This window comes from Ruditapes philippinarum, unplaced genomic scaffold, assembly GCF_026571515.1.
Source record: "Ruditapes philippinarum isolate M1 unplaced genomic scaffold, ASM2657151v2 ctg6816_1_1_1_1, whole genome shotgun sequence".
Lineage (NCBI taxonomy): Eukaryota > Metazoa > Mollusca > Bivalvia > Venerida > Veneridae > Ruditapes > Ruditapes philippinarum.
In genome coordinates, this window is record NW_026856801.1 from 1,019 (window position 1) to 73,107 (window position 72,089).

Genomic DNA, 72,089 nt, shown 5'->3' on the forward strand with positions numbered 1-72,089 from the left:
AGGAATGAGATATTGTAATCAAACTTGGTGTATAGCAAGCTTATTTCAAGACCCCAGTTGCGATTACAATTAATTGAAATATTTCTTTGTACACAGTTAATAGTTTTTGTTCAAATTTTTCTTCAGACTACTTTTTTTCATAAAGTCAAAGTTGCAGGTGGGGGTATTAATCACCTTCAGTGATAGGTCTTTTATTACAAATAGGGTTATGTAATAAAAACTGTGCTGTCCTGTTATAACACCGATATTCATACTTTTTGGTGTCCTAACATAAATAGCAGAGGCATCTGTGCCTTTCAGACACATTTCTAAACCTCAACTGTTTTCTATTTAAATTGATGAAAAAGAGAACTACATAATATTGTATGTCGTAGAATTTGGGTGAGAATATCTTTACCCCTATGGCCGATCTAGCTTATCACATGTCATAATAAGTATTCATTAAGTAATTAATTCATAATGTCATTATAGTAATCTATTAAACATTGAACTCATTAAAATGTAATATGTGTTTATTAATTATTTAATTATCTATAATAGTTTATTTTGGTAACAAAGCTGCTCCTAGGTTACTATTAGTCTGGTATGTAATAGTTTACCATCATTGTGTAATTGTGTTTTTTTATGGTTGAATATCTGTGAGTCACTAATAAGTGTGTTAACAGCTTAATGTTATACTATATTATAATTTTAGAATGGCAGAAAGAGATGATAGCATCATACTGTAAGACTTTGCTAAAAGTACCAGCAATGCCTTTACTACCACGAGGTCAGAAATGTAACTTCAGTGAGATTTATGTTAGGCCCACTATAACAAGAGAAATAAAAGGAGAGAAAGGGGAGACAAAGGAGATTGAGGTCAAGTCAATGTCAGAAATCTTCATAAAGAATGGTGTGCCTTTGAAACATATTTATGTTCTTGGAGATGCAGGGTCTGGTAAGAGTAGTTTCTGTAAATATTTGGTCAACTGTTGGTGTATTGCACACAGTGATGCACAAAATGTAAATGATAAGTTTGAAGGAGTCAAGGAAATGAAGAAATTCGATATCATGTTTTATATCTCCCTAAGACATAATCAAGACATAGACAGTGTCCTGGATATGATTAAAAATCAGTATGATATTGATATTTCAAGCCCAGTTCTCAAAAAGGAATCTGCAAAGATTATAATATTGCTTGATGGCTTAGATGAATGGTCTTCTGAAAGAAAGTCCTACAATCAGTTCCAGACAATGGGTCTCCCAAAACAAGATGTTAATAAAGACTACACAATCGTAACTACATCACGGCCATGGAAAGTTCACACCTTAGGAATAAGTGAGACAGAAATTGAACAAATACTGAATCTGAAAGGGTTTGATTTGAGATGTGAGAGTGAAATGGTAAATAGAACAGTCTCACAATTAAATTCAAGCAGGCATGCTAGTAAAGATGCCTGGGTTTGTTTACAAAAGCTAGAAGAAAAGTCCCTGAAAAGTTTAAAACAGCTACCAATTATGCTGCAGCAACTGATTTGTCTATGGTTTGATGGTAAACTTGATAAAACCTCAAGATGTGCCATCTACACCGGCATGTTAGAACTTTTCTTTACATGGAATGACATGAAAACTACAGGAACATGTACTCGACTTATGGAGGGTGCTCAGAAAGTAGATCTTCCTAAAACCTTAGCTGATAAAAAGATATTAAAATTAAACAGCCATCTCATTTATCATGTGTCAAAGTTGGCTTATGAGACACTATTTAATTGTCCGAAGGATAAATCCTTGACATTTGACATTTGTATGTTTGATGAACTAGATATATCAGATGAAGTAAGAGAAAATTGCTTGAAAATTGGAATAATTACAGAAGATGAATGTCCAAGTTTATCTGTATCAGAACCACCAAGCTCATTGTTCTCTTTTATTCACAAATCAATGCAAGAATTTCTGGCTGCATTGTATATTGGCATCAATTTCAATGCAAAAATTGGTTTGTCAGATAGTACAGGAAATGTTGAATTAGTCAAAAAGTTTATTGATGAGGTTTTTCAGAAATGTTCAACAGTAAATGACATATTAGAGCAGTCAAATGTTATCATTATGCTATGTGGTCTAGAACTAAGATTAGCAACACATGTTTCAAAATACATATATGATACTGTGTCAGAAGACTCTCGTGTTCAGGAATACAGGAGAACAGTAAATAGTGACCTTTTTAATGTAATTAGTAGGGATCAGCGTTGTATTACTGATATTCAAAAGCTTATGTTTGAGTCAATGGAAGAATTAAATGCAGCATGTAGTATAGGAAGTAATCCTGTATTTTATATAGGAGATTTGGTCATTACTGAATGGAATCAGTATTGTGATATTGTTTGTTCAAGTATTGACCAGCATCAAATTGTTCCTGACTCTGTTCTGTCTATTAAGGTAGATGACATCACCACAAAAAATGTTAAATTTACAAAATATTTACCAATGTTTCATCATCTTGAAAAAATTGCAATATCAATTATCAATGAGAGTCAGAGTGATGAACAGATGATTGATGAGATTAAAAATTGTGTTTCTGGGACACTTAAAGTAAATACTTCAACATTAAAATCTCTGACTCTTAGTTGTAACTTTAACATTAACACTGACAAGTATTATCCAGTGTATAATACAGTTTTTAGTTACCTACCTAGTATGATCAATCTTGTAGCAATAAGAATGAGTATTATAAGAATGAGTCATGATGATACTACTACATTTTGTATTTTTTTTGAGAGAACCAGTCATCTTGAACAAATACATCTTTTTGATGTTACATGTAAGTGTATGAAGCAGCATGATGTAAATTTATCAAAACATCAACAACTTCGGTACCTTAATTTGTATAATACTGTTAGAGTGATAGATGCTGATACTACAAACCTTGAAATATTTACATTTTGTAATTTGAAGGCTAGTAATTATGAAAAAATATTTGCTATTATTAGAAAATCTGACAAATTGAAAAAACTTGAATTGTATGGAGAATATGGCAATAAATCTCAATTATATTATACCAACATAACAAAGAGACTAGTCACAGTATTACCATTGTTACACAATCTCAGTAAGCTTGAGTTATGGTATTGTAGGTTAACTGACAATATAATACAGTTACCTTTTGAGATGAAGAGTTTAAAGAACTTTAAGCTTAATGAAGTCACAATGAGTTTGACAACATGGCAGAAGTTTGTTGATAGTCTTCCTCACATTCCTCATACTGTAGATGTGAGTGTAAGGATCTGTTATATAACAGGAGATGGTGAGGAGTTTATAGGTTATAGGTTTACAGTGATATATGGAGGAGGACTTAGAGGAGAGAAGGGAAACGATGCTAAACAGTATGTAAAAGATAAGGATCAGTTATATCATGTTAAACGTGATGCTCACTGGTTTGAATTTTCAACAAAAAAGTGATAAAGTATACAGGTAGTATTTAAACTACATTATTGCATGTTAAAAGAGATGATGTTTTTTTTTTCATTTTTGACAAAAAAGAAATGATCTGATTTTTTAACATAGTGAGATAGAATACATGCAGTAAACATAGTGCTTAATCTAAATTATTTTATGATAAAAGACATAATTATTAAAATAAACATTATCAGCAAAAAAAATGATACTAAAGTTACATATTGATCTGTTAAATAATGAATGTAATACAGTATGATAAATAACAATCATCAAAAACAGTTCATTAAATATCAATTTCTGATCATTGTAGTAATATTGAAATTGATGAAAGTAATATTCAAATGTGTATTTAAATAAATAATTGAAAGATATGCAGTGAAATATAAAGAAAATATAGATAACTGTTTTTTTTAAAAGATCAAAGATAGTTTGTGAAAAGAAATATGATTTGAAAAAAGTAATGTTCTAATTATCAATGCATAAATAGATTTGAAAATAAACAAGTAAATAAATTAATGAATAAGTAAATTTAATGGAAATATCATTAAACAGATGTTTAATGTAATTTACATGGTCAGAAAAGTTAGAAGAAGTAAAAGATAAGATGCAAAGACCAGTCATATAAATATGTATGGCAATAAATAAATATCTGTCATATGATATATTGGACAATGTAATGATATAAACAAATACTAGTTGCACGATATATAGGACAAGTGGTGAATGATATATATTGATAACAGTTATATGGTGTATAGGATAATGGAATGGTATAAATAAATACCAGTTATATAATAAATCGGACAATGAAATGGTTTAAATAAATACCAAATATATAGGACAAGGGAATGGGAAAAAATTATATGGTATGTACAAATGTAGGATAAGGGAATGGTATATGTAAATATTGGTTATATGATAAATTTGTCAAGAGAATGGTATATATCCATAAAAGTAATATGATATATAGGAAAAGTGAATGGTATGTATTAATACCAGTTATATGATATGTAGGACAAATGATTGGTTTATGTAAATACTGGTTATATGATATATAGGACAAGGGAATGGTATTTATAAATACAGAATATGATATAAAGGACAAATGGAATGGTATATGTATATACAAGTTATATGAAATATAGGACAATGGAATGGTATATACAAATACCAGTTATATAATATATAGGACAGGGGATCAGTATATATTATTACCAGTTATATGATATATTGTGTAATGTGATAAAGAAGAATAGTAAATATTATATGTGTCAGTGAATACCTGTTAGATGATACATCGGAAAAGTAAATGGTATACATAATTGTTTTCATTGAGGTGAGGACAATTTACATGCTATATTTTAGAGATTCCTTCTTGGATTGTTATCCCCCGCCGAAAATTTTCGGCGGAGGATATAGAAATAGTCTCCGTCTGTCCGTCTGTCCGTCCGTCCGACCCTCCGTCCTTCCGTCCGTTCGTCCTTCCGTCCGACATATTTGTCCGGAGCATATCTCTAAAAGTATTTGAGTTATCAACTTGAAACTTCATAGGTGGATAGACCTCATTGAGGAGGAGTGCAGTGCACAAGAATGATAACTCTACCTTGCATGATTTTTGAGTTATTGCCCTTTGTTATTTTTCAAAATTGATTTTTGTCCAGAGCATAACTCCAAAAGCCTATGAGATATTAACATGAAACTTCATAGGTGCATAGATCTCACTCAGGAGGTGTGCAGTGCACATGAATGATAACTCTACCTTTCATAATTTTTGAGTTATTGCCCTTTGTTATTTTTCATACCTTATTTTTCACCTGAGTGGAGCATAACTCAAAAAGTGTTTGTGATATCAACATGAAATGTCATAGGTGGATTGATCTTATCGAGGAGGAATGTTGTGCGCAAGAATGATAACTCTTCCCTATACAATCTTTGAGTTATTGCCCTTTGTTTTTTTTTCATGCTATTTTGTCCAGAGCTTATCTCAAAAAGTATTTGAGGTATCAACTTGAAACTTCAAAGGTGGATGGATCTCATTGAGGAGGAGTGCAGTGTTTAAGAATGATAACTCAACCTTTTTATATTTTTTGAGTTATTGCCCTTTGTTATTTTTCATACTTAATTTTTCAATTCAATTTTTTTCTCAAAAAGTATTAGAGGTATCAACTTGAAACTTCATAGGTGGATAGATTTTACTGAGGAGGGATGCAGCACACAAAGAATGATAACCTAACCTGTGCATTATTTTTCAGTTATTGCCCTTTGTTATTTTCAGCCATCAGTATTCACATAGGTTTCAAATCTGTAATCACTATAGCCATCAGTTTTCATTACCAAAGACCTCTAAAAATAGAATTATTTTGTTCTACTACATATACATTCTTCCAATAAGAAACACATTCGGCGGGGGATGGCCATGTTGACATGGCTCTTGTTTTATATTGTAGAGATTGTAAAAAAGTGAGAAATGATATAATTATGCAAAACGATTTATGTGTACAGACTAATACAGTTAGTAACTTTTTCAAATTGTATAGTTAAAGGGTCTGCACTGAGGATTTTATTATTATTAATTGTTTGACATGATAGGACGTCTAATGGAGTTATGTTGTTCATGTGTCATACTATTTGAAGAAGATCTATTACTTTTCATGTAAAAAATGTGTATGCAATTTCATATTATTATGCTCACTTTGTTTTTACCAAAATACTAGTAATCATTTTAGCTCGACTATTCAATGAATAGCTAATGCTATAATAGTACTTACCACATTGGCGTCAAACTTAGGTTACTTTTATTTCCATTTTTGAAGTTAGATCATTCTGCATTATCCATCACTGTGGATAGTCAAGCACTCTGTCCTGTCAACAGTGTTTTAAATGTTTATAGCTAAAGTCCGTCTGAAATTATACTTCATTAATATTGATTTTCAGTTTTATTCAGAGTATATTTCTTTAGTATCATTTTTTTAGCTCGACTTTTTTTTTGAAAAAAAAAAAAGTAGAGGTATTGTTATAGTCGCGGCGGCGTTGCCGTCGGCAAACTTGTACCTGGATCATAACTTTTTATTTCTTGGGGTATTGTCTTCATACTTGGCCACAACAACCCTTGGGACAAGACCTTTCAGTAGAATACACTAACCTTGACCTTCATTCATCAATGACCTTTGACCTTCAAGGTTAAAAGTCCAAATTTCGCTTGTTCATGCTGTTATTGGCTGTAACTTTGTTATTTATGAAAGGATTGTCTTTAAACTTGAACATAATAATCTTTCAAGGATATCCCTTAAAAATAACCTGACAGACCTTGACCTTCGCTCATAAATGACCTTGAATTTGAAGGTCAAATTATTGAAATTTTCATGTTTTTGGCTATTATTGGCTGTGATTTTGTTATTTTTGAATGGATTGTCTTCAAACTTGAACATAATAATCTTCAAGGATAACCCTAAAAAATAACACGACAGACATTGACCTTCACTCGTTAATGACCTTGACTTTGTTTTGGCTGTAACTGGCTGTTATTTTGCTATTATTGAAGGATCAACTTAATATTATAACAGAACATACTTAAAGACAATACCTTGTTGTTTATCGTGACTTCACCAAGTGACTCCACCACGTGACTTCACCACGTGATTCCACTACGTGACTCCACCACGTGTCTCCACCACGTGACTCCACCATGTGTCTCCAACATGTGTCTCCACCACGTGACTCCACCACGTGACTCCACAACTTGACTCCACCATGTGACTCCACCACGTGTTTCTACCACGTGTCTCCACCACGTTACTACCACCACGTGACTACCACCACGTGACTTCCACGTGACACCACCAGGTGACACCACCATGTGACTCCACCACATGACTCCACCACGTGACTCCACCACGTAACTTCACCACGTGACTTGACTTCACCACGTGTCTCCACCACGTATCTCCACCACGTGACTCCACCACGTGTATCTTTTATAGAATTTTCTATTTATAGAATTGTGTGTGTTTCTATTGATAGAATTTTCTATTTACAGAATTGCGTGTCTCTATTTATATATATATAAATTAGTAAATTTAAAGATAAAAAATATATAGACAAAACTAATGTGACAAGACAGAATGATTAATTTTATAAAAAGGAAACGTTAATAGTTTTGTTCAAACATTTTTTTTGTTTGCTTTTAGAGAAAGTAAAAAGTGGAGCGTTGCCACCGCCCGGCGGTGGCTCTTGTTTTCTGTATTGAATACCTCGATTAATCTGTTTTGGATTTTCTATTTTTATTCTTTATTGTTTGGCTTTTGGACCTCAGTGGAGCTCCTTTAAGTGAACTCTTTTGTTGTTTATGTTAGAATGATAAATTTAAACACAAGGCAAGTATATGTATGCCTTGCTGTAAATTTAGATGTACTTGTAATATACTCTAAATACATAGACAGTTAATAACATTTAATTGTAAATTAAGACAAGTTTATACCACCATTAGATGAAAATAATGATTTCATGATGCCTTTCCATACATATCCTCATTTAGAAATGTACGATTGAAAGGTTTAAAAATTAATACATGGCTGTCAGATGTTAGTGCTTATTGACTCTTCAACTGGCTTTTTTGCCTCTCGGTTACACCTCGGGGTGGATATATACCAGTTTCCACCTCCTCTTTGGTAATATTATACCAGTTTCCACCTCCCCTTTGGTAATATTCACCAGTTCTTAGCTGCCCCCCGGATATATATATATATATATACCAGTTATCTGCCCCTTGGTTGATATGTACCAGTTATTGGCTTCCCTCTTAGGGATATATACCAGTTGTCGGCTACACCTCAGAGATATAATATTACCAGTTCACAGGTCGCCCTTAGAATATATACCTGTTCTCAGCTACACCACAGGGACATATACCTGCTTTTGGCTGTCCCTTTGGGATATATACCAGTTGTCGGCTACACCTCGGGGATATATAGCAATTCACAACTCCCCCTTAGAATAAATACCTGTTCTCAGCTACACCACAGGAAAATATACCTGCTTTTGGCTGCCCCTTTGGGATATATGTTCGTTCTTGAATACACCCAATGGGGGATGTATTCCATTTCTCGGCATAAGTCCGTTCTCAGTTACCATCAGGGATATATACAAGTCTCAGCTATACCTGAGGGATATATACAAGTCTCAGCTATACCTGAGGGATATATACAAGTCTCAGCTATACCTGAGGGATTATATACAAGTCTCAGCTATACCTGAGGGATATATACAAGTCTCAGCTATACCTGAGAGATATATACAAGTCTCAGCTTTACCTGAGGGATATATACAAGTCTCAGCTATACCTGAGGGATATATACAAGTCTCAGCTATACCTGAGGGATATATACAAGTCTCAGCTATACCTGAGGGATATATACAAGTCTCAGCTATACCTGAGGGATATATACAAGTCTCAGCTATACCTGAGAGATATATACAAGTCTCAGCTTTACCTGAGGGATATATACAAGTCTCAGCTATACCTGAGGGATATATACAAGTCTCAGCTATACCTGAGGGATATATACAAGTCTCAGCTATATCATGAGGGATATATACAAGTCTCAGCTATACCTGAGGGATATAATACAAGTCTCAGCTATACCTGAGAGATATATACAAGTCTCAGCTATACCTGAGGGATTATACAAGTCTCAGCTATACCCAATGAGGGATATATAACAAGTCTCAGCTATACCTGAGGGATATATACCCGCTCTCGATGCCCAATATGCTCCTTTCACACAGACAGCCATATTTTAATAAGTTTATATACTATCGGATGTTTATGTTCATAGATAATTTATATGACAGTTGAATAAGAATTTGTTTAATTAAACAAATTTTGCATATTTTAGTATCAAGACATTATAACATTATAGGTATACATAAGTTATATTTCTGCTGATAGTTAACATAATAATGATATGTTAGTGTTTACATGTATTGACATAAAACATATGTTACGTTGAAAAAAATAAAAAAAAAGATTAAGTGCTTATCAATATACTACTATCCTTTTTAAGATCCAATCCTGGGTAAATATAATAAATAACTACATGGTAAAGTATTAGATAATACACGTCTCCAATTCGTGATGAATATTAGTTCAGGCCAAAATCTGTACGTAGGTTCCGACAATGAGCTGTCTAAAAAGTAAATAGTATTTCTGAAAAATGTATTCTCAGTACAGTAATCTGTTGCGAAGTATGAACATCTAGAGATTTATTAAAGTATGTAAGTCTTAAGTCTCGACCTTGTGGCTTTGAGAGATAGTTAGTATATTACCCAAAATTAAGATATGTATTGCATATTAAAAATTATTTTAACAGGACTTGGAATAAAACCAGTCTGTATATGTATACTGAATAAAATTGTATAATATTTGATATGAATGTATTATAGATCATGGTTATGAGATAACCTCCTAAATAAATTTATTAAACATGTATAAATATTGTTCATAATGAACGGAATAACAATTACAGAGGATAAAGAGCTACTGCAATGCCAATATTTAAAAATATAAGGATTACATTCTTATATTATTTAAAAAAAGGTCAAGTGTTGAGTGGTGGAATACAGGTCAGTTATTAAAAAACAATTATATGTCCCCATGGTTTTGGTTTAATAGTTAAAGGTGGCCCATTTATAGGGTAAACTGAGAGAAATAGAGCATATCGACTTTTATATTTTGTAATATAACTTTTAATGTAATTTGTGGATTCTCTAATATGAAAGTTGTCTGACATTACATTTATGTATTGTTCTTCAATATTCGTTAGAGTTTTAAAAAGTTCCTAATTCTAATTCCATGATTATCTAAGCCATCAGCAAATATACTCATTTTTTTATTTTTAAATTGCCTATTTGAGCAAACTATTACAAGTTATTGATAGCAATATTAATATTTTTATAGATGTGAATACATTTACTTTGGTTTATTTGGCCGACACTATGAAAATAAAACAAAATGAATATATTTCATTTCATCAATCTCATGTTTCTCATTGGGATAAAGAAAATATTCAAACTATTGTGTGATACAAATCCTATTATTACAACAAGAGAAAGAATATAACAACATGTAATTCATCGCCTAAACTTTTTATACAATAAAATATTAAACTATCTAACACAATTTTATCTTTAAACTTGTAATTTGGCCTTTAAACACTTTAAATATATATGAAGAGAAGTAAATTGATAACTAGTTAATTATAAATAAACATATTAATTATCAGTAATTTTTAAATTATAGGTCATAATTTGGTGGGTGGAACGTTGTTTAGAGTTATTATCACATGTTAAGGTATGTTAATTGTACTGTGATTCACATATATGCATCAAACTATGGAAGTTTAGTTTGTGATCTCATTGGTATTAAATTATAGTATTAATATGATTGGTATATTATCAAAGTGCATCTGTATACGCCTCTCTCTTAGCACATGTATTATGGATGACAAATTGGTCCATATTTAGTACTTAAAGTTGAAGTTAGACTACTAAGTTAATTGTTTGAATGTATACCATACTATGTATACATTCAATCTTATATATTATACATGATCAATTACTATGAAATGTATCACATTGAAAAGTATACTACTATATTAAGTAGACATCAATTCTGTTTATTGAATAAATAACTATTAATACTTATGATGCCTGAAGAACAACTTATAACATTGTGAAATAATGTTAACGCAATTCATTAATATTTTCTTTATTTTATCATAAAATTTTATCGTATTAGTGTATTATTAGTATATTAAGTTGGTTTTAATAGCACAGAATATGGAACGTAGAACATAAACTTGAGAGAGAATAATGTTTAATTTGTCACACGAGTCAAGATGATGAAAAATAGCAAATTAAAAACAGTTCCTATTCGGATTATTCTTGGATATTTAACCCAAACTAACCATTTGTTAAAAAGTGTGTGTCTATGTAAAGTTTGTTAATTTATTAATTATGAATGATATTGATAAAAGGTTTATTAGGAGAATATACAGTGTAGGGATTGTAATTATATGAGCTAATAACAACAGCTTTAATCGGAAACGCCGTGCTTTAATTCATAAGTGGGCTTCCTTTTCAGCCATTGAAGCTTGACTGAATAAGATGTGTATTTCTTATTGAGGTGATCATGTACATACAATAAATACTCTAGGTATTTAACCATTTGTTGAGACTTTTTATATAAATATTTATTCCTCCACTGTAATTTAGGAATGAATAACAATAACACAAAGATATAATTTAATGTATACATACGAATACTGACTTTTAGTGCAGCAATATAGTATGAATTTATGTAATTGAGTTTTTTTAATTTTTGTGATTTAATTAAAAAAAAGCCTTAATATGTTTTTTTTTAAATGGTGGCAATGCATATCAGGTTTAGAGAAATGTTAACAATAATATAAAACACTATATTAGATTATTTGTCACCATAAAACTTTATAGAGCACTGGGATAATGTTTTTAATGTAGATACAAATGTACTTTTAAATTAGTAAAAGTATTTGTTTGCTTGTTTTTGATAGCATGAGTGTGTGACTGTTCGTATAAAAAATATACAGAACTCATTTGTGCAATTATTTGTTTTTCCCTCTCCTACAAACTTAAATAAGGGCAATATAACTTTTAAAATTTTACTTTCTGATTTTTGATCTTAAAACATGGTGTATTGATTTTCATGACAGTAGATGACGCCCTATTAATTTTGGGTCAAAAGGTAAAGGTTACCATTGACCTTGAAGGTAAAACTATTTCTAATCAGATAAACTTAAGAACTTTTAGGCTTAGAAACTTCAAACGTGGAATCGAATGATTGTTTCATCGACCAGAAGATGAGCCTATTAATTTTTTGAAGTCAAGGCACTTTGACCTTGTTAGGTAAAATTGTTTTCTGATCAATAGACTAAAGAACTTTTAGGCCATAGGAATTCAAATTTAGTATGATGATCTGTTCATGACCAGTAAATGACCCCTATCTTTTTTGGGACCAAAAGGTCAAGGGTCACATTGACTTGTAAGGTAAAAACGGTTTCCGATCATAACATTAAGACTTTTAGGCCAAGGAAACTTCAAACTGATATGTTGATTGTTCATGGAGCAGTATATGATCTCGATTGATTTTGCAGTCAGTGGTCAAGGTCACATTGATATTAATAGGTAAAAAATCGTTTTCTGATCAATAACTAAAGAACCAATATAGACAATAGGGATCTTTCAAACCAGATTGATGATTGTTCATGACCAGTGGTGACGCCTGTTGATTTTGGCGTCAAGGGTCAAAGGTCAAGGTCATATTTACTAGTAGGTAAAAACGGTTTTCTGAATTAAATACTTAAAAAAAACGCTTATGCCTAGAAACTGATGATTGTCATGACTAGTTGAATGAGCCTTATTGATTTTTGTGGTCAATTGTAGGTCAACTTTCACAGATCAATAACCTGACAACTCATTGGGCTGTTAGCCCTCAAACTTCATAAGGTGCATTGTACTTTGCTAGTAGATGACCCTATTGATTTTTGGGTCAAGGGGTCAAGGCATATTGAACCTTGGTAGGTAAAAAATTGTGTCCGATCAATAACTTGACAAGCATACGGCCTGGTTGACCCTTCAAACTTTGTAGGTGCATTGGTCTTGGCAAGTAGATGACCGCTACCGGATTTTGTGTAATTGCTATAATGTCATAATTGACCTTGTAGCTAAAAAACGATTTCTGATCATAACTTGAACAACATTGGGCCTTTGGTCTCAATACTTCGTACATGGATTGTTCTTGCGAATATATGACCCCTTTTTACTATTGGAGTCCAAGGTCAACGGTTACCTTATCCTGGTATGTCAAGACGGTTTTCCTATTAATAAGGACAACCGATGACGTTTACATCAAAACTTCAGATGCCATTGCTTATAGTCAGAAGATGACAGGCAATGTATATTTGGGGTCAAGGGGACCAGAGGTCAAGATCAAACATTGACAAGATCACATTTAATAGGTAAAAACGTTTTTTACTGGATCATTTATTTCAACAACTCATTGGGGTGAAGTTTGTAACTCCGGAAGAACAGGCGAAACAATCATTCCCTTTTTTATGTGACCTAAATTGTGTTCGGTGCGGCCAAAGTAAAGCAAAATTTTTATTCTAAAAGTCCGCTTATAATTGGCAAACCTGGTATCTAGAGTTGCCATGGGCAACACAGCAGAACATCCATGAAACTCTCATAGAGACTCGTCTATGAAGCTTCTGTCGGAAATAGGTAGGCTCTATTGATGCAGTTCATTGACCGAGAATTACGCAACAACATTATATTAAACACAGTGCAATTTCTTTCTTGTTCAAAAGTTTTTGTATGGCAGGCTGATCATTGCAGTTGCCACTAAACGTGAAACAAATAACATAAGTATATAAACTATACGTCTTAATTCATGTCTTTGCAACGATGTGCTTGTGTGGCTTTGTAAGTTATACATATTAGCTACATATCCTCTATATGTTAAATCACTAAAATTAATGACATGGTTAATTGCTAATTAGAAAACTTATAAGTATAGGTGAAACGTTTGAATGAAGGCTCAAGACAACAGTTGCCAACTACAATGTGAAAAAAAAAAACATAATATATATTAATTATATTAATGCATTTCTTTGCAACGATATGCGTGTTTAAACAATAATTAGCTACATACCCTCTATATGTTAAATCACTTAAATCAATCATATAAAACATTGCTAATTTTTTGAGTCTTATAGGAGTCGATTGCCTTTGACAGTTGAGGCAATCAAAATTGCAGCTGCCTTTCATCCGTGCATGATCGTAAGAGGCGATTCAATTGGGTTCGCATGACCAGAGTATCTGCATCTCTAGCTCCAAACAGGTGAGGTTGTTTTTGATCCCGGTTTTTCTTTAAGTTTGTAACTCCCGAGGTAAGCACAAATCATCTTTTTCAGTTTGGCGCCATATGACCTAAGTTGTGTCAAACAAAAACAACAACAAAATATGTTAGCACAAAGTTCAGCTCAATTTCTGATTCTATAAGTCGCTTATAATAGGCAAGACTGTATCGAGAGTTACCATGAAACACAGCAGAACATCCATGCATTCTCATAGATACTCGTCTGTGAACCTTCAGTCGGAAATAGATAGGCTTATTGATGAGTCATTGACCGAAAATACCAGCAACATTATATAACACAGCAATTTCTTTCTTCTCAAAGTTTTTTATGGCAGGCTGATCATTTGTTGTTGCCACTAAATGTGAAACAAATAACAGAATATATAAATTATAGCCTTAATTTATGCCTTTGCAACGAAATGCTTGTAAGACAATCATTAGCTGCATATCCGCTATTAATATATGTAAAATCACAAAATCAATGACATGAAACATTGCTAATTAGAAAAAACTTATAAGTAAAGGTGAAACGTTTGAATGAAGACTCAAGACGAGCCCGGGGTTCTAAGAATACACGTCATTCTAAAACAGACAACTTTTTGAAAATAAATTTCAGCTTTACAAAGTGTTTGTCTCTCTCAGTACAAGAACATGTTATTTGAAGCTGCTTTTTCGCATGCAAACATTACAGTTCTTAGAAAAAGCTAAATGTCACCAGCTAGGCTAATTCCTAACAAAACAAGAGATTTTCATGCGTACTAGCAAATACTTTTGTGTCCTTTTCTCGATATCAGAATAAAATATATAAGATACCATTGCATTTATCTAACTAGTATTATTTACATAGACCAGACCTTCGAAGTTTTCCATAAAATAACATGTGATAACAGCATCATATAACATAACAGCAGGTAAATTAACAGTTACTTAAAAAGTATGGTGCAAATGAAAACGGTTCCAGTATTTATCGCTCAACGGAAAAAGAATGCGGTGTTTAAATTCAGTGTTTGTACGGTGCTCCAATATTCGAGTCAATAGGCCTTTTTTCAAACATAAATATTCCCTAAAATTTACAATACAAACACACAATTTTGTATGGAACTTGAATTTATGACTAACCATAATGTATACACAAGCTCGTAGGGTCATAAAACAAATACATTGTTGTTTTAGCACATGTACGAGTCATGTTGAGGTAGACACGATCTTTTTGTAAACACTATTTCTTCGAAGTATGTAATTTTTGTGAATTGACTTTGTGTTGTGCTAGATTAACGATAAATTGTTTCAAAAATTCGATGGAGTACTTAAACAATTGAAAAAATTTTGCAATGTCCAGCAGTAAGATATTTTGTAAGCTATTACCTGCAATTTGGTTATCCCGCCATTAATATTTTGTCCAGAAATATACGATGTCTCGGTAAGAAGTATGATATTTTGACGTTGCGCCGAAAAGTTGTGGTAAACGCCCTATCACCGTGAATTAGATGATAAAAAATGATATATACCTGCTATTATTTTCTCATAATAAAGAAAAAGCACAATATTGCCTCAAATAATCATTCGCAAAGAGTCTCTTAACCCTTTTTTCTAAAGAAAGTGTAGGGAAATATTTAGTGTTGTGAAATCTTTCGATAATTTAGTAGTGTTCGTTTACAATACGCATGCGCTGTAAAATTGGGCCTGTCTAAAACGCGGACGCCTTAAGCGGACAATATTAACATATAGGGAAAACGCTGACAATATAGACAAAGAGGAAAAAAGCGGACGATATAGATATATAGTGTAGACTAATTGGTGATGATTTTGGGCATTGATGAAGTTTATAAAAATGATGTGTAATTGGATTTATACTTTAATATATAAAAAAATATAATAAATTAGAAAATTGGGAGAAATATTAAAGTAATTTATGATTGAATGTCAATGAATTTTATATTATATTTATATGACACATTTTCGGAATTTCTAAATATTGAAAACTAATATATGAAACAAATGGATCAAATGAATGTCTTTAGAATTACAATGATGGTACTATTAAATTGGCAACAGCTGATATGTAATTAAGGATATGTATTTCATTTTGGCATTGTTTTTGTCTGTCTTTATGTGCAGTAGGCGGACAAAATTTTTGTTCGCAAAATAAACAAAGCCTTGATTTTTCAAAATCAAAAGTTTGTAAGAGTAATTTTTAATCATAAATTATTGATATAAATAAGTAATGACAGGCTGTTGTTTTTTATTGATACAATATAAGCAGAAGCGTGCTGCAAATTAACGGTAATTATATAAGTGTGAACAACACGCTACTGATTAATCGTGTCGGCCGGCACTTAGCTAGAGATAACATGATACGCATTTTGCGGACAATATAGATATATAGGGAAAACGCTGACGATATAGATATAGAGGAAAAAGCGGACGAATATGAAATTTAGAGTAGACTTATTGATGATGAGGTGGGAATCGATGAACTTTATAGAAATGCTGTATAATAAAATAATATATTCATATACGTAAAACTTAATGGCAAATAAGATAATATATTTTTTTGCAAATTACGAATGATACTAAGTTGACCACATTAAAAAAAAAATAAGGATAAAAACTTTCATTCACATTTGTGCAATGATTTTTGGACAAAAACACGCTTATTTATAAATTCATGTTTTTAAGGTTATTTTAAAGTTTAATGGTCGTTGATAAAAAGAAAAAGACATGCACGTATACTGTTGTGACGGACACGTGTTGCAAATTAACGACAATTAAGTGTCAACAACATGCTACCTGATTGAACCTGTCCGCTCTTTTGCCCTATTTTTGCGGACAATATAAATATATAGAGAAAAAGCGGACGATATAGATATAGAGGAAAAAAGCGGGCGCTATAGATATAGTGTAGAATGATGTGTGAGATAAAATTATAATAAAATAGATAGTGATAGTGTATAGTAATATTGTGCACTAATAAAAACGAAGATAAAGAATGAACTTCATTGCAATTTTATTTAAGCAATATAACACATTTGGTACATGAATTAATTTTACACATACAAATAATAATAATCCTTTCCTAAAGAAATATAGCCAGATTTTTTTTTATTCATAACAGTTTTCTTTTCTCCTGTTTTTACATTTATTTCGTCAGCGTTTTCCTTCTATATCTATATCGTCCGCTTTTTCACTAGTTGATTGGTATTTATAGCAGAAAGTTTTTTTTTATTTACTTAATGGATAAAATATAAATAAAACTAAAAAAATATTATGAATTAAAGAAAGATAATTGATATAACTTAATTATATACATGGTAGAAGCCAGATATTTTTTTTTATTTATAACAGTTTTCTATTCTCCCCGTTTTATACTTTTATTTCGTCAGCGTTTTCCCTCTATATCTATATCGTCCGCGTTTTTCACTATATGTCTATATTGTCCGCATTTTCTGTAGCCACTTTATTAATTGTAAATGGGTGAGATGCATGATTACTTGAAATATACAAGTGTCAGTGCGTGATTAAGTCAAATACACAGGTGACACGTGGATACTTTAATTAGTTGATTGGTATTTATAGCAGAAAGTTTTTTTTATTTACTTAATGGATAAAATATAAATAAAAACTAAAAATATTATGAATTAAAGAAAGATAATTGATATAACTTAATTATATACATGGTAGAAGCCAGATATTTTTTTTATTCATAACAGTTTTCTATTCTCCCGATTTATACATTTATTTCGTCAGCGTTTTCCCTCTATATCTATATCGTCCGCTTTTTTTCACTATATGTCTATTTTGTCCGCATTTTCTGTAGCCACTTTATTAATTGTACAAGGGTGAGATGTATGATTACTTGAAATATACAAGTGTCGGTGCGTGATTAAGTCAAATACACAGGTGACACGTGGATACTTTAATTAGTTGATTGGTATTTATAGCAGAAAGTTTTTTTTATTTACTTAATGGATAAAATATAAATAAAACTAAAAAATATTATGAATTAAAGAAAGATAATTGATATAAACTTAATTATATACATGATAGAAGCCAGATATTTTTTTTTATTTATAACAGTTTTCTATTCTCCCGTTTTATACTTTTATTTCGTCAGCGTTTTCCCTCTATATCTATATCGTCCGCTTTTTCACTATATGTCTATATTGTCCGCATTTTCTGTAGCCACTTTATTAATTGTACAAGGGTGAGATGTATGATTACTTGAAATATACAAGTGTCGGTGCGTGATTAAGTGAAATACACAGGTGACACGTGGATACTTTAATTAGTTGATTGGTATTTATAGCAGAAAGTTTTGTTTATTTACTTAATGGATAAAATATAAATAAAACTAAAAAATATTATGAATTAAAGAAAGATAATTGATATAACTTAAATATATACATGGTAGAAGCCAGATATTTTTTTTTATTAATAACAGTTTTCTATTCTCTCGTTTTATACTTTTATTTCGTCAGCGTTTTCCCTCTATATCTATATCGTCCGCTTTTTCACTATATGTCTATATTGTCCGCATTTTCTGTAGCCACTTTATTAATTGTACAAGGGTGAGATGTATGATTACTTGAAATATACAAGTGTCGGTGCGTGATTAAGTGAAATACACAGGTGACACGTGGATACTTTAATTAGTTGATTGGTATTTATAGCAGAAAGTTTTGTTTATTTACTTAATGGATAAAATATAAATAAAACTAAAAAATATTATGAATTAAAGAAAGATAATTGATATAACTTAAATATATACATATCACACTTAATTGTAATGCTTTAAGTTAATTTGCAACACGTGTATTTTCACCGGTAAACGTTAATTTTCAAAAAATATACTCATTCGCCCACTATTTCATAATTATATATGTACACAAAAGAAGATTCGGCGAATATGTCAATTAATGTGCAATATAGAGAAACAAAATTACAAAACATAGTAAATTGTATATTTTGAAAGAATGTCAATCTACAGTCACACTATATATCTATATCGTCCGCTTTTTTCCTCTATGTCTATATTGTCAGCGTTTTCCCTATATGTTTATCATGTCCGCGAATTGCGTATGCAAAGTGTTCAAATATATTCAAACTTATTTCTTGTGCCCTTATTCAGTTTTCCACACGTGACTGTTGCATGTTTTGTACTGTTTAATTAAAAGTTATTAAGTCAATTAACATGAACAAATAAAAAACCTAAATTTAAGAATTTGAACAAATAAATAAACTTAAGTCTTTTTTAATTATTATAATAATTACACCTTACAATTACTACTGCTTCTAACTAATGTCTTTCATATATTACTTCATAAAAGCCAATTATTAGCCTTTAATATGAATTTTAACTATGCTCAGTCATTTTACACTATATATCTATATCGTCCGCTTTTTTCCTCTTTGTCTATATCGTCAGCGTTTTCCCTATATGTTTATATTGTCCGCTTAAGGCGTCCGCGTTTTAGACTGTGCCAAAACTTTACAGTACTGTATATAGACAATAGATTTTTTATTACCTCCCTTTATTTACATGAAATGTTAAATTCGGTAATATCTTTATAAATAATGCTTTTGGAACCTACAATATTGATAAATCTTAATTTGAGCATCATATAAATTTATGATTTAAAACCATAAAAATGTTGTGTTAAAGGATCTTTAAATAACTATTTTTTCCGACAATTTGATAGAGAAATATTGACTTGACATGTTTTAACCTACTGTACTATACAGTACAGTATCTTTACATCTGCGCTTTTCTTTGGAAATTTTTGGTAGGATGGTGAGGAACTTGATAAGGTAAAAAGAAGTGCACTTTACATAAATCATAGGCATAATTATTTTGGGATCGTTTTTTTTAAAGGTAAGAATCTTTTTCTGTTACGTTTTGTAGGAATTATTATATAAGCAAAAGTAAATATAAACAAGTCGTGGGAAAATTGCCGCTATTTACATGTTAATTCTAGTTTTCAAGGAAATAAGGAATTTATTTTCATGAATTAATTCTTTGAAAAAAAAGCCTTTTTCTTCAAATATTGTCATTTGAAGACATATTTGAAGCTTTCTTACATGATAAATAAAATATCGCCCCCTTTTGAAAAAAAAAATGTTATTATGTTTTAACATGTTAAAATGGATGGTGACATGATTGTTAGTCGGAATGGGATTTTATTATATTAGTATCTTGACCGATTTTTTTAATAGCTTAATAAGGCTGCTGAAGTTTCAATATCTTTAATGATAATTACTTCCGGGTTAAAATGTAGGGTGAACTTAGCGGGAATTTTATATAAATATGTTTTAATGGTATATTTTTTTACTTTTATAATTTATATTTAGGAGGAGGTGTTATTTGATAGAAGCTTTCTTTGAAGGTACATTTTTTATACCCGTTGCATTTGTTGTAATGTCTTTGAAAAGTGTCTATAGAACCGGATAATCTTTGTTCGACATGATCATTTAGGAACAGATCAACATTATTGCGATATTCTAGTCATTTGACAACAAATTGAACCATTTATATGTTAATCTAAGGACCAGGAATAACGATACAAATGTTAGATATTTTGACACGTTTGAAGAAGTGTAAAAAGGGGCCATTTTCCAAACTTAAAAATATGCCCACTTTTATTTTCAGTTTTTGGAAATTGAAGGCAATGTGTATGGGTTATTGAATATATTTATCTCATGAATGTCTATTCCCTTTGTATAAACTCATTAATACAAAGAATGATAATATTTATGCTTTTTTGCTTTTGCAGAACAACTATATAAATTGTGAAAAATGTCTCAAAATTGAAAAGTGTTTTTCACTCAAAGTGGGCTAAGAATAGCACAAAAATACCATTTTCAATTTCTTTCATAGTAAATTTCTCAATCATTTTTTTGCATAGTTTTCTGTTTAAGTGCCCAAGCAGCTCTATGTGAAAAAATTCAAATTTTATGTTTTTAGGGTTTTGAGCCTCAGTGGAGTTCCTTTAAGGAGCAAAATGACATTGATTTGCTTGTAAACAGGATGACTTTATGATAATTAACTTTTAATATTTATTTACTTTCACATTCTCAGGGCTCGAATTTAACACTCGCAAACTCGCAAAATGCTAGTTGAAAAAAGATTTTGCGAGTTAGATTTATAACTACTCGCATTTTTTTGCGAGTTTAAGAAAAAACAGATTACGCTCGTCAGTAAAATCCGAAATATAAATGGGGGGTAATATTCGCAGGTAGCCGAGTTATAAACTATGCGCGCACTTGCTGTCTGGTTTACATTTTCTATACCTTAACCTCGCTTAAAAAAGTATACAAATTTAAACCAGTCCAAATGTCATTTTGTCCGTGTAAATCAAGCGTGATCGGAATAAAATGTCTAAACGAAAAATAACGAACTTCTTCCCACTTACTGAAGCAAATGTGTCTTCCGATAACAATACTCTGAGTACAGAAGATGATTCACAGTCTATCAAAAGAAAGACAATCAGACCTTCAGTTAAAACGGTTAAAAATTGGGAAAAGAACTGCACGTCAGTCTTATGTATCGATACTAACTCGATGACGATGGAAATGTTGCCAAAATATTTTGCGCCGATTGTTGTGCGCATAATCCAGACCAGACATAGTCGGTATGGCGACAATATTGCATTATTATTTTTTTTACATGTAGATTGACATTTGCTAAGAATCCCTGTCCACTAAATCAAGTTTTTGAGTAGAAAGTTACGTTGCTGATTCGTACCCCGGGCAGTTCGAACTCGTCCAAATGAATTACAATTTTAAACAATTTTGGAATTAAAAAATCACTGTCATAAAAAGCGCTAGTTGAATTCAGTTTTTGCTAGTTAAAAATTTGTCCACTAGCAAAAAATTGCTAGTGGCCAAAAAAGTTAAATTCGAGCCCTGCATTCTGTTATTTTTCATGGATGCATTTATTTTTTATGGATGCATCTTTTTGACATCTTTTCCAAGAATAGTACTTGTATGTAAGGCCCACACGATTACATGTGTAAACGAATTGGTTCTGATTTTCATTCGTAAACGTTTGTAATATTTTTTATCGTTGAAACGAAATGACCACATTGTCTTACAAAATATCTTAATTATTGCCTGTGATCATGAATTTTTCAATTCTAATATATTTATTCCAAAGTAAAAGAAAAAAATAAGGGTATTTACAACTCTCCACACAGCATCATCATGCAATAATCGCTCTAATATATTTTTGGTAAAGTTGATTTTCCTTTGATCTTTCAAAAAACTAAATGGGATACAATACAGAAAATGTGTGCTGACTCTCCTGTGATGAGCCCTGAACATTATTTATACATGTATTAAATAGTTATCATTTGGCAACTCTAATACATGGTATTGTATAGTTTTTAAGCAATCGTGTAAACGTTTACAAAAAATTGTAAACGTGGGAGCCTTACTTGTAACTGATATGGATTATGATAGGTTGTCATGGTAGGGAACAAATATATTAATAGGTTTATTATCCCCGCCGAAAAGGTAGTGGGGGATATAGAATTAGTCTCTGTCTGTTCTTCCGTCCATCCGGGCATATATCGAAAAAATATTTGAGATACAAAATGTATCAACATGAAACTTCATAGATGGATAGATCATATTGAGGAGTGCGGTGCACAAGAATGATAACTCTACCCTGCATAATTGTTCAGTTATTGCCCTTTGCTATTTCTCTTACTTTATTTTTGTCCAGAGCATAACTCAAAAAGCCTTTGAGATATCAACAATGAAACTTCATAGATGGATAGATATCACTTAGGAGGTATGCAGTGCACAAGAATGATAACTCTACCCTTCATATTTTTTGAGTTATTGCCCTTTGTTATTTTCATACTTTTTGTCTGGAGCTTATCTCAAAAGTGTTAGAGGTATCAACTTGAAACTTCATAGGTGGATAGATCTCATTGCGGAGGAGTGCAGCACATAAGAATGATAACCTACCCTGCATTATTTTTCAGTTATTGCCTTGTTATTTTCAGCCGTCAGTATTCACATAGGTTTCAAATCTGTAATCACTTCACCCATCAGTTTTCATTACCAAAAGAATTATTCTGCTCTTCTAAATATACATTCTTCCCATGAGCAAACACATTCTGTGGGGGGTGGCCATGATTACATGGCTCTTTTACATTATAATCCAATCAGAAGTTTATCAGCTGTTCCTCTATGAATAAATAGTGCAGATTTATACAGTTAAGTGTCTTAAACCAACTCATCTGTGGACAGCTTAGCAACAGTCAACTAGTTATTTAAGCTGAGTCTGTCCAAATGGCCAACATTATTATAGAGGCAAGAGACAATAAAATTATCAAATTTCCCATTGTTATAAAAGAAGTGGGACTAAACCTTGAATATCATTTTATTAGCATTTTCTAAAGTAAAACCAATTAATTTTATCCCAAATAACAAGAAACATAGTTAAAGAAAGCTTTTTTGTTTTGAGATATTGCGGCGGGTATACCATATGAGCCGCGTCAAAACCAACATAGTGGGTTTGCGACCAGCATGGATCCAGACCAGCCTGCGCCGATGCGCAGTCTGGTCTGGATCCATGCTGGTCGCAAACGCATTACGTTGGTTTTGTCATGACATGGCCCATATAGTGTTGAGATTTTTCTGAGATATATTTCCAACAAAACAAGTGATTTTTCTCACTTAATTGGGAAGAGGCCTTAGCCTCTTGATTTGGGGAAAAATTATTGCTAAAGTTGCTAATTTTGGAAGTAAAAATGCAGGTTTAAGTTCAGATTTTTGGGAAAAACTGCATGATTTTAAAGAAAATATTTCAGTGGAGATTTTATAGCAGTGCTGGTCTGTTAGACCTGTCGATAACATTAAAACTCATACAAGCATCATATATTAGTTATGAAGGCCAGAACTACAGCAAATTATTTCATTTATGAAATATAATGATCTAGTGTTCTAGTGTATTTGCGATCCTGAATGTCTAAAATAAAAAACAAAAGTGCCTGTCAAAACATTTCCACCATACAGAAAAATTTCTTTATTGTGATATATGACATTTGCCCCCTCAGAAAAGAAGTTAACATGGCGATAATGATAACCTTTAGATAAGAATTTAACCCATTACTTCATATACACGCCTTTTAACGCCCTTTTCACCCCCCCTTTTTGTTGTCTCAAATGATGAAAAAATGCCTTATTTAGGCCCCAAACACTTGTTTTTGTTTGAGAAATGTTGTTAAAAAAAGTGACCTCTTTTTCGGCGCGGCCCCCCAACCAAAAAGTACATCAGGGGTTGCCAGAAGGGGGATGTGCCCCCTTCTGTTTGGGGGGGGTTTGAAGGGGGGCGGAGTCCCCCTCTTCGCCAAGAAAATTTTGGACTTGTGAGAGGCTGTAAATGACCCCAGATTGATCATAAGGTAACGTGTAACCAACCCTGAAAAGCATTTGACTCTATCTCAATCCATTGAGAAGTTGCAGCACTTTGAAATCAATTTTGATGGAAAAAATCAACGCAAAATAGTGATTTTTGGCAATTTTGAGATGTCCCCTCGTTGCCATGGTAACAGAAAATTTAAGCCTGAGCATGTTGTTGCAAGGGCAATGGTCCAGTCAACATTTGTGCCAAGTTTGATTAGTGTTGAAGCAGTTTTTATAGTATTATAGCAATTTGAACTTGTAACGGGAGACTTTTCAATGAAAACAGCCATTTTTCACAAAATGCTCATGAAGTAATGGGTTAAGATTATAAGGAAAAACAGAGCATCAACCGTTTGTTAGTGTTTGATACTTTTAAAACAAAAGGGAAAAATATGTGAAATTTTAAGGCCAAAAAAGAAATTTGGGTTTTAATTATTTTAAAAATTAATGAAACCCGCCCCTATTAATTGTAATTTAAAAATTTAAAAGCAAACTTACTGTGGCCCGACAAAAAAAATAGAAAAATTTTTTATAAAGGGAATGAGGTTTTTTGTTTGATTACTTTTTAAAGTTTTTTCAGGTTTTTAAATTAAAGATTTTAAAAAATTTTTAAAAACCCCTATATTGGGGGGGTCCCGACTATTTGTAGTGAAAATTTTTTCATGGCTGGGGAAAGGCTTACAAAGAAAATATCCCGATAAAAAACTTTTTAGGGTTTTTCAAAATTTCCTTTAAAGGGGTTTGTAAAAAGGTCATTGCCCTTTTTTTCAATTTGGAGTTTTCAGTTTTAAATTACATTTGTTTAAAAGTCAAATTTTAAAAAATTTACATATTTATGTAAATCAATAATCTTATTCAGTTAATTAATACTTTAAATCGCAAAATATTTCATCTGTTTAAACTTTTGTATTTGCATTATGTACACATGTAAGTAAAGTGTATATAAACATGTCTATAAGGGCAGTGTAGTTGTTGTTTATGTTGGATCTGTATCAAGTAGAGTTTGACATTTAAATAGTTTATCTAAGCATTTATATTGTATCAATTGTACCTGATCACATATCAGCTGGCCAAGGTTATAGCTTACAGTATTTAATATTTACATTCAAGGTTGAAATGTTATAGTAATTATGATGTTATTGTATGATTATATAACAACAAGTAAAAAGTAATTAACTGTATATTAGAATCTGTATTTAGTATCATAATTGACATATGTGGACAACTAAAATACAGATGTGTAAAAATATAAAATACCTTAAATAATATGGGTCTTCCAGTTGGCATTTTAAGTCTATATATTATTATGACAATACAGGGATAGTAGTTGCTAGAGAAGCCCAGAGTGAGCCAAAGTTGAATTATGTATAGGTTATAGGTTATATACAGAGTTTTAAGAAATTAATTTTCGAGCGAACGAAGTGACTTACAGTTAGCCCCGTCTATTCACACCGAGTGCACTATGTAAATAGGTGGAGTCCATTAAATCGGCTCATTTAACGTATTTAATACATACAGTTGAGTTACAGCACTGTATGGAAAATACTTCGGCAAAATTTAAACAAAATAGAGCGATTTCATTGGTAGACAAACTTTGGCGAACTGTAATGATAGAAAATGTTTGATTGAAAAACAAGGTTAAGTATTTTTTTATCAATCACTGTGACACACATTTTATATGTCTCCTTTTATTTGTTCAGATTTGGCTTTTTGGCTGCAGTACTTGTATTTATTGCAACCAATTAACCATTAATATATGGAGTGGCTTGTCCTAAACCAAACTTTAAGGATTTCCGTAATATTGTGTGTGTGTGGGTGGGATGTTTTTATTTTTTTGATTCAGTTTTATTTTGCTAACACTTTGTGACACTTACTTTCTTCATGACATTTCAAGCAACATGCTTTTAAAGAAATATTATAAAAGCAAGTGAAAAAATTAAAAATATTACAGATGTGTGTATACTATAGAAAACAAGTTAATTGTTGCAACCATTTTCTAATGATGTAATATATTATCATTACAAAAATCTGCTTAATAGTAAAGAAAAAAGCTTGAGTGTGTATTTTGTTGTTTTCCAGATGTTTTATAAAGATTGACCAGCCATGGCAAGCTTGCGATCACGAGATAGTAACTCGGACAGTAACACGAAGATTTTCCTCTTATCAGGACTGGGTGATAATGTTAGGAGAGATCTTGCCAGGAAAATACATTTACTGGGCGGAAAATACTTTGACTTACAGGTGAATAAACATATATTTTTATCTATATTATATAATTTATACTTTTCTATTTCAATCTCATGATACATTAAATGTGTTTTATTTGCAATTTTTTATGTTTTCTTCATGATTTTCCTCGTATTGAAGATGTCAAGCTATGTTACTTTTTCTGAATGACAGTCAATATTTCTCTGACTGTCTAGAAAATAGTAATGATTGTTTTTGTTTTTTTTTAAATTACTGGTGTGGGTTTTGTCCATCTTTCACCTTAATCAATGGCTCCAAGTCAGTGATGGGTTCAATGAAATAATATACATGTTTGTAAATAAAAATTAAAATAATACATGCAGCCTCATTTACATTGTAAAATGTTGTCAAAATTCCATCCAGAATGTGAAATTAACATAACATGATGTGAAATCTGAAGATTTGATTTATTTTCAAATAATCCATGTTCTAAATATGACAGTATTACCTGTGTGGCAGTAGCAAAAAACATTTAAATATTTGTTTTATTTTATCATTTTAGGTAAGTAGTATGAGATATGAAAATTAAAAACATGTACAATGTACTCTGATTTAAAGTCTAAAGTGGGGGGAAAAAAAGTATGTGCTAGATTACCCATATTCACTTAATGGTGATAGCAGTGTAATAATAAGGGGAAGTAACTATTGCAGAAAGTGTAGTTTTGTGTTACAAAAACTCCTTAGAACTTGTAACACAGTAGGTCATATATATAAAATAGTCTCAATATTTCGACGGCAAGACAGACCGATTTTATAATCTGATATTTCATAGATGTCTGGCCATCGTCTAGTTAAAAAAAACCCTAAAGCGCACAATTTGTTGGGCTAATATATAAAAGAGCAAGCCATGTTCTGCCTTCATTATGTGTTGTATATACATGTATTAGGTATACACAATTAAACGTAACATCTGTCAATGAAAGTCTCAAAAAGAAGGGGAAAAAATGTAATGTGGCGATATAGGTGGCTGTTCTGTCCATTATTTTAACAAATGATTGTTGTATTGTTTATAACACATGCTACTTTTATGAACAGTTTACTAATTTACTGTTACAGTATATAAAAAATAAGTGTTAAAGAATTTATTTTATTATAATTAGACATTTTATTTGCATTACTAGTAACGGCTAGTTAGAATTAACATATGTTTAATATTGTTTGACAAAGATTGTTTAGTACTGTTATAAGGGCTCAAATCTTCATTCATATTTTGTAGGATTTCAAGGCAATTTGTACACATGTTGTGTGTGGCAGACTTTCTCGTAGTGAGAAATTTCTCGGAGCATGTGCGACAGGAAAATGGGTGTTACACCCAGACTATGTACAGGACTCGTACATTGCTGGTAGTTGGCTGGACAAGGAGCAGTATGAATGGTGTGACAGCCATATAACAAACAAATATCAGGGTAAATCCATCATTATAATTGTTTATATGCTTAAAACAGTCAGAAAAGTAAAGAGAGGCTTTCATAAATATTTGTTCTGGTTTCATAGTTTATAATTTCTTTATGTATTTGATAGTTTTACTATTTTGTTCTGTTCTATTGGTTTCTATTTAGTCTGTGAAATAAGTATTATGTCAAAGTATGTATTAAAATGCAGATAATTGAATAATTAAATGATATGTGTTAACTCTTGTGTTAAAAAATTATGGTAACGCGGGGGAATAATCCGTTCTGTGCATGCGCGCAAATATTAAGGCACTTAATTCAACGGTTATTACATTATTGTAGCAGACAATCATAATATATCATTATTAGCTCACCAGAGCCGAAGGCTCAAGTGAGCTATTAGTATCAAAGGGGGAAGCTCTGGCGTCCATCGTCCGTCGTCATGCGTCAACAATCGTCTTCTTCTCTGAAACTATTGGGCAGATTTACTTCAAATTTGGTCTGTAGCATCCTTGTGACAGTCACACTTGAATTTGCTCATGTCATTCCAATTGGCCCCTTTTAGGGGTCAGCAGAGCTAAAAATAGAAAAACCTTTAAACATCTTCTTCTACAGAACTAATGGATGGATGATCACCAAACTTTGTCTGTAGCATTCTTGGGTAGTCTTTTATCAAGTTTGCTCATATTATTTTGATTGGCCCCTTTTAGGGGTCTCTAGGGCTAAAAATAGAAAAACCTTTAATCATCTTCTTCTACAGAACTAATTGATGGATGATCACCAAACTTTGTCTGTAGCATTCTTGGGTAGTGTTTTATCAAGTTTGCTCATATTAATTTGATTGGACCCTTTTAGGGGCCACAAAAGCTAAAAATAGAAATACCTTTAAATGTCTATTTCTAGAGAACTAATTGATTGATGATCACCAAACTTTGTCTGTAGCATTGTTGGGTAGTCTTTTATCAAGTTTGCTAATATTATTTTGATTGGCCCCTTTTAGGGGTCTCTAGGGCTAAAAATAGAAAAACCCTTTAAACATCTTTTCCTTCAGAACTAATTGATGGATGATTACCAAACTTAGTCGGTAGCATGCTCTGGTAGTGTTTTATCAAGTTTGCTCATATTAATTTGATTGGCCCCTTTTAGGGGCCGCAAAAGCTAAAAATAGAAATACCTTTAAATGTCTATTTCTAAAGAACTAATTGATGGAAGATCACCAAACTTTGTCTGTAGCATTCTTGGGTAGTCTTTTATCAAGTTTGCTCATATTAATTTGCTTAGCCCCTTTTAGGGGTCTCTATAGCTAAGAATAGAAATACCAGTAAATGTCTATTTCTAGAGAACTAATTGATGGATGATCACCAAACTTTGTCTGCAGTATTCTTGGGTAGTCTTTTATCAAGTTTGCTCATATGAATTTGATAAGCCCTTTTAGGGGCCGCTTAAGCTAAAAAAAGAAATACCTTTAAATGTCTATTTCTGGAGAACTAATGGATGGATGATCACCAAACTTTGTCTGAAGCATTGTTGGGTAGTCTTTTATGAAGTTTGCTCATATTATTTTGATTGGCCCCTTTTAGGGGCCGCTTAAGCTAAAAATAGAAATACCTTTAAATGTCTATTTCTACAAACCTAATGGATGGATGATCATTTAACTTTGTCTGAAGCATTGTTGGGTAGTCTTTTATCAAGTTTGCTCATATTAATTTGATTGACCCCTTTTAGGGGCCGCTAAAGCTAAAAATAGAAAAACCTTTAAACATCTTCTTCTACAGAACTAATGGATGGATGATCACCAAACTTTGTCTGTAGCATTCTTGGGTACTCTTTTATCAAGTTTGCTTATATTTATTTGATTAGCCCCTTTTAGGGGCCACTAAAGCTAAAAATAGAAAAAACCTTCGAACATCATTTCCTACTGAAATAATTGAAAGATGATCACCAAACTTTGTAGCATTCTTAGGTAGTCTTTTATCAAGTTTGCTCATATTATTTTGATTAGCCCTGTTTAAGCTAAAGCTTAAATACCCCAGGTCATGGCATTTCTTCAAATTATTGTTTAAACATATTCTATGCTCAAATTTAATATAAGAATATATTGACATTCCAACACTGAAAAGCAGTTGTTTCTGGTGAGCAACTCAGGGCCATCATGGCCCTCTTGTTATAAAAAGGTTGTTTCCAAACATAGTTTAATTAGTTCAAACAGTTTTTCGTTGTTGTTTTATTACAAAGAATTCTTTTTTGTTTTGGAAAAAAAAAAATAGAAAAAAAAACAGAAAAAAAAGAATAGAAAAACCCAAACTGAATATCAGATATGTTAAATGATTTATAAAGAATCAATACATTCATTTTGTTAATAGTGTTTTATTGCTCTTGTACCACATATACTGGCCTCTTGGTAACAATCATGGATGTCATGTTTATTTTTAGTGACTACTTGGTTTTTTTCCAGTGTCTTAACTTTGCCATTCATCAGTCAGAGTTCCAAATGTTGAATATTTTAGGATTAATTTTAATTCATGACTTAAAAGTATTAGGAAACACAATGTCAGGTAAATTGAGTTGTCTGTACGTGATTTTTGCTCTTTTAATGTCCTACTTTAAAGACGCTTTTTATGATCAAAATGTTATTATTTCAAGTTTGATTAAGTACTAACTTTTACATGAATTAAGAACGCAAAATCAACTGGATAAAAATTTATTGTTTTTTTATGGTTTTAAATGATAATTACAGTGATAAAACATCATATGAGCCGCGTCACGACAAAACCAACATAGTACGTTTGCGACCAGCATGGATACAGACCAGCCTGCGCATCTGTGCAGTCTGATAAGGATCCATGCTGTTCGCAACCAGTTTCTGTACTTGTTATAGGGTCTGTAAGCGAACAGCATGGATCCTGATCAGACTGCGCGGATGCGCAGGCTGGTATAGATCCATGCTGGTCGCAAACCCATTATGTTGGTTTTGTTGTGACGCGGCTCATATTTTGTCAGATGATATGAAGGATCCCAGTACCTTTTAACTGGTTTTAATTTTTTTTTACCATTAGTTGACATGGCACTAGCCTTTGCAGCCAGACGTTGGAGATTCATGCTAGGCGGGGCATCTGCTGCATTTACTGGTTGGAAAGTGGCTGTCATAGCAGGCGCTAAAAGGTCAAAGGTTATCAAAGGGTAATTTTTTTTTCAAAATATTAAAAGAGTTTGTCTTATTAAAAGCAAATACATTAGAATTGGTTGTTGTTTTTTTCTGGTTTTCTAAGATTTTTCTGTTTGTTAATACTGACAACCTCTAGATGAACAAGGTACTTTCTTATATGATCTGGTTAATTTGATTTGTTGCTGAAGGCTGTTTGATATATAATAATTTAATTCTACAAAACCACCTTAAATTATTAGCGCCACTCTTAATTAAGTGTTTATGATAAATTAACATAGAAAATGTTTGTATTTATTTATGCAAAATAACTTAACTATAGTATGATTAAAGTCGAAGTTTTAACTTGCTGATGTTTTCATTAAAATTGTATAACTGCAAATCGGCTCTTACTCGGCAGTAATTAGTGTAGCCGCTTTTTCATGAAGAAACCACTGCTGATAGTGAAAATTGTGATTGGCATATTTTAATAAGCCAGGTCAGGTGTTTCTAAAAAGGCTGATAACACTGTAGCAATGTGAGGATACATTCAAATTTATTACATAGATAATGCACGTGGAGCTCAGCTCGCGGAGACAAATGAGAACACAGTAACTTTTTGATATCCTTTTAACTCTAAGAAAAATGTCAATTATTAATTGCTGACTGTTTGTATTTTCTAGAAAAAGTAAGCAAAACATTATTTTGTTTCATATGACAGGAATGAATTGCATTAACAATCCTATGTATTGTTGAAAACTCATTGTTTTACATGCCAGATTAAGTAATTGGACCCCATCCTTGTTTGTACGTGACTGCTGGGGAAAAATAATGTTATGCTTAATTAAAGAGGTGACACTTTCTATATTTTTATCTGATATCAAGTTGTAAGAGCCGATTTGCAGTTATATGGGTAAGAGTTCGATAATAAGACTCCCTACGGTGGTCTTAATACAAACTCTTACCCATACTTTTACATTTTGTCACATTTTTCTTTGAATGTTCACTTGTTATATAGCAGAGCTTCAAAGATCACATGTTTTCTGTTTTCTATTGGAAGAGCCAATTTGTATGGGTAAGAGTTTGTATTAAGACGACCATAGGGAGTCTTATCGAACTCTTACCCATATAACTGCAAATAGGCTCTTACAACTGGATATCAGATAAAAATATAGAAAGTGTCACCTCTTTAATTAAGCATAACATTGTTTTTCCCCAGAAGTCACATACAAACATGTTTCTTTAGTCTACAGGTGGATCAGGTCAAATTACCTAACTGTAGCAATGTAATTAAAGTAATTATTTTATTCACATCTTCATAATATCTTGAATTATTAATGCAGTTCATTCCTATTATATGAAACTTACTTTTTCTAGAAAATAAAAACAGTCATAAACATTTTTATAAGGATATCAAAATGTTACTATGTACTCATTTGTCTCTACCAAATCCACGTGTATTATCTATGTAATAAATTTGAATATATACTCAAATTGCATCAATGTTATCAGCCTGACCTGGCTAATTAAAATATGCCAATCACAATTATCACTATCAGCACTGGTCTCTTCATGAAAAAGTGGCTACACTAATTACTGTCGAGTAAGAGCCGATTTGCAGTTATATCTATTTTAAGCATGTCCTGATAAAACAAAAACACTGGTAATGAGAGAAACAGGGTTAATTTGTTAAAGATCATGTTTCAAGACAGATTATTTACAGGGCATTGTCCTAACATTTTCTGGTATTATAATCAAGTTTTAGATGTTGACGTTTTGTTAATGTCCAGATACATAGTTATTTTTACCAGGACATTTCATTGGTTAAATGAAGAAAACTCATGTAGCTTTTTTGGTTTTTACTCTAAACAGATTAACTTTGGGCATCGCTTTGAATTTTTTAGCTCACCTGTCACAAAGTGACAGGGTGAGCTTTTGTGATCGCTTTTCGTCTGGCGTCCGTCGTCCGTCCGTCGTCCGTCCGTCGTCCGTAAACTTTTACTTTAAATGACATCTCCTCATAAACCACAAGGCCAATTTCATCCAAACTTCACAGGAATGTTCCTTTGGTGGTCACCTTTAAAAATTGTTCAAAGAATTTAATTCCATGCAGAACTCTGGTTGCCATGGCAACCGAAAGAAAAAACTTTAAATATCTTCTTTTAAAAAACCATAAGAGCTAGAGCTTAGATATTTTGCATGAAACATCTTCTAGTGAGTGTCTACCAAGTTTGTTCAAATAAAAGCCCTGGGGTCAAAATTGGCCCCGCCCCGGGGGGTCATTGATTTTCCCTATATGCATATAGTGAAAACTTAAAAAATCTTCTTTTAAAGAACTCAAAGAGCTATGGCTAAGATATTGAGCATCAAACATGTTCTAATAGGTGTCTATCAAGTTTGTTCAAAGAAAAGCCCTGGGGTCAAAATTGGCCCCGCCCCAGGGGGTCATTGATTTTCTCTATATGCATATAGCAAAAACTTAAAAAATCTTCTTTTAAAGAACCAAAAGAGTTAGAGCTAAGATATTTAGCATGAAACATGTTCTAATAAGTGTCTACCAAGTTTGTTCAAATAAAAGCCCTGGGGTCAAAATTGACCCCGCCCGGGGGGTCATTGATTTTTCCCTATATATGCATATAGTAAAAACTTAAAAATCTTCTTTTAAAGAACTCAAAGAGCTATGGTTAAGATATTTAGCATCAAACATGTTCTAATAGGTGTCTACCAAGTTTGTTCAAATAAAAGCCCTGGGGTCAAAATTGGCCTCGCCCCGGGGGTCATTGATTTTCCTTATATGTGTATAGCAAAAACTTAAAAAATCTTTTTTGAAAAAACCCAAATAGCTAGAGTTAAGATATTAAGCATGAAACATCTTTTAGTGAGTGTCTACAAAGTTTGTTCAAATAAAAGACCTGGGGTCAAAATTGGCCCTGCCCCGGGGTCATTGATTTTCCTTATATGTGTATAGCAAAAACTTAAAATCTTCTTTGAAAAAACCCAAATAGCTAGAGTTTAGATATTAAGCATGAAACATCTTCTAGTGAGTGTCTACCAAGTTTGTTCAAATAAAAACCCTGGGGTCATAACTGGCCCGGCCCCAGGCGTGTCATTGTTTTTAACTATATGTGTATAGTAAAAACTTTAAAAAAATCTTCTTTTAAATAGCCCAATGAGCTAGAGCTTAGATGTTTAGCATGAAACATTTTCTTATGGGTGTCTACCAAGTATGTGCAAATAAAAGCCCTTTGGTTAAATTGGCCCTGCAATGTTTGGGGGGGGGGTTGGGGCGGCCTATATACAGGTGAGCGACCTCAGGGCCATCATGGCCCTCTTGTTTAGTTTAAAAGATTTTTTTTTAGGCAAATGTAAATGTAGGTACTGGTAAGTATTTGAGGAAAAAAAGAAAAGAAAAATCAATGTAAAAATTTTGGAAAATTTAAAAATATAGAACCATTTAAAAGGTAGAAAAATAAAAACTGTGAAAAATTGAACTGTGTTTACTTGATTTAAAATTAGAAATAAAAGAAAAAATAAAAATAAAATGAAACTAAATGAACTTGTGATGGAAAAGGAAATTGCCATAGGTCGCTACATTAAGTGGTCTCACAGACAGATTCTTGTTCTGGATAATTGTGAAGTAAAATGTATAAAAAAGAATTAAATATAAAAAATAAAGGAGTAGTTCAGCATATTTAAAAAACAAAAAAAACAACATATATGGATTAATTTGTTACATTCTTCATCATGAAAGTTATCAGTTACATTTATAAATAGTGAAGGGTAAAAAAGAAAAATGCTTAACAAATGAACAACAAAGAAAAACATTCAGCATTTTATATAAAAAAGAAGACATAAAAAATAATCAGGCAAATGGATTAGGTATTTTCCTTGATCATATTTCTACAAGATAGTCTGAGTAATAAAAGTGGTTTAGATTTCATGAATAAAGTACCAGTGTTATCATGAGAGTTGGAACACTGGTTAGGATCAGTTGTTAATTGGGCGTTGAAATTAGATGTCATTAACTGGACCAGGCCACTGATAAAATTCTCATTTAAACTGTAATTAACAGAAAATTGTTCTGTGAGAGGAAATGATTATCATTATGTTGTTGTTATAAGATAACAGAAAAAAATAGACAGGGAAAAGAGACGGTCAAAAAGTATCTAAAAGTTAAAAAAAGGGGGGAGAAAGAAAAAGAGTTACATAAAGATAAAAAGGAGACTTTAACTTAGTTACTTTTATTATTTTCTTTATTATTTGTCTCTATCATTCTTGTAGCTATACTTTATGCAAAGGAATTGTTCTTTTATTCAATTGATCTTAAATCTAATCATAGTGTATATAGGAGACCCTTTAACATTGGAACCATTTTCTACAATTTCAGGAAAGTCACACCATCTAGAGGCTATTACTTTATCTTTAACCTTCACCCTGCTGAATGCGAAAGTGATCAGTCTTTGCCACCAGTATAGAGCCAGGCCAGCCAGCACATCTATGCAGTCTGACCAGGCTCTATACTGTTGGCTGGCCAACTTCAAATACTCACCTTGATATACCTAAAATTGATAATGGACTGTTCCAAAATGGAAATATGAAAAGTCTGTTTAAGAAATTCAGCAGGTTAAGGGTTAATACCTATTTTCTGGTTTTCATGTGAAATTATCCAAATAAACCACAGAAATTTAAAAAAAAAATGAATTATTACTATCATTAGTTTTGTCTTGTGGCTGTGTGTGTAAAGTAAATTAAAATATTTCTTTCTATTTTATACAGTTTGTTAGTGTCTGGTGGGGCTGATGTGCTACAGTTGAGAATTCCTGTGAGGAACCCTGCTAAAGTTGCTGACACTCTAGGCTATATATTTGTTAGCGAACACAATGCAAAGTCTTTTATACATCTTATCGACTATGGAGTTTTGTGTATCAAACCAGAGTTTATAGGAGATTTTCTGATAAAAGTAAGTATAGTTGATGTATATATTCACTTTATGATACAGGGTATTTCTTCATGAGGTTTGGACTATCTCAATTACTGGTTAATAAGGGCAAAATGTGTGGTAAACTGTCTCAACTAGCAATTGAGGAATCTTATGAAATGAAAGAAATAGAACTGTTGGAATGTGTCAAAATGATTATACCATATTATCTTTTCAATTTTGATATTGCAGAGATACCATTTTGTTTGCAGTAAACAGAATCCAGAGTCATTTATTTATAAGGGTTGAGCATGACTTGAAAAAGTAAAATACTGTCAAAAATAAATTACATTGCTGTCCATTTACAAACATGATTCTTCCTTGATTACTTGGGAGAAGATTTTGATTTTCATTACAGCATTATGTGACTTTTTATTTAAAACATCTAAGTACATTGAGTGTGAAAAGTAAATCATTTTAAAAATTTAAAGAAAACTTTTATATTCAACTGTAGGATCCCCAGCCAGACCCTATGGACTACCTGGTACAAGTTAACAGGATAGAGGAACCACTAAGTGAAGAGTCTTTCCTGATGTCATCACAGAATCTAGGTACATTAACTAACCAAGGTATCTTTAACATTAACCTGCTAAATTTGTGCAATAGATTTACCCACCTTTGAATTCTCGACAGTCCATTGAAAGTAAGAGGAATCTCAATATTGAAATACTGAAATTGAGGGGTGTCTTTGGTCCAGTGGATAAGGTTGTTGACTTTAAACCACTAGCCCCTTGTCACTACGGATTCAAATCTTGCCAGTGTCACCGACAAGACACCAGTGAAAATACAGAAAACATGTTTATCTACAGTAAAAATACAGAAAATATGCTTCATTGCAGTGAAAATATAGAAAATAAAAATACACATTTTATTTCATCAATATTTCTCAATATTTCATTTATAAGTATATAATAAACAAATCATATAAATGTAACTTAGTGGAATTGAGAATGAATTATTATTAGACACCATGACTGAGATATTTCATTTTAAATTTCAGACTCACCTATACCCCAGTCACCTTCTTCCTCAAACAGCATGAACACTCCATGCAAAGAAAGGGCAATAACACCTAGTTCATCTACAGAAAAGTTTCCATCACACACAGAGATGTCTAAAAGGTCAAAGTCAACAAGTAGACCAGTATCAAAACTAGTAGATGACATAACAGATTTGATAGTGATAGAGGAACAGTCAAGTTCATTAAATAAAACAAAACATGTAGGTGATCAAAGTGTTGGTGATCATGATAATGTGGAAGTAATTGATCTGACTGACAGTTCCGAAGACTCTGATGTTAACATTAACGCTGGCATTACTGAGAAAGATAGCACAAAAAATTCAGTACTAGATGATGACCTCGAAGTGAGGAAATCAAAAAGAAATGTTGTGAAAAAATCTCCAGCTTGGAAAAGTTTAATGCCTAGAAGAAGGACAATGTCAAAGCCAGATGAAATTAAGGAAGAGCCTGTTGAAAATGATCAACCGAAAGACAATGTGCTCAATAAATCCAAAGACAACGTGGTCAAAACTTCTACTAGTGCAGCAAGTAGTTCAACAGTAAAACGAAACTTGCTGGACAGCATGGTAGAACAGCCTATTAGAACTAGTACACCTGCTAAAACACTTACTAAAAGTAAGACACTGTCTAAAACACCAAGTAAGTTACTCTTGTTGTTTTAATAATAGTACAATAAATTGTTATAAAAAGTAATAATACATAGAAAAGGTTAGTTGTATTGCTATTTACAATCACATAATTTCCACTATTATAAATGTAGGCCTTATGATATTGTTTGAAAGTTGGTGAACTATCATTGTATGTATCCCTGTATATGAGGCAGTAAATCATATCATTCAGTTACCTAATGGATTTTATTATCCCCTATCAAAGCCAGAGGATGTAGATTTGGTGTTGTCTATCTGGCATGTCCATCTGTCGTAATATTTATCTAAAAGTATTATAGGTATAAACATTAAAATGTCATTAAAGCTACCTCCAGATGAGTCAAAATATTTCAATAAAATCAAACTTGAGAAAAATGTACTTACATGTAAGGAAAAGTAAAAAGTTTTAAGATTCAAGTAATATTTTACATATTATGTGCGATTAATGACTGATTTTTCAGTATTTACAACTATATTTCTACTGCGTTACTAACGCAGTAAAGGCTATTTATGCATATTTTGACCACCTTTTGGTAATTTACGTTGTTTGTAAGTGCAATTGATAATGTGAAAATTGCTTCCTTTTGGTTACTTCACAATATTACACGTTTAAATACATTTTCAAAATTTCCATGAAAATAAGCATAAATCTGGAGGCGTGCTGCTTTAAAGAGTGATATAAGGGCACGGCAATGAACAGTGCTTCATAGGAGCACAGCATTTGAATATAAGATTTATGCTCTAAGGTACATAGTAATAAGATATCAGTTCAATGAATTTGCTTGTTTTACCTATGTAAGATATGTCATAGAAAAACAGCTATTATAAGATAGATTGAATATTTCAGGTATAACCCAGTTCTTCAAACAGGTTTCTAGACAGGGTTCTCCTGTAGCATGTAAAAGCTTGAAGTTAGAAACATCTGACGTTCTAAGTCAACCAACATGTGATAAAATTTCTAGTATTAGTTGTGATAAAACTGTAGAAAGGAAAGAGGGATCTGATAGTAAAAATGTTGAATGTTCAAGTGATGTGGTAGAACCTGTAAACCATTCTGTTAGCATAGGATCAAAACAGGTTACCCAGTCTGGAAACAAAGTGACAGATATGCAAGTTAAAGGGAAAGAACTGAAAGAAAATACAAAGAAAGTAGAGTTTAGTAAGAACAAGGAATGCAAGAACAAGGTTGTTAAAGCAAGCCAACAACATAATGGAACCAGAGAGAACCAGTCTGTCAGAAAACAAAAACCAGATGGTAAAGGGGATAGGAAACGGAAATCTACAGATTTGGAAACAGGTATTTGTTATGTTAATTTATCACATACCTGTGCTGCTTTTGCGAATTCATAAAAATGGTATTGCACGGCCTTGCATATATATTTTGGCGTGACTTCATTTACGTTATATAAACATAGCCTTAAGACGTGCTAAATGTTAGTGTTATATGGTGTGAATGAAAAATTACTCTTTTTCACTTTAAACAGTTTTTAATTTTGACATATGATAAATAGAATTTTAAATTTGTGCAAGTTCAGAGGCTCACATAATATAATTATATTCAACTTGTTAAATAAATTCAGTTTTGAACTTACTCTTATTCAATATCTTCTATTTATATGCAATTTTGACTTCAATTATGAAACATTGACAGTGATATATAGGAACAAAGAAAAAAACATTTTCATATACATGTACATATATCAGGATTTTCATTATGTAGAAAGAAGCTCGAATCTCTTGAATTCTTTTAAATGGGCAGGTATATGAGTAACACATAGAAATAAATGTAAAAAAATGTTACCATAAGTAGGCATGTGATATTTGAAATTCTGACACAAAAAGTTCTTAACTTCTATAGTTGAACAATTCCATATATTGGGTTTAGTGACCAGAAAGAAATTAAGTGACTCATAACTTGTTAAAGTAGATTTTGCCCAGCTATTTGGTCAAAATGAAACTCCCTGCTTATTTATCATTTCTACTCATAAAGAATACTGTAGCTTATTCACAAAGGTGGCACCTTTTGGCTTCTATAGATTCCATATTTATTTCCTAAATTTGGATGAGGCCCCAACATTGATACATATATATGGTATAATAGACGATGTCTATCTCAGCCAAAATGTTATATTTTTCGAAAAGTTCAATATTCATGACCAATTAATCAGTAATCACAATGATTACATGTATGATTACAATACATTTTAAGCTAAAAAAAATTGCTGAACAAACATACATATAAAGGTTAAAAAAGTACCAGTGTCAATGCCTACTAATTGTCTTAGGTAGTGTACAATGTAGCTGAATTAAATGCAGTCACACAGGTCAGATTTGATGACACCTGTGTTTTAATAAGGTGATGATGAAAAGATCACTGACAGATTGACCCAATACATAAATGATTGTCACAATTATACCACTTAAATTTAGCTGTGAAATTATAACAATGGCCTGGATAGGTATATTATCACTTATTGAGAAGACTTTTCAGGTTCAGTAAAGAGCAAGTATAAGCTGCAATTACTGACAAAATTGAGATATGGTTATATTTTCTGTTACATTTTGGTATTGTTACTCCTACGAGGTGCCTCCTGAAACCAAATACATTTGAAAAACTAATGAACATTAAATGTAATATGAGAATATAGCTTAGTAAACAGGAGGCAACACATGTACATATGTAGACTGAATTAATTACTGTAAAACTAAGCTGGATTATTTTTTTGTACATTTGTTGTATTGAAATGTTCAATAAAACGATAGTGTTGAACCATTGCATTTCTTAACTTATGTACATGTAAACAGTAATCATAAATGTAAATTACTCCTGTCAGTAATCAGTAATTTAATCAATTACAATGTCAAAATGGAGTATTCGGTAATTTAATTTAATCAAGCGTTTTGACAAATAATCATAATTTAATCGATTACAATTGTCAAGTAATCGCCCCATGTCTGATTCAAGGTAGGGAAAAGAGACCAAGTTATGCCTGTAGTAGAAACATATACCAGCATTATGTAATTTCAACTGCTCATGTACCCTAAATGTCAATTATTTCCCTAAATCAAGTGCTCAAACCCACATGTTTATGTCACACCACGAAATCACATTTTCATAAGGTTGAAAGACAATAGTGAGTGTCCATTCTGACAAAGAGATGTAACTATGAGGTGGGGATTTTCTTTGAAAATGTTTGCAAAAGTGATGGCTCCGAAAGACATAACAGGGGCTGAATAATTACATAAAGTCTTCAGGGTATAGATTATAACCTAGTGAAGGAAAGTAGGGTTTCTTAATTGGACAAAAATCATAATGGATCATCGAAAATAATCGCATAACCATTTTTGATCAATCATGGATTATATAATCAAAGCATTTACAGTACCAAAGTAAATATGTACATGTACATATCATGCTTTAATGTTTATAAGAATTCCATTAATAACTACCATTTTATCAACTGAAATAAACTAGTTTTTTAAAGATATACTATGCTCATCCTTCTGTTTAATATTTAATCAAATAAATGTATTACAATCTATGAAATTATTATGTTTTAATTCGAATAAAAGAATGAATAAACTATGAATGGGAACTTCCGAAGCTGTGTTCCCTATTACAGGGACAAGTAAATTTGGTCCTTTCTTAACAAAACTGCCAGGTTTTTTTAATGACACTATATATTCATATTGTGACCACCTATAGTGTGTAGAATAATTTTATACGTAACATATCTTCTTTGTGTGAAGTCAAAACATGTTTATTTTATATTAACATAGAGACTGTGTAGCAATTCTAAATATTTTCTAATGTCAAATTTGAGTAAAGTATATCTTTAAACTAGAATGTCTCATTGTCAACTATTAACTCCATGTTCACTGTAGTCACCAGTATGCTTTCATATTCATTTTAATGAGACATTATAGTGAAGACCAAAGCTGGCTTTAATTTAGAGTGTTGTTATAATACAGTCACTTAAGTAACAGCAGGAAAATAAATTACCGATAATCGATTATTAAACTTGTATTCGATCATCATCTCCCTGTCCTGTAAACGATAAATTTTCGATTATTCTCGATCATCTTTTAATCACTATTGAAAAGTTATGTATTTCACTTAAATACACTGTGTTTCAGTAGGCAGTGTTATGTCAGTATTCTTGAATTAATATTTGATACAATACATATTCATTTCTAGACGGCACTCCAATTATCGGTCCATCGGAAAAGAAAAGAATCACTAGGTCATCACCTGCAAAGAATAAAGACATTTCATTAGTTGGGAGTCCAGACTCTTCACCTAGTATTCATGGTTTAACTACAATTCTGTTATCCCCATCAAAGAAGAAATCAGTGGTGACTGGGCAACAATCAACATCTGAAAATCCCATAGCAACTTCAGGCATTCAGAGAACATCATCAGATCACAGTGAAAACAAAGGTAAAGGTACAGTAAATGAGCCGCGTCATGACAAAACCAACATAATGGCTTCTGACCAATATGGATCCAGACCAGCCTGCGCATCCGCGCAGTCTGATCAGGATCCATGCTGTTCGCTATCAGTTTCTCTACTTGTTATAGGGTTTGTAAGCGTACAGCATGGATCCTGATCAGACTGCGCAGACATGCTGGTCGCAAAGCCATTATATTGGTTTTGTCATGACGCGGCTCAAATTTTGTTCCTTCTTTATCCGTTTGAACATAGAAAGTCTTTTTATGACATAACTAGAATGATTCTATTCAGGATAGTTACAGTGTTCAGTCTATCTCATTAAAATCATATCCTAACTGTCACTCCTCTACCCTTAGTAGCAAAGAGTAATGGAGCAAAAAATGATGTGAATTTAATGAGATTGAGTGTCCAGTATAGGTAGCAGGTCATTTTTAGCTCGACTTTTTTTTTTTTGAAAAAAAAAAAGTGACTTCACCACGTGACTCCACCGCGTGTATCTATTTATAGAATTTTCTATTTATAGCATTGTGTGTTTCTATTTATAGAATTTTCTATTTATAGAATTGCGTGTCTCTATTTATATATATATAAATTAGTATACTTGTATATAAAAAATATATAGACAAAACTAATGTGACAAGACAGAATGATTAATTTTATAAAACGGAAACGTTAAGATTTTGTTCAAACATTTCTTTGTTTGCTTTTAGAGAAAGTAAAAAGTCGAGCGTTGCCCCCGCCCGGCGGTGGCTCTTGTTTTTAAAAATTGTGATGAAGTACATTTAAGTATGCATCACTTAATTGCTCGTTTTTGTGCCCCCACGTTAGTGGCGGGCATTTATATTTACCCTGGTCTGTCCGTCCGTCCGTCTGTCCGTCCGTCCGTCCTTCCGTCCGTCCGTCCGTCCGTTCACTTTTGTGTCGCACGTAACTCAAAAAGTATTTGACCTACAGTCATGAAACTACAGGAATGTTGATCAGCATGTGTAGTTGTGCACCTGGGTATTTTCGTCTAGATATTTTTAGTATTTTCAGAGTTATTGCCCTTGACTTAGTAAAATTTTGCAATTTTCAACTTGTGTCGCATGTAACTCAAAAAGTATTTGACCTACAGTCATGAAACTTTACAGGAATGTTGATCAGCATGTGTAGTTGTGCACCTGGGTATTTTCGTCTGGATATTTTTTAGTATTTTCAGAGTTATTGCCCTTGAATTAGTAAAATTTTGCAATTTTCAACTTGTGTCGCATGTAACTCAAAAAGTATTTGACCTAGAGTCATGAAACTTTACAGGAATGTTGATCAGCATGTGTAGTTGTGCACCTGGGTATTTTCGTGTGCATATTTTTAGTATTATTAGAGTTATTGCCCTTGACTTAGTAAAATTTTGCAATTTTCAACTTGTGTCGCATATTACTCAAAGTATTTGACCTAGAGTCATGAAACTTTACAGGAATGTTGATCAGCATGTATAGTTTTGCACCTGGGTATTTTCGTCAGGATATTTTTAGTATTTTCAGAGTTATTGCCCTTCACTTAGTAAAATTTGGCAATTTTCAACATGTGTCGCACATAACTCAAAAAGTATTTGACCTAGAGTCATGTAACTTTACAGGTATATTGATCAGCATGTGCAGTTGTGCACCAGGTATTTTTGTCTGGATTTATTTAGTATTTTTAGAGTTATTGCCCTTCACTTAGAAAATTTTTGCAATTTTCAACTTGTGTCGCAAGTTTCTCAAAAAGGATTTGACATAGTCAATAAACCTTATGGGCAGGTTGCTCAGCATATTTTAGATTTGCACCTGGGGTTTCCCTTGTGGATTTATCCAGTATTTGTAGAGTTATTTCCCTTGACTTAGTAAAAAGATTGACAGAACAGTGTCGCGGTGGGGGCACCCGTGTCCTATGGACACATTTCTAGTTTTTTGTTGTTTTTCTTTTTTTCTGAGAAAAAAATAAGAAAAAAATGAAGCAGCCCTATTAGATTAATGAGCACAATATAAAAAGGTTCTTAAGCACCTTTTTTACTATTTATTTATGAATAAAAAACACAGCTACTATCTGCCAAGACGAAGATAATAAAAAACACAGCTACTATCTGCCAAGACGAAGATAATAAAAAACACAGCTACTATCTGCCAAGACGAAGATAATAAAAAACACAGCTACTATCTGCCAAGACGAAGATAATAAAAAACACAGCTACTATCTGCCAAGACGAAGATAATAAAAAACACAGCTACTATCTGCCAAGATGAAGATTATAAAAAACACAGCTACTATCTGCCAAGACAAAGATAATAAAAAACACAGCTTCTATCTGCCAAGACGAATATAATAAAAAACACAGCTACTATCTGCCAAGACGAAGATAATAAAAAACACAGCTACTATCTGCCAAGACGAAGATAATAAAAAACACAGCTACTATCTGCCAAGACGAAGATAATAAAATACACAGCTACTATCTGCCAAGACGGTTAATAAAAAAGCACAGCTACAATCTGCCAAGACTAGAATACCAGAACAATTTTCATTCATTCAAGACAACTGAAAAAATGTTTTAGCTAGTTTTAGCTTGTAATGGCATGTATGGCGTGATGTTGAAAACAAGCAAGGAGATGTATATTTTAGTCAGTAGATTATTTAAATGTGTACTATCTTTATTTTACAGATAGGAAGTATGAGAATGGGAGGAAGAGAAAATCTGAAGATGCAGAGCTAGAATATGTGCTGGCTCACATCAAGAGAAAAAAGGTTAGTAGTTCTGTTTGTATTGCTTTTCAGTTTATAAACACTCTGTGATTATATTATTACAATATACAACGATGTGCAACATGTATCTACCATGTAACTTCATGAAATTCCAGCTGATAAAATGTATTCTCTGCCAATAGACGTTATCCGGAAATCGGCAAATGTGGGTTTTTCCCAGTTAATATGTAGGTACAAACTAACTTTTACCGCTATAGCTTCATGGTTGACTACCCATCACAATGGATAAGTCATCCACTGTTTCGCTTTAACTGTAAAAAGTTTGTTTGTACCTACAGATTAGCTGGGTAAACCCCAAATATTCTTAATTCTGGAGTAAGTCTATTAAATGGGACTCTTAAATAGTTTTGGAAATGTGTCTTAAGAATTATAAAGCAGAATTCTCAACAGGATTGTTGGCTAAAAAGCAGTGTTTTAAACCTTGCTTCCATGTTTATCTGTACTATATGTAGCTATTGTAGCTTTTGATATTTTTTTTATGATTGTGTGTAATGATTGTTTTTTTTTCAGATGGGCTTCACTGACTGGTGTCCCCCTTCTTTGATAGTGAATTTAAGAGAAACTGAGGTATATATTTAAGGTAGTCTTACTGTAATGCTTTCCTGCCAAAACAATTCCTACATCGGCCAGTATCATAAATCATTAATCTTTCATCTTCAGAATGTTATTTTTCACAATCTTTGGTATTCAATAATTTTTAACCATTCATAACAGGAATTTAGTACAAAGGGATAAAGGATGAGTGATTGTAAATAATGTAATGCCCAAGATTTTGAAAATATAACGTTCCGGAAATAACCGATTTGCTACGATATTGACCTATGTTAGATTTTTTTGGTGAGAAAGCATTACAGTAAGACTACCTTAACTATCTGATTGAGAAATGTAAATATTAGTACAATGTTTATTATAAAAAAAAGCTCATGTTTGTGTAGACAATTTACAAAAGCTATAACTGTACAGCAAACATGTTCTCTTTTACCATTTGATATTAGTATGCAATAACTTTTATTAAATTATTATCAGAAAAAAAGTGTATAGTTTTATGTATATAAAATTGAAGTCATTTATAGCACTATATACATAAATGTTCATGTGTTTGCAAAATTTCAGATATTCGCACATTCGGTGTTTCCAGAATAATTATTCTAATTGTGATAAATGACCCAAAATTGAAAAACATTGCTATGCTTTTAACTCAAATCCGGCTAAGAATAGTACAAATATATGATTTTTAAATTTTTGTTTCTTGAATTTATTACGCATATGTTTTCTGTTTTAAGTGCCCCAGCTGATCTATGTAAGATTTTCAAATTTTATGTTTTTATGCTTTTGGACCTCAGTGGAGTTTCTTTTAATGGGTGCAAATGTTATTTAAAGTTCATATGAAACAAAAACATTATGAAATTGAATTCATGAAATATTGTCAGTACTTATATTATGACACTCATATCTTGTGGCATAGAGACAGTACATTTGCACCCATTATATAGCAAATCAAACATGGCCAGACTGTTTCCACAAGTATTGCTTTGTGCTCAGTGTTAGCATTCTATATTCAAAACCATAAACTTTTAATTTATACAGGTCCAAATTCAATGTGCATAAAGAACTAGCACATAATATAAATTGACTAGGGTAATGGTTTAAATTTTTATCTATTCTTTACTTCCTCAGGGGTGTCTGTGACTCAGGGGGGTCTGTGGCAGAGTGGTTTAAGTCCCACTGCTGTGCGATTAAATCCTGCCAGGGTTATTGCATTCTTACATGCGAGAGTATCAAGCTAGATTAGGAAATGTCAGTGGTTCTACTTAATAACATGCTTGTTCCTGAAATAATGCACCAAGGGACACCTAGGGTCTTCCTCCACCAGTAAAGCTGAAAAATCTCCCATATGACGTTTAAATGTTGTATAATTCAACAAAAATCCCATTGCTTGTGTAAATGACTTGCCCTGCTTTAAATCAGTAACTGTTCATTGTTAGTGGAAGTGGATTTCAATGTTAAAATAATCTGATTAAGCAGCCAGTAATGATAGGTACTGTTTATACTTTGCAGAGAGTGACTCTATACTTGTAGGTAGGTAGCATAGTTAAATCATTTTAATTGATACTTAAATACTTAATATTTTCAATCAGGATGTACCCGACTTGGTTATGATGCCGACTACAACCACAGAAATATTCATGGCCACACTAGAGGATGGTTTTACGTTTGAAGCACTAGAATATTTAGAGTCACAGGTCACGTTCAAGTATTATCCCCAGTCAGATAGCATCAGTCAGATAATGAGAAATGTTCTTCTGGTATGTCATTTGGTTACTTTCATGGAAGAAGCATGTACTTTTTGAAATTAACTCTAATCATATTTAAAAGAGGACAGTTCGACAATTCAAAGCACAAGACTTTGTTAATTAAACCACAAGGGTGCTATGTGAAGCCTAACAGTAGATATGTTAGTAAGAATGTGAAAAGTTATCTTTCCTTCATAGAGAGTTTTATAAAAACACATTGTATAATGTTAACTAAGAAAAATTTATGAAATTCATTATTAATGAAAAAAGTCTTTATTCTAGAAAACAGAGGACGAGACTCTACGTAACCGGTCATACAATATTCTGTTACACATGTTGATGGTAAATCCTCCAGTTACAGCATCATTACAACAGGTATATTTACGTGCTCTGGCAGGATGTAAGATAGAGGAAGATTGTCAGATAGGGGCGGAGTGGGACTTTATCCACCAAATGTATAAGGTATGTTTTAATAATTAAAGCAGAAAGGTTTTTTTAAATAAATTTTCTCACTAAAGCTTTTTCTTAGCATATATCAAATGTGATAAAGTAACATATACTTTAAATAATATCGAGCGTTTTTAGTTATTAACTTTTACATTGTTTACTATATCATGTCTTTGTCCTGCTTTTTGACCCTTCGCCAGCTGGCGGTGACTGAATTTCCCCATGCCACTAGTGCAGACCTAGATCAGCCGGATTATTAGCCGTCCAATCATGAACTGCACTGTTTGCTACTCGTCAGTACTTACTTGAAATTTTTTTGTAAAATGATGAAAAAAATTTTTTTTTCAGATTTTTAAAGAATTAATTAACATTTTTCTTTTTTTGGAACTATTCTTTATTAACTGAATGTCTCAGTATTCATGTGTTTTAAGAAATGTGATAAGTTATGGTTAAGAAACTGAAGCTTTAACATACAGTCCTTTGGCTGTATGCTTAAACGAGCAGTCCTTCGGCTGTAAGCTTAAACTAGCAGTCCTTTGGCTGTAAGCTTAAACAAGCAGTCCTTTGGCTTTAAGCTTAAACTAGCAGTCCTTTGGCCGTAAGCTTAAACGAACAGTCCTTTGGCTGTAAGCTTAAACGAGCAGTCCTTTGGCTGGAAGCTTAAACGAGCAGTCTTTGGTGGAAAGCATAAAATGAGCAGTCCTTTGGCTGTAAGCTTAAACGAGCAGTCCTTTGGCTGTAAGCTTAAACGAGCAGTCATTTGGCTGTAAGCTTTAATGAGCAGTTCTTTGGCTGTAAGCTTAAACGAGGCAGTCCTTTGGCTGTAAGCTTAAACAAGCAGTCATTTGGCTGTAAGTTTAAACAAGCAGTCTTTGGCTGGAAGCTTAAATGAGCAGTCGCTTGGCTGTAAGCTAAAACGAGCAGTCCTTTGGCTGGAAGCTTAAATGAGCATCCTTTGGCTGTAAGCATAAACGAGCAGTCCTTTGGCTGTAAGCTTAAATGACCAGGTCCTTTGGCTGTAAGCTTAAACAAGCATCCTTTGGGCTGGAAGTTAAAGGAGCAGTCTTTGGCTGGAAACTTAAACGAGCAGTCTTTGGCTGTAAGCATAAACAAGCAGTCCTTTGGCTGGAAACTTAAACGAGCAGTCCCTTTGGCTGTAAGACATAAAAACCAGCAGTCCTTTGGCTGGAAGCTTAAATGAGCAGTCCTTTGGCTGTAAGCTAAAAGACCAGTCCTTTGGCTGTAAGCTTAAACAAGCAGTTCTTTGGCTGGAAAACTTAAACGACCAGTCCTTTGGCTGTAAGCATAACAAGCAGTCCTTTGGCTGGAAAACTTAAACGAGCAGTCCTTTGGCTTGTAAGCATAAACAAGCAGTCCTTTGGCTGGAAACTTAAACGAGCAGTCCTTTGGCTGTAAGCATAAACAAGCAGTCCTTTGGCTGGAAGCTTAAATGAGCAGTTCTTTGGCTGTAAGCTTAAACGACCAGTCCTTTGGCTGTAAGCTTAAACAAGCAGACATTTTAACTAAATTTTGATTTTGTCAGGTATTAGAACTGTTTTAAATGTAATAATTTGTTTATCTTTTCCAGTGAAATATTAACAAGTGATGATGCTGTAATCAAAAGGAACAACAGATTATTGTTCAAGTTTATTATACAGTTATTACAGTACAATCTTCAACATATCCAGTAAGTTTTTGTTGAAACTGTAACTAAATAGAGAGCTTGTTCATTTTATATTGTATTTTACATAGCAAAGGCATTAGAAATGTTACACATGTAACAGCAATATTTTCACACAGATTTTCTTATTTACTCTTAGAATGCCAAACATACATGAATCCCTTGCCCTGGTTTGAATTTAAGACTGTCCATTGTTTTTTTAAAGGATCTATCGTATAAGGCAGTTTAAAGTCGTTGGTGCTGTCTGTGACTGAGTGGTGAAGGTCGTTGACTTCAAACCACTTGCCTCTCACTATTGCGGGGTTGATTCTCATCAGGGACTTTGAATTCTTCAGTTTGAGAATGCTTTCCTGTTGTGTAATGGAATATCAGTGGTTCTACTAAGGTGCCTGTTTTTGCCAGAAATTATGCTCAGAGGTGCACCTTAAGTAGTCCTCAACCACTTAAGCTTAAAAGTTGCAACAGTGTGAATGCTTTTGTTTTGTTTTGATTGGGTTTTACGTCACATCGACACAGTATAGGTCATATTGCGACGTTCCAGCTTTACTGGTGGAGGAAGACCTCAGGTGCTCTCCCGTGCATTATTTCAGGCACAAACGGGCACCTGAGTAGAACCACCGACGTTCCGTAAGCTAGCTGGATAGCTTGCTCACATGAAAGAATCCAAAGTCCCTGTCGGGATTCGAACCCACAGCGGTGAGGGGCAAGTGGTTTGAAGTCAAGGACATTAACCACTTGACCATGGACGCCCCAAGTGTGAATGCGATGTTAAACCCAAGCAAAAAAAAATTTAAAAAATGGTCATCTGGCAACAGTTTATAACCTGTTATTCAAGGCCTGAGTTCTTAGGAATGGTCTGTATATATGTCTATTTCTTCCATGATGAATATCTGGTTTCCAAAAGGAAATATATATTCATCAAGATAGCTAGCCGGGAATTATATGTAAAAGTAAAGGCATTTTTACAGTTTTCAGTTCTAATATATTGTAAAGATTTTCACAGACTCCAAACGTTATAACTGTTCTTCTGACTAGAATGTATCTATGTAAATTATTAAATAATTAAGGCCTATCTTGGCATTTGAAGTCCTTCTGTAACCTTAAAATTTCAAAAGATGTCACAATGCTTGTTATACTTTTGAGCCGCGTCACGACAAAACCAACATAGTGTGTTTGCGACCAGCATGGATCCAGACCAGCCTGCGCATCCGCGCAGTCTGATCAGGATCCATGCTGTTCGCTATCAGCTTCTCTACTTGTTATAGGGTTTGTAAGCGAACAGCATGGATCCTGATCAGACTGCGCTGATGCGCAGGCTGGTCTGGATCCATGCTGGTCGCAAACCCATTATGTTGGTTTTGTCATGACGCGGCTCATTTGTGGAATAACCATTCATATTTTAGAAGTACAGACAGTTCACAAGAAGATCATAATAGGAAGCATATGTTACTACGTATAATCTGGACACCATCGTACCATATTGTGTTCAATAAACGATGTCGTGCTCTGGTTGATGTTATGTCAGATGTGATAATGTCATACCAATCTATAGCATTGTCAAACAGAGAAAAAATGCTGGTAAGAATTGATAAATTATTCCGAGTAGTTTAATCATGTACACAATGTTTGGTAACAGAACATCTTGTGGGAACAATTATTTTTTAAGCAAAACAGAGTGAAATTGCTTGTTATCAGTTAATCTTCATAATAGTGTTACATTTTTCAGTTTGTGTGTGATTTGAACTTCCAAGATGTCAGTGCATTTACATAGAGGATATTTGTTTGTTTTGCACGTAAGATTAAAATATATTTTTACTGAGTGAACACCAGACGCAATATTTTCACGAGTGGGGTAGCCACAAGTGAAAATAGAATAGCTGGTGTTCACAAATGAAATATATTTCAATCTTATATGTAAAACAAATAAATTTTATGTTAATTATACTTTTTAAGTGATTTTAAGTATTTTTACTCCTTTTGCCGCATAACGTTGCACATTCTCTTTTGTGATCTCATCACATCATGACATCACCTCATCAATTTTGAAATATAATTCTGCTAAATTTCTATAATTTTGTTACAGTTTTAACATGATGTATAATGACATCGACTTTCTTTTCCTGAAGAAGCAAAATTTACGTATGATGGCGTTTATTTTTGCCTGTTATTCCATTTAGTTCATCCCCATTCAGATATAGTCTGGCTACAGTGAAAATTATATTTTGTAAATTTCACTAGTGGTTTATTAGAATATAATCATCTGATATATTACAGTAAAACACTGGAAAGCATGAAATAATATTGTTGTAACTGCTTTATACTAAAATTTTCAAATCAACATCTCCAAGACCATATATTCATGATTTGAGCATTTATCATAATTTATATTGTAAGTATTGAGCACATTTGCCCAGTGAAAAGTGCTAGTTTACTTAAAGGCCCATTCAACCAAGAAATGTTGTTGTTTTTATTTCTCATAAACTTTTTTATTTTCAGCATCCTGTTATTGTTTTTAAATCTTTATGCATCTGCAAATTATCTAAACTATCCTTCACTTCTGTTGCTTTTTATCCCCTGCCGAAAAGGCGGCGGGGGATATAGAAATAGTCTCCGTCCGTCCGTCCGTCCTTCCGTCCGACATTTTTGTCAGGAGCATATCTCTAAAAGTATTTGAGGTATCAACTTGAAACTTCATAGGTGGATAGACCTCATTGAGGAGGAGTGCAGTGTACAAGAATGATAACTCTACCTTGCATGATTTTTGAGTTATTGCCCTTTGTTATTTTTCAAAATTGATTTTTGTCCGGAGCATAACTCCAAAAGCCTATGAGATATCAACATGAAACTTCATAGGTGCATAGATCTTACTCAGGAGGTGTGCAGTGCACAAGAACGATAACTCTACCTTTCATAATTTTTGAGTTATTGCCCTTTGTTATTTTTCATACTTAATTTTTCACCTGAGTGGAGCATAACTCAAAAAGTGTTTGAGATGTCAACATGAAATGTCATTGGTGGATAGATCTTATTGAGGAGGAATATTGTGCGCAAGAATGAGAACTCTTCCCTATACAATTTTTGAGTTATTGCCCTTTGTTCTTTTTCATGCTATTTTGTCCAGAGCTTATCTCAAAAAGTATTTGAGGTATCAACTTGAAACTTCAAAGGTGGATGGATCTCATTGAGGAGGAGTGCATTGCTTAAGAATGATAACTCTACCCTGCATTATTTTTGAGTTATTGCCCTTTGTTATTTTTCAAAGTTAATTTTTGTCCAGAGCATAACTCAAAAAGCCTTTGAGATATCAAAATGAAACTTCATAGGTGCATAGATCTCACTCAGGAGGTGTGCAGTGCACAAGAATGATAACTCTACCTTTCATAATGTTTGAGTTATTGCCCTTTGTTATTTTTCATACCTAATTTTTCACCTGAGTGGAGCATAACTCAAAAGTGTTTGTGATGTCAACATGAAATGTCATGGGTGAATAGATTTTATTGAGGAGGAATGCTGTGCACAAGAATGATAACTCTTCCCTGTACAATTTTTGAGTTATTGCCCTTTGTTCTTTTTCATACTATTTTGTCCGGAGCTTATCTCAAAAAGTATTTGAGGTATCAACTTGAAACTTCATACATGGATGGATCTCATTGAGGAAGAGTGCAGTGCACAAGAACGATAACTCTACCCTGCATAGTTGTTTAGTTATTGCCCTTTTTTTATTTTTCAAAATTAATTTTTGTCCAGAGCATAACTCAAAAGGCCTTTGAGATATCATTATGAAACTTCATAGGTGTATAGATCTAACTCAGGAGGTGTGCAGTGCACAAGAATGATAACTCTACCTTTTATAATTTTTGAGTTATTGCCCTTTGTTATTTTTCATACTTAATTTTTCAATTCATTTTTTTTCTCAAAAGTATTTGAGGTATCAACTTGAAACTTCATAGGTGGATAGATTTTACTGAGGAGGGATGTAGCACACAAGAATGATCACCTACCCTGCATTATTTTTCAGTTATTGCCCTTTGTTATTTTCAGCCATCAGTATTCACATAGGTTTCAAATCTGTAATCACTATAGCCATCAGTTTTCATTACCAAAAGACCTCTTAAAATGGAATTATTCTACTCTACTACATACACATTCTTCCAATGAGCAAACACATTTGGCGGGGGATGGCCATGTTGACATGGCTCTTGTTGGCATTTAGTAGTGATTCAGTATTATGAATGAAAGCCAAAATACAGCTTTGTTTACATTTTGCTTCTTTTATGACAAATAATTTCACATTCACATTCCTTTTTTAAAGACAGAAATATTTATATGTTTTTGAGACATAATGTGCCTTTAATCTGACATTATCTTTCTTCAACACAGTTAGAGATGTTAGATGATGTATTATGGATGATTGCCATGGTAACCGATTGCTGTAGAGTCCATGAATGTGGAAATCTAGATCCTATACAAGCATCACATGCAGATAAAACATCTGTCTTTGTTCATGAAATTTCCAGCAAACTGAAAGGTAATATATCAAACAATTATATTAAGCTGTAAACTTTGTTTTATTGTCATCTTTTATTATTATTACAGAGAAATTACACTTCCCCTGAGGAAAGAGTCAGTGACCCCTGGATTACGGGAACAGTTTCATTTTGATCTAAACAGCCCATAAAAAGTTTGATTGTGTTAAAATGTTGTCTTTTTGTATTCTTTTATTATTCTTAATCAAATTTTCTCTCCACAGTTGCGAATGTCAGTGACCGTTTTCTACTGGACACAATAATGCAAGGTTTGCAGTTACCATGGTTACGGGTAGGGGTGTGTCAACAACTTCTCAACATGTATGATGACTATCTCCTAATGGAGGAGAACAGTAATGATACCAAATCTCTTACATTTCAACATATTGTAAGTATTGTTCATGATGATAATTAATTAATTATGTGTAAAAACCATCTTGCTATATCAAAGTGACAAAATGAATCAGAAGTGAAAACCAAATAATACTATACAAAATTATGTTAATTTAGACCAATATTGAAATGTAAAACATGCACTGATAATATAAAGTGAAATAGTAATGATGAAACTCCATCATGGAAAGGAATTAATATAAGTGTTATGGTTGTTTTCCAATCTATATATGAGCCGCGTCATGACAGAACCAACAAATTGCGTTTGCGACCAACATGGATCCAGACCAGCCTGTGCATCCGCACAGTCTGATCAGGATCTATGCTGTTCGCTATCAGTTTCTCTACTTGTAATAGAGTTGGTAAGTGAACAGTATGGATCCTGATCAGACTGCGTGGATGCGCAGGCTGGTCTGGATCCATGCTGGTCGCAAACACACTATGTTGGTTTTGTCGTGATGTGGCTCATATATATTGTGATGTAAAATGATACATGCTTGTTAATTTCCTAAATATAATATGTTTACATCAAAAGTGACATTTTGCCTATCCAACAGCAAATAGTGAAATTAAGATAACTTTTTATGTCATCTTATTTGTTTTCAATTTGATATTAAACATGATGTAACTTAGACATAGTTAATATCAATAACCCCTTTGACCCAGATAGATATCTATAGATATCCTTCGGAAAATATCTGTACTGTTTAATTTATATAAAGAGTGGGACAGTCTTTTCATATTCAGACAGCCTTTTTATATTTTACCCTAAACATTTGTGATTATCAGTTATTGTTCATTTGGCATTAAAATAGTCAATCTTTTTTGTGGAATATACAGCTAATTTATCCCAGCTTTACATTAAAAAAACGAGTATAATGCATAGATCTTTGACCTGTCTAATTCTAATCTGATAGATTAGTGGATACACTAAAAATTTCACCACAACATATTCCTTTACAAAAGAGCACATGTCAATGTTTGTGGTAAAATTTATTGTTATTCAAATAAAAGATTAGAGATCTATCAATGTCACTTCAAGCTTGCAATCTAGTGTCTGATATAATGCATAGATAATCATGTAATTCATCCTAAAATTAGTAAGGGTAGTATGACTCAGTGCTAAAACAGCAAGACTGTCTCCAAGTCATCAAAGAATATAGATTAACACCAAAACAAGTTTTAAAGTTCTATACTGTTGGCTGACTATCTTCAATTTTTGTATCTTGATAATTGATAATGGACAGTTCCAAAAATGGAAGCTGGTCAAGTTCATAAACAAAATCAGAAGGTCATGGTATATACACTTATACAGCATTTTATAATACTGCATGTTTGTAACGTCGCTTTTCATTGGATAATCCTGATATTTATATAGGCTATATACATGACTGCTGTCAATTTATGAAGTAATCTTAACTTTTTCCTGTTAAAAAGATGCTTGCTGTATTATAAATGGTTATAGATATTTCTGACAGGTTACTGTAAAACACTTATTTTTCGCGAGAACCTTATTTCGCGAATTTGAGGCAAAATGTCCAAAATAATTATTTCGCGTCAACATGAATTCGCGTCTTGCCGAAAAATGTGAAACCGGAAACCCGATGTCATTCGGATATTTCTTGTCCTGTCCGTTCACTAACTTTGCGTCGTTTATTGTGCAACGAATGCATTTATATCTGTATCGATTTTTCTGATAGCTTGCTAATCTTCTTGTTAAGTGAAACCGTCTGTCCAAAAATATGTCAATAAAGTTTGATAATTATTTGATATGTGTTCACTGTGTTTGTCAAAGTGTTAAAGTTTCACTGATTAGCCATTCACAGGCAAGCAGACGAAACTCAATTAAACGGTACTGTAATTTGCCTAACCTGTAGTAAACGATTATGTTTACCCTCCGGCTTAAACTGTAGTACACAATAAACAGAAATGTTACAAACAACTCGCAGGTGCTAATTAAGGTAGCACTCCACACTAAATTTCAAGTTTCTGCCGTCAGTGTCCTACAAGCAATATGTCTGATAAATCTGATCCCAAACTACACAACCTGGAAAAAAAACACATTTTGTTAAGAAGATATATGTCATAACATTGAAAATTTATAATGAAATCATCCCATGTGCAACAGTCAGGCAGTTAAAAAAATCCAATTCATTCCGTAAAAGCCAAAAATCTATAGTGGTCCGAGACCCAAAACAACATATTTCGTCCCGCCGGCAAAAATACCTGCAAATATACGGGCTACAGAAACTCTGTCACTGCTTTAGCAACTCCCTATACATGCAAAATATCACGAAGAAATAGGTGCTTGGCCTTGTAGATTTTTTGCTATTGCTGAAAGTTTGTACCCCCCTGTAAAATTACTTAAAATGCGTTCCAGAATAAAAAAGGAAATTCCAGATGTCCTTTTTCCGGGGGTCGACCTTTAGGCACTTTTTCAGCAACAAATTTACATGCAGAGAGTGATACATAGTTAGACTAGAGAGATAGGGGAATAATTCCCCTATCTTTTAAACCTCAGACGAAACGCATAGTACCTGTCCGTTCTGCGGATGATATTCGACTATCTTTTTATAGGGGTTTATTTTCTAAGGATAATTTTGCAAACTGTTGTTTGGAGTTATTTGATAAATATGCATAAAAGTATATTGTTCATACTTTAAAATGGTTCTTGTTGCTGGGTCGTATGGGGGTTGCGTTTATTGGACGCCGCCTTTCCTTGTGATCTTGTTTATCATATTTTAATATTACTGTCATTTTTGCATTCATTTTCCGAAATCGCAAATGGTGTAATACTATTTTACGAAATGAATAAATATGATATTTTTTCTCCATATTTCTCATGCGTTAGTATGATCTTTGCTGATAATTGTTATTTGTGTAGATGAAAATATGTTCGTGATATATGGTTTTACCCCCGTTTATATGATGATGATATGATCAATGACAAAATGGAGGGTCATTGAATAACGCTAACATTTGTTCTTGTTTTTTTGTGACAATAAGTTTCTTTATTAAACATTTTCCATCATACATCATGTTGTTAAAATGAAAAAAATGTAGTTAAACAACAAAAATAAAAATATCTAAAAGTTATCTACAACTGATATTAATATAATAATTAATAAGCTAGTGGTAACGCATTATTGCCAACTTATCCATTTTTACCAACTATCTATAAAAAATACGTATCAATTACCTACAATGTAATCATTACATTTATTTACATTAATTATCAACTTTAAAAAAACTAGTGCAAAAATATAATATTTATAGTGAAAAATGAATAATAATAATGACAACAATAGAAATAATAATTATAATAATAATGAACTTCACTGTTCATATATAAATATATATATTAATAAGTGACTTCAACTGATTTTTCTCATTTTCTTTTAAAAAAATATGCCATGTTTATTTGCCAGGGTGATATTGAAATGAGAAAAATAAATTAATGTCAGTTATTTTTAGTAAAAGATTATTTCATTTTTACTATTTTTCTCATTAAACTTATATACCTAAAAGTGTTAATGAAAATATCAGATAAACAATTTTGCTTTATCAATATAATATAACTGTTACATATACCGGGATGTGTTCCCAAATTACCCATTACTTCAGTGTGGGCATAGAAAAGTTGTTTGAAGTGGCAAATAGGTGAAAGATAAGCATCTTTGCTTTCTAACATTAACAAAATGAAAAGGTACTTTACTCGTATAGCATTTAATGATAGGAAGAGTTTACTTTTCTTTTTCTTTTTTAATAACTGATAAATAAACAAATAAATAAATAAAGGGATGAAAAAATAAGTAAATAATAAATAATTAATAAATATATGAATAAATAAATAAATAAATATATATATAAATCATTGATGTAATATAAGGTGATTGAAATGTGATAAAAACATCAAATGGTAAAAATGTTATTAAACTGCGGTATATCATAAATATTTATCAATTATATGCAATAATGTGATTGATTGCTGTCATGAAAATATATTGTTTCAATGCTGAGTAAATAGCTTAATTATATAACCCGGTTCAGAGAGAATACAAAACTCATTCAACCAAAGTTATATTTTTATGGTTATATATTGGCACATCTTCATCTGTTAATTCTTTTGAAATTATATCCAAGTTTATGCGGACAAATAACACATAACTGTTTGCTATGCATGTATGTTCCAAAAGTGCCAATTCAATGTTCTAAGATTTCTTTACTCAAAGAAGTCGTAAATCTTATAAGCTATCGTACAAACTCTAGTTGTAAAATAATGTCCATTTTACTGACAGTCGATTCCACATAAATCATTTCGCTAGGGCTATTGGTACTTTGCGAAACGGAACGAAACGAAACAAAACGGAACGAGGGGCACCATATAGGGAAATTAAGAATTCTAGTTTTAATTTGGAAAATCAATATAATCATAATAGTTAATAATATGAACTCTTTATAATCATAGTCAAATGATTTTTAATGTCCAATGCAACTCATAATATGCAAAACATTAATTTTTAATCTTGTTCCGTTACGTTACGCAAAGTACCATTACCCACGTGGATATTGGTATTTTGCGGAACGGAACGGAACAAAAATTAAAGGGGTTGTATATATCGGTGAAAAGGAATTAATCTTTTATTTGTAGTTAAAAGCATAACACTGAATGATTATAAATCTAACATCAGTTAACGAGCACATTTGTACATGTAATATGAACCAGAAGAGCAACCTTAATATTATTTACCGGTCCGGATATATATAAAGTCTTGTCATAAGCTGTCGAATGAGGAAACTCACGCAGCGCGTAAGAAATGAAATTAAAAATTCGCCTTGTTTCGTTCCGTTACGCAAATTACCAATACCAACACAGGTATTGGTACTTTTGCGAAACGGAACGAAACGAGAAAAAATAATTCATTTTTATATGAAATATTTTTTCAGGAATTCATATCTAATACTCGTTTATGCTTGCATGCACAATAATGATCAACATTGTTCAAAGTAATTTTGCGACAGCTCATCAAGTCTATTACTTATTACTGGTACCATGCAACACTTTTACTAAAAGTAAAAGGCAACAGTTTTCTTATTTAATGTGGCTAGTCCTTTGAATGGATGGAACAACTTATTTCCTGTCCGTGCCCAAGGGAGGTGACATATACCTCCCCAGCATCAAGTCTAGGCCGATACTGCTGAAAAACAATACCCATTTAAGTAATGATATACTAGTCGTGATGTCAGCTGCGGCCGGGAATTGAACCCGGATGATTTATCTATTTTTATATGAATTCTTACTGTCAGCATCTTGAATTACATAACACATTTGTAACCAAATTAGGAGTCTATTTATATTTTGTTTCGTTCCGTTTCGCAAAGTACCAATACCCACACCGGACTTGGTACTTTGCGAAACGAAACGGAACGAGCAAATTTTACTATGTACAGGAATATTAAATAATTGTTTATATAATGCATATATGTTTGTTTATTTGTATTACTGTAGAGCTTCGATCTGCAACTTGTCTTTTTATGTCTGAAGATTACAGGAGAATTTGTATGTTCGTGTGCATGTATTTCTTTGCATGTAAATGGTTGAACTGAAATTCGATTATCATTTATTTTCTTTCTAATTCTATCAGCACCTTGAACCGCATAATATCTTTGTGACCAAATTAGCTTTTCCTATCTTTAGTTTCGTTCCGTTTCGCAAAGTACCAATACCCACACAGCTATTGGTACTTTGCGGAACGGAACGGAACGAGAACATTTTAATGTATTTTACATGAAATATTTCAGGCATTCATATCTAATGATCGTTTATGCGTGCCTGTACAATACAGGTCGAGCCTAGATTGGTATTAAGTAATTGACAACAGCTTTAAAAGCAAGCCATAATCCGAAATTACTGGTACAATAACTATATACTGTATACCGATCTACGTATCATCATAGAAACATGTACCTTCATATGCAATATAGTCGCACATTGCCGCCTTCAAATAAATCTTATCTTGTATCATCGTTTGGGGACCTTTCTGTTGAAAATGTGTCGGAGTTATATCGTATACATATACATGCACAGTACGTTAACTGGAGTGCAGGTAATGCATGTATATAGTTACCCGCACTTCAGAGCATGTCCATTGATTAGCTAATTTTTTTCTAGGGTTTACTTATTGTGACGACAGAGAAAGGGACAGCGATAAAAATATCATATTCAGAAGCTCGTTCATTGCTTGCTTTTTCTGGCGTTTCATATTGTGACAACAGGGAACTTATTTTTATTTTGAACTGTGATAAAACGCTCCCTCGTACAAATCATATGACCTCGTGTTTCGATGCTCTTTCTATTACTTATCTTATCTTAGGCAATATAAAATAAATTCCCAGATTCTCATCCCAGCACGGCAAGATATATTAAGAAAAGAAATAGAAAAAAGTTTATAGCTAGAACTTTAAATTTCATTACCGTGTACGAATGCCGAGTACTGAATGTATATAAGTGCATCATCATCATCTGTGCGGCCGAAAGTTCGTCGGTTTCGGTGCTGGCTGAATAAAAATCGGATCATGCGGTCCGAGATAAATTTTCTTACCGTCAATCCTCGGGTCCGAATAAAAATTCAAAGAGCTAAAGATAACCTGTTTAGATAGTTAAAACGAAATTTGTTAAAAAACTTTAAAGATATTGACCCACATAAGACCAATTTTATAGACAAGTCAAATAAACAGCAGTGAATTTGTCTTCACAAACAACATCGGTAAATTTTGCCGGAAATTACAAATTTGGAAATTTTCTTTTACAATGCCTTTTAAAATAGCCATATATAAATAGGATTTTCTTTTTGTGTAGCTTCATCGGTTGTTTTATTAACTTTTTACAGACTTAACTCCAAAAAAGTAATATTGATCGCCATAGGCATAGTACATCTTTATTCAAATTATGAACATATATTTTTTCTTCTTCAATTATTCTTATTATAAGTTTTGTTAATAAGCAATTGCAATGTTAATGATTAATTATTGGAAAAAGCATCGCTTCATTCTTATTGCCGTTATATATATGTATATACACTTATTCGATATAACCTAAATACATAATTATTATGTTCATTGTTTAACTCAATATCATCAGAAATAGGATACTTATTGAATTGATATCAATAGATATTATACTTATCTTTGCTGTTAGTAACATAAGATGTCTTGATAAGATGCCTTTCGTAGTAATACATGTATGTATTGGTATATCAATTTGTTTGGTGTCAGAATAAAGGTTCAATAAAACCGATCATGCAATCAAGATATATTATTATGTTGCTTCTATTCTCAATCTGAATCTATATATTTTACATACAAATAATAATAGCACCTAAATATAATACAACAAATTCACAAATATTGACATCCTCGTATGTAATTCTAGGCCGAGAATGGAAAATAAAAAATAAAATCCACCACCAGCCTCATTATTTTCCAAAATTTAAATGATAATCTAGTTATTTATTTTTTATTACCTTATCAATCATTTATGGTTGCATTGTATAATTGCCGTGCCCATACCGAAAGTCGATTTTTTTGCCCAGAGTCCGTCTATCTATACTTTAATCCTTATTGTCTGCATCTTGAATTACATAATACATATACATTTATAACCAAATCTTGTTTCGTTCCGTTTCGCAAAGTATCAATACCCACACAGGTATTGGTACTTTGCGAAACGGAACGAAACAAGAGAATATTATTTTATTTACTTTAACCTTTTTAAGAATATCGGATAATCGGTTTGTGTTTAAATAACTGTCGTGTTTGGATCTGCAACTCTTCTTTAAATGTATGAAGGAGAATTTGTGAATACTGTTCGCAATATAATGTATACAAATTTATTTGAGTTCGATTGTGCTGGAACCTATATAAGTTTATTGAAACACTCTCGAATCCGTTCCTGGAACCAACCAGTTCTAAGCATTGAATGTAAAATTTCTTGCTTAAGAAAACAACGGCTTGCCCCTGACAGGGTTTAAACCGGCGCAGTCAGCAATCCTTAGATTACTAGTCCTCGCCCACACCGCCATTTTAAAATAGATTCTTGTATGTAACTTCAACTGTAATGAAAAACGATTTTCCTGGTAATTATACTTTTTATAGCCAGCATCTTGAATTACATAATACATAATTATATAACCAAAAAAACATTTCCTACCTGGTTTCGTTCCGTTTCGCAAAGTACCAATACCCACACCAGTAATGGTACTCTGCGAAACGAAACGGAACGAGACTTAGTGTAGTAAAACTACCTTGAGCTAAAAATAGCATGCAGAGTTACATGCAGGGTTAAAAATCAGCTGCATGCAGATTGATTATAGAAATTTTCCCGCCATCTCCAGACATTATCTTGTATAATATTTTATCACCCTTTTTCCCCAACAAGAACGCTGTTGCTTCTTGAAGGGTCAATATTTATCACTATTTTACATACCTGAATTCACTAATAAAATCAAAATAATGAACTAATGTCGGCTTAAGTGTTTAATATGTAAATACTGCTATCTGCCAACACTTCATTAAGTACTATTGCATGGCCTGCCATGTGGAATTTTATCTCGCAATTTACTAAATGTACATAGTTTCTGTTTATTTTGGAAGAAAGTAGTGCAAAATTAATGTTTAATCTGTAATAATCTGACTTAACATTTCGTAAAGATTTGTGTTAAAAAAAAAGTTGTGTTTAAAAAAAGACTCACGGAATATTCAACTTTCATGGATGGGAAATTGAAATATTGAATAAAAATGATCCCAGAAATCTACATAATACCCAGGATTTAAACACGTGAAAAAAGTGTTTTACATTGAACCTTCTGATGATAAAACTTACAGAAATATATTATTAAATCCATACCGGTTTAACCGGAGGGGACTTTAGGTTTACCCTCCAACCGTCTGTCCGTCCGTCAGTCCGTCCACAAAACTGGACCCTGCGATAACGCAAAAGTAGTGAAAATATTTCTATGAAACTTTATCAGTCTGGAGAGATGTGTGAAGTTGGCGGCCCAGCGGCCTGGCGGCGTGAAGTTTGCGGTTGTAACGTTATAAAAACAATAAAAATGTCAATTAATACTGTTCTAAGGGCAATCCTTGTTATTTTAAGTTATAAGGATATATAAAAATAAGAAAAAACACTTTGTGAAAAAGAAAAAAAAAATATTTAAAAAGCCGGAAATTTTACAGTTGTAGAAATGTTAAAAATATGATAAAAACGGGACATAATGAAGTTCTTAAGACTATTCTTGATATTTAAAGGTATATAAAAAGAAAAGACAAAAATCACTTTAAAAATGTTATAAGATTATAGGAAAATTTGTATGTTTGTGAAGGAAATATTTTTTGCATAATTCCTTGCTTGTATATGCGTCTTATAAAATGATATTCTTCAAACTACTTTTCACGCTGTTGTGGTTATCATCTTAAATTACAAAATACAAATATAACCAAAATAGCCCGTTAATTCTCTCTTGTTTATTTTTTGTTTCGCAAATTACCAAACCCATGAAATTTCTTAGGAATATCGGATAATCATTTATGCCTGTATAACTGTCGAGCCTGGATCTGCAACTCATCTTTTCATGTATTAAGGGAAATTTGTATGTTTGTGTTCATTGCATGTTATCGCTTGTAATGAATATGATTTATCTATTTTTAAATGAATTCTTACTGTCAGCATCGTGAATTACATAACACATTTGTAACCAAATTAGGGGTCAGATGTGTAGTGTTACTTTCTAAATTAGTTTTTATATTTAAAAATACCCCATTTTCATCCAAACACCTAATGTCCGATTGAATTATACGGTTTTCCCTGCACTTTTTTCAGCCAATCGCTGGCCGTGTTACAATACTCTGACCAAATCAAGGAATACATCCCCCACCGAGGTTATCTGTAATTCACCGAAAGTGATATACATGTAGTATATAATTCAAGAACAAATAGAAAGTAATATGAATATATTCGAATAACCAGGAAACAAATGCAACCGAGAACAAAAATAGAGAAATTAATACATAGATGAGCATCCAACATGTATTTTCCCTTTTTACTAGGCTGAAATTATAAAGATCGTCTTTGTTCACCAGAAGCACAGCGAATATACACTTCAGATTCGCTTTGATGTAGTATTTAAGTATGACCATGGTGTCATTTTCGTATTTCAGCAAATGCTGGTAAAATATTTGGCGAATTGGCAAAAAAGGAAAAGACAGAAAGAGATAACTGTCTATCGTCATGATATGTGCAATCTTATTTGATTAAAATGAAGTTCACACACGTATTTAATTACCTAACTTCACAAGAAATATGAATGATAAAAATGTAGGTATTCCCAATACATATAACGTAATATGTGTATTGTATATAATTATATATGTAAATATGATTTTTATTATATTAACGTATGTAAGCTTTGCTTACATATCTCATATAAGTCTGTATAAAATGGCATATGCACTTTTACCAGTATTATGCATGTTTTGATAGTGTTGTATATGTTGTTAAAAGCTTTGTATCTGACAGACATGCGGTCAAATGAAAATAATGCAAAAGGAATTAATATTTTCGATAAACATTTGTTATTTAATGTAATTTCATATGATTGTCCTGTTCAATAAATAATATAATATAAACACTAATGAACTAAAGTGGTTACCAGGCGTCTTTAGGGTGCTTAAATATAATGTGAAATGTATGGCGGTCAAAAGTTATACATACGAGTAGGTTATGTTTTTGTGATATGTTTATATATAAATATTTGATTCGATTTGATTTGATACTCATATATATGTAAATACAACTACATTCACTTCCCTTTGAAGCGTGCTCGTCGCTGGCAAATGGCATCGGCAGAATATTTTAAGAAAAAAAATCAGAAATTGAATTTGAAGAGTCGTTTTTCATTATTTTCCAAACTTTTACAACATTAAAATTTTAGTCTTAAGAACTTCAAAAGTCCCGTTTTTATCATATTTATAACATTTCTACAACTGTAAAATTTCCAACTGCCAGGTCGCTAGAGAAAAAGAGAAAAAAAATCTTTCTAAATGTGTTTTTTTCTCTCTTTTATATAACTGTTAAATGATTAGATGTGTCTAAGAGTCGTTTTTCAATTCTTTCCCAAACTTTTACAACATTAAAATTTCAGGCCGCTGGGCCGCCAGACCGCCAACATCACAAAAATGATTAAATTAAAAAGTTTTCACAAAGTGATTTTTTTTCTTTTTATATATCCTTTAAATGACAAGAATTGTCTTTAGAACTTCATAAAATGCCGTTTTATTGTTGAAATAACATTTCTATAACATTAAAATGTTTGGCCGTCAGGCCGCAGGGCCGCCAACTTTACAAAAATGATAAAATCAAAAGGTTCTCTGAACAAGATTTTTTTTCTTTCAATATACCTTTTAAAAATCAAGAATAGTCTTAAGAACTTCATTTTGTCTCGTTTTTATCATATTTATAACATTTCTACAACTGCCAGGTCGCTAGAGAAAGAAAACCTTTCTAAATGTGACATATTTTTCTTTTATATAACTGTTAAATGATAAAGTTAATTAAGTGGCGTTTTTCAATTCTTTTCCAAACTGTTTGCAACATAAAAATTTCAGGCCGCTGGGCCGCCAGGCCGCCAACTTCACAAAAATGATAGAATAAAAAATCTCTCAAGGTGATTGTTTTTCTTTTTATATACCTTTAAATATCAAGAATATTCTTAAGAACTTCATTATGTCCCGTTTTTTTTTATCATATTTATAACATTTCTACAACTGTAAATTTTCCGGATTTTTTTAAATAAAAATCTTTCTCAAAGTGTTTTTTCTTCTTTTTATATATCCTTTACATAACTTAAAATAACAAGGATTGTCCGTAGAACAGCATTAATTGCCATTTTTATTGTTTTTATAACGTTACAACCGCCAACTTCACTCAGTAAGGCCGCTGGGCCGCTAGGCCGCCAACTTCATGCCGCTGGGCCGCCAGGACGCCAACTTCATGCCGCCAGGCCGCTAGACCGCGAACTGCACACATCTAGTCTGGAGATTATGTCCGTCTTTTCTTTTCTTCTTATGTTGAAAACTTTGGTTGTTATGGCAACAAATAGACTGAAAATATGGTTAATTGACACGCAGATAACGCAAAAAAGTGAAAATTAAAATATCCTAGATGGCAGTCTGGAGGTTATATGCACGTCTTTTTCTTTTCTCTCTATGCTGAAATAATTTGGTTGCTATGGCAACAAATAGCTTTAAAATATGGCAAATATAACAATATTTGTGATTACTCAAAGAGTAGTGAAAATACTTTTATGAAACTTGAAATATTGATAGATGGCAGTATAATGCACATCATTTTAATCTTTATTATTAAGAGTATATTGAAACCAAACGTCGGTGACCTCAACAATGTTTCTGATTCAAATTTTTTTTCGCCATAAGTTCTTTATTTCTTAATGTATTTACTTCAAACTTCAAATACATGCCATCAACCACATCATATGTGACATGGTTTACAACTCTAGCACAAAAATATCAGAATTAACCCCCTTGAACTTAGAATTTCCATGGAAACAAATGATGTTTTCTATAACTTTTTATTTCTTAATGTATCTACTTCACACTTCATATCCAATATGTGAATTATTATCACGCAAATAGTTTGGGAGAAGGTTCAATACTATAGCTTGACTATTTTCAGAATCCCCCTTTTTTCTAGAAACTATTATTTTTAATTCATATTCTTCATTTCTTATAGCATTTACTTCAAACTCCAATATTGTAATAATAATTATGTCAAGGGTTATAAATCTAGCGTTCCTCAGAGTGTCTTGTCAGTTCGTCTGTCTGTCCGTTCCTAAAAACTGTTTCTTGAGATCACTTTTAAAGAACTTTTTCAACAAATTTACTTAAAATAAAGAAAAGTTGAAACATAAGTTTAATTATCCCTTGAATAAACATAATCTCATTACTAGGCAGGGACACTTAACACATTACAACAGCACTAAGATATAAACAAATATAGAGCTCAAATGATATAAGGTCATTTATTCATTCATTCATTCATTCATTCATTCATTCAATGGCATAGTTCAATGACCAATGGCCCCTCAGAATGTTGCTGGGGTTCTAACCGGTAGGGGACTTGAGGATTGCTTGCAATAATACCATTATTGTATTTTATCATATCTTATACTCATCGTTATAAATTCTATTGAAACTCATATATGATTACTCGATATTTACCACAAAATGTAACTAAAGAAATTTCTTTTAGTGAATTTTATACAATTTAAACAATTCAAAATGAGTTCAAATGTATGAAGCAAAACACATTGGATTTTAAACCTGTTGAATTAAGTTTGATAAAGTAAGGTCAGTAAAATGTTTTGTTTCCTAATCGTCTGCTGCAGATCTCCCTGGGATGCAATCACTGGCATGTGCTTTTGTTTGCTACTGAAGATGCATGACCTGTAATGATCAGTAGCTCCTCCCAGGACGCTTGCTTTATTTGCAACATCCCCTGCGCAACAATTTAAAACCATTACAAACTTGTTAAACTGCTATATTACAAATAACATTTTATTCATTACTCACTTGGGAGAATGCATGTGCTTTCGTAACTTTATTTTTAGGCTCCAACATAATCAAAAGAATACTTATGGACAATCTCGATTTCTTTATGGAAAATATATATTTGTTTTACAAGTAACATACATATAATACATCAGTAAACTACATGTAGGACATTTTGATCATTTCTGTAGTGTAATATTTAGTCAATATTTTTACCTTTAAGGTGATGTATGCATATCTGGAAAATGAAACTGATACATTAACTTTGAGCTAAATTTTACAAAGTATTTTAGAACTCACAAAATGGTCTAATTTTCATCATTTAGATACCTATTCTCCATCTTGGAGTAATGAGATAGTATGACATTATGTTAATTAGGTGCTGGCAGATGAAAAATGTCACCTTACTGAATAAGAAAAAACAATTTGCAGCCAATATTATTTCAGTCTTGAGACAATGTTAGTAATAATAAAAATAATGATAATAATAATAATAATAATAATAATAATAATAATAATAATAATAAAGACATTATTTAACGAGAGAACTCATTTAAACAACATTTTAATCTCCCATGAGGCCCTCAACAAGGAACGCTATAAATTAAACATATTCAACTTTTTAAAATATATAAATGTAAATACATACAGGAGATTATCAATTTGTATACATCGATGTGTGATAATATCTCAAGATGGTTCACATATGTAGCAGACTTTATATAACCAGGAAGGCCGTTCCAAATACAAGATCCAGAATAAACAAATGACTTACGAAATTGTTCAGTATTTGGTCTAGTGGTGTTAAGTTGAAAATCAGATGATGAACGCAAAATGCGAGTATGAACATCTGACGATAAAATGTAATAATTCAATAAATAGGAAGACACCTGATTATTCATTACTTTAAACATCATAATATCTTTTTGAAAAGCAAGCCTCTGTGAAAAGGTCATCCAGCGGAGTTCAGAAAAATAGGTCAAGATGGAGTGTCATAATCTGTGTCTAGCATTAGTATTGAAGCTCTCTTTTGGAACTTAACGAGGTTATCTTGTCGAAAAGACGTATATTTACTGTAAATTATGCAACAATAGTCAAGATGTGGTAAAATATATGCATTGTCAAAACATTTTACGTACAGTAATTTTATACGAGATAATAAAATGGAGCTTATATAACTTTTCTTTTAAACTAGACATTTTTTTCTATATGTGCATAGGTGAAATATCAAAATCTATCAAATATGCATCATTTTATGTTTCACAACTAACACTCAGATGCCTGTAGGTAAATAATTATTATAATTTATGACTGATAGTTATTTTACTGAAAATTAATTTGCAATGTATTTATTATAACCCCGCCGAGATAAATTTAGATTATAACAGTTGCCCAGTCCCCTTGAACTTTGGTCAAGTTGAAAGAAAAAAACCCGTACAATTAAATGAATTGATGAAATTGGGAAAAAACACATAAACAGAAATGTAAGCATTAAAATTATGCATTACTATACAACAATATACAAGATAAATTTAGATTATAATAATACGTATAACATTAAAGGAATATTCGACATGTACGACTCTATTACATGTCAATTTATTTGCTGGGTTTAACGTTGCAAAGATGCAATTATAGGTCATATGGCGACTTTTCAGCACGTGTGGAGAGTGGAGGAAGAACTCAGGTGACCGTGCGTGCATGATTTCATCACGAAAGGGCACATGTGTAGAGCCACCGACCTACCGCAAATCAGCTGGATAGCTTCCTCACATGATGAATTGAACGCCCCGACTGAGGCTCTAACCAAATCAATGAAGGGCAAGTGGTTTGAAATCAGCGACATTAACCACTCGGCCATGGAGGCCCTTTTTTGCATGTCGATGTCGAGGAATCTAATAAAGTTACATGTATCTCTATAGAGGTACGTATACGTAGGTGTGTATATAATTACAGTGTGTTACCCGTAATTTCCGTAAATGTTTTTCTAAAGCTGAAAAAGGCGACGACTAACAGATCCAGACTTAACCATTATTGCACATGCAAGCATAAACAATTATTATATATGAATTCCAAAACTATATTTATAAAAAATCTCGTTCCGTTTCGTTTCGCAAAGTACCAATACCGGTGTTGGTATTGGTACTTTGCGAAACGGAACGAAACCAGGTAGGAAATGTTTATTTGGTTTATATATGTTTTATGCAATTCAAGATGCTGACTATAAAAAAGTATAATTAGAAGGAAAATAATTTTTCATTACAGTTACAGTTATATGCAAGAATCTATATGCGAACTGTATTCCCTTTAAGAACTTACAAATTCTCTTTCATACATAAAAAGATGAGTTGCAGATCCAAACTCGGCAGTTAAACAAACACGCATATGTAAACGATTAACCGATTATTCGATATTCTTAAAAAGGTTAAAGTAAATAAAATAATACTCTCTTGTTTCGTTCCGTTTCGCAAAGTACCAATACCTGTGTGGGTATTGATACTTTGCGAAACGGAACGAAACGAGAGAGAAAGGGCTAATTTGGTTATACATGTATATGTATTATGTAATTCAAGATGCAGACAATGAGAATTAAATATAAATTGACGGAGAATCATGTTTATCTCTAGACAAACACGTCGACTTTCGGATGCTGACATGCAATTATACAATGCAACCATAAATGATTATTTAATATGTAAGATAAGATAAGATTTATTTGAAGGCGGCAATGTGCTGCTCTATTGCATGTCGAGGCATCATATGAAGGTACATGTTTCTATGATGATACGCAGAAATGTATATACAGTATATAGTTACAGCATGTTATGTTGCATTGTACCAGTTATTTCGGATTATGGCTTGCTTTTAAAGCTGTTGTCAATTACTTAATACCAATCTAGGCTCGACCTGTATTGTACAGGCACGCATAAACGATCATTAGATATGAGTGCCTGAAATATTTCATGTAAAAATACATTAAACTGTGCTCGTTCCGTTCCGTACCGCAAAGTACCAATAGCTGTGTGGGTATTGGTACTTTGCGAAACGGAACGAAACGAGATAGGAAAAGCTAATTTGGTCACAAAGATATTATGCGGTTCAAGGTGCTGATAGAATTAGAAAGAAAATAAATGATAATCGAATTTCAGTTCAACCATTTACATGCAAAGAAATACATGCACACGAACATACAAATTCTCCTGTAATCTTCAGACATAAAAAGACAAGTTGCAGATCGAAGCTCTACAGTAATACAAATAAACAAACATATATGCATTATATAAACAATTATTTAATATTCCTGTACATAGTAAAATTTGCTCGTTCCGTTTCGTTTCGCAAAGTCCGGTGTGGGTATTGGTACTTTGCGAAACGGAACGAAACAAAATATAAATAGACCCCTAATTTGGTTACAAATGTGTTATGTAATTCACGATGCTGACAGTAAGAATTCATATAAAAATAGATAAATCATCCGGGTTCAATTCCCGGCCGCAGCTGACATCACGACTAGTATATATCATTACTTAAATGGGTATTGTTTTTCAGCAGTATCGGCCTAGACTTGATGCTGGGGAGGTATATGTCGCCTCCCTTGGGCACGACAGGAAATAAGTTGTTCCATCCATTCAAAGGACTAGCCACATTAAATAAGAAACTGTGCCTTTACT

The 72,089-nt window shown here is 32.4% G+C and overlaps 3 protein-coding genes across 3 annotated transcripts; all 3 read left to right on the top strand.

Moving 5' to 3' along the window:
• Window positions 1-690: 690 nt before the first annotated feature.
• On the top strand, window positions 691-4,428 carry LOC132747738 (uncharacterized; the record flags this gene model as incomplete). Its single annotated transcript, XM_060737231.1, is given in 1 exon segment — window positions 691-4,428. A coding segment is annotated over 1 exon segment (2,745 nt), but the record flags the coding sequence as incomplete, so codon positions are not given.
• A 16,204-nt stretch (window positions 4,429-20,632) lies between these two features.
• LOC132747739 (uncharacterized) lies at window positions 20,633-48,656 on the top strand. Its single transcript, XM_060737232.1, has 14 exons — window positions 20,633-20,698; window positions 26,876-27,037; window positions 28,260-28,449; window positions 31,491-31,614; window positions 36,353-36,536; window positions 37,009-37,123; window positions 37,555-38,214; window positions 39,070-39,519; window positions 42,421-42,663; window positions 45,354-45,436; window positions 45,965-46,021; window positions 47,593-47,760; window positions 48,031-48,210; window positions 48,627-48,656. The coding sequence occupies exons 2-14, from the start codon at window positions 26,900-26,902 to the stop codon at window positions 48,654-48,656; spliced, it is 2,622 nt and encodes an 873-aa protein (XP_060593215.1). The 5' UTR covers window positions 20,633-20,698; window positions 26,876-26,899.
• Window positions 48,657-54,261: 5,605 nt separating this feature from the next.
• LOC132747737 (uncharacterized) lies at window positions 54,262-54,790 on the top strand (the record flags this gene model as incomplete). The annotated part of the gene is made up of 2 exons (XM_060737230.1): window positions 54,262-54,404; window positions 54,627-54,790. Coding segments are annotated over exons 1-2 (306 nt in total), but the record flags the coding sequence as incomplete, so codon positions are not given.
• Window positions 54,791-72,089: the final 17,299 nt, after the last annotated feature.

What these genes read in the sequence shown, in the direction of transcription:
- LOC132747739 (XM_060737232.1), top strand. Translation starts at nt 26,900, where the DNA reads ATGGCAAGCTTGCGATCACGAGATAGTAACTCGGACAGTAACACGAAG. An exon ending in TATAACAAACAAATATCAGG is followed by an intron (nt 28,450 to 31,490) that starts GTAAATCCATCA and finishes TTTTACCATTAG; the next exon opens with TTGACATGGCACTAGCCTTT. An exon ending in ATCTACAGATTTGGAAACAG is followed by an intron (nt 39,520 to 42,420) that starts GTATTTGTTATG and finishes ATTCATTTCTAG; the next exon opens with ACGGCACTCCAATTATCGGT.